Source organism: Gavia stellata, chromosome 21, assembly GCF_030936135.1.
Source record: "Gavia stellata isolate bGavSte3 chromosome 21, bGavSte3.hap2, whole genome shotgun sequence".
Lineage (NCBI taxonomy): Eukaryota > Metazoa > Chordata > Aves > Gaviiformes > Gaviidae > Gavia > Gavia stellata.
The window spans coordinates 4,260,132-4,310,852 of record NC_082614.1 but is presented as its reverse complement, the minus strand read 5'-3'; the positions used below and the strand labels follow the sequence as shown (position 1 = coordinate 4,310,852).

At 46.1% G+C, this 50,721-nt stretch overlaps 1 protein-coding gene across 1 annotated transcript; it reads right to left on the bottom strand.

The window, feature by feature from the left end:
- Positions 1-1,658: 1,658 nt before the first annotated feature.
- Positions 1,659-50,177, bottom strand: BICDL1 (BICD family like cargo adaptor 1). Its single transcript, XM_059827853.1, has 11 exons — positions 49,478-50,177; positions 44,635-44,850; positions 17,389-17,505; positions 16,684-16,695; positions 15,188-15,334; positions 14,006-14,185; positions 13,477-13,695; positions 12,156-12,299; positions 8,803-8,933; positions 6,029-6,149; positions 1,659-1,859 (listed from the first exon to the last, which is right to left on the bottom strand). Exons 1-11 carry the CDS (start codon positions 49,817-49,819, stop codon positions 1,659-1,661), a joined length of 1,830 nt encoding a protein of 609 aa, XP_059683836.1. The 5' UTR covers positions 49,820-50,177.
- Positions 50,178-50,721: the final 544 nt, after the last annotated feature.

Genomic DNA, 50,721 nt, shown 5'->3' with positions numbered 1-50,721 from the left:
TAAATAGTGAGCAGAGATAGCAGCTCCCTGTAGGATGGTGGTTTAGCACCTAAGTTGTTGAGCAGGGCAGAGCTGAATGTGTACCTAGCTCCGTCTCCTGTGGGACAGTGTAGGTGGTAGCCTCTTTAAAGCAACAGGGAAACAAATTAGGGCCTGTGGGTATTGCGAGCTGGGAGAATGTGTGAAAATTGCATGACAGCAACGGGACATCTCTGAACTTAGGCTGGCGTTCCTCACTGGTTTATGACAGTAGACTGTGTTAAAGAGAAGAGCTGTGAGGTGCCTATCCAGTGCGTAGGGAAGGTCCCTACTTAAGTATTGCAGGATTTCTAGCACCACTGTGTGCATACACCAAATAAGCTATGTTCCTTCTCCTTGATCAAGTCATGCTTACAGCAAAGCAGGCTCTGATCATCTTCAATCAAAAGGAGATTTGGCTACCTGCTCGCCTAAGGGCTGAGTAGTAAATGACCCGCAGGCAGGGACAAATACTCATCATTTTCATCAGGCCATAGCTAATGTTACTGTGTGGGGCAGAGTAAGCTGCAGGCTTTCCAGAGCTTTGTAGACACCCTAATTGCCTTTGGCTTTAGTGAAGGTAGATGCCTGCGTGCTTTCTGAGGATCAAGTCTGCCAACCCAGCATCAAAGACCTACTGACATCATTATGGGTAGGCTTTCAGTGAATAATTGGTTAGGCTTTTTTGGGGCCTATCCAGTTAAAATGACAGGTTTATTACTCTGTTTGGGAGGTGTACATGGCTTTGGGGAAAGGTGTGTGACTTGCTGAAGCTCCACAACTGCCTTTGGCCATTGGAGGGACAGCAGGTGCCCCAGGACTGAACATCCACAACTTTTATCCAGTTTGCAATCCATTGTAGATGGTCAGTCTCTTGGGGAGAAATCCTTAACCTTCTGTGTAACTACAGACTCTGCAACTCTTATCTCTGTGACAGGAGGGAGCTAGAGAAGGCAGTAACATCAGCAATCTTACAATTGCCCTGATCTGCGAGGAGCCTGGATTCTAGGCGAGGGGTGAACACCTACGCAGAGCTGCAGGGGAGATGGCGCCCAGGCAGGATCTGCAGGGAGGGCTCAACTTCCGTCATGGAGAAAGCTACACTTGTCAAAACACGGTAATGCTGGGGCCAGAGCGACTCCAGTCTCAGTGGGATGGATGAAGGATATCACAGCTTCCAGGACTGGAGGGCAGTATACGTGACTCCCCTCTCTTGCATTCAGCTCTGTTCCTTCCCCGCTGTGGCAGCAGTTCTCAATCCCCTGCGCTGCTTTTTCTTGGGGCTGCTTATTTCCTTCTCCAGCATGAGAATGCTTTTAAGACAATCAGATTATTCTTCACAGCAGAAACTGGACTGTGTCTAAGCGCCTAAAATATACCCTGAAGTTTATCACTTCACTTAAGGAATAAGAAAAGTTTCTTTCAATTATTATCACATTGTCAATTTGCAAATCTCCAATTCATGTAAACATTTGGTTCAGACCAGGTGTGGTGTAAATAGTGCAGAGTCTCGAGGGTGAACTCCTTTGCCCCCTTCTTTTTTTCTTAGTGGATCAGAGTTGGGTCCATCAGCAAGCTGGGCAGCTGCCTCACTCCCCATCTTGAAGCAGGAATTGTTGGAGAGGTTTCTCTTTTTCAAATTAATTTTTCTTGAAAAAGGAAAAGAGACGGTTCCCTTCTGCCCCAACGGGCTCGTTCCCCTGCTGCTCCGGCCTGAACACGGGGGAGGGTCTGGCATTCCGCTTTGCGCTGTAGCCACTGGAGAAGGAATAAGCAAGCTGGCTCCATTCCTTCGGGTGTTTGTCCATCAGCTGCTGGTCAATGACCCTGTGCATGTCATCCTGCAGCAGAGGGAGAGGAGAGGGTTGTTAGTGGCAGCTGATGCTCAAAGGGAGCTCGCGCAGGGACGCAGCTGAAATGGGTGTGAAATGTGCTGTGATGAGATGGAGAAGGGATGACAAGAGTGGGGACAGGTCTAGCTCCCCACTTGGCAGCAGGCTTAGCCTTGCTTGCCACCGTGAGGATTTTTAGTGAGCGAGGAAAATAAATCACACAATTCTGAGGGATAAATTGCTCAGGTGGTCTCGCAGAGGAGCATCGTGCCTTCTTGGGACTCTGTGACACCCCTAAACTATGTTTCCCTGCTGTCTGCAGCTTGCAGATGTCCCCTTTGGGGGGAGAAATAAATAAAAAAGAACAAATGCAGCTAAAAGCAAATGCCAGAGAAAGTAAGGATGTCTGTCCTGAGCCGGTCTATGTGCTTGCCGCGTGGAGCAGGCAGGCAGGTAGGCATGACAGAGCTGCCTTCACAGCCACTGTTAGCAAGTCTTCTTCGGGGAAGGTGCTGCCAGGAGCCAAGGGGCTGGGGCCAGGCGTGGGCCCAGCAGACCCCATATGGGTTTTGCACCAGACTTAACCAAAGAGATCTGCGTTCCCCCCTTAGACTCGCTCCTTCCCCTAGAGCCAGCAGAGCGGTGGGAGCTCTCTGACTGACAGCTTGGCATGAACAACTGCACTGTGGTTTTTTAGGTGTACCAGAAACGCTCTGGTTTCATCTATGTTTGCAGCACAGTGAAACTGCTCTACACAAAATAGTCAGTTCTGTTGCCACTAATGACGTGCTAACGCATTCCTTGAAAACCTACAAATTTTAAACCTTCAGATCCATTATTTCTGCTATAATTGCATATTTGAACTGTAGCTTAGTGAAAACATGTGTATGCAAACTAGCCCGACAGGAGAAATCTACTGTTCTCCTAGCGGTTTGGTCCCTGATTAGGACTGAGGGCACTATCTGGTGAGAACAAGGATACTCTGGATGGGCTGTAGTGGTGGAAGTGCTGTTCATTCAGCACCTCATGCAGGGCAGCCCATCAGGGCAGCACTGAGATGGAAAGGAAGGTGCTGCCATTGCTCAGCGGGTGCCCCAGATGCTCTGTAGCTTGATGTGGAATAAAACCAGCCAACTTGGAGTGGAAACTTGAGTGATGACTAATCTCTTGTTGCAGCGTTTTCTCCAGGAAAAAGGATTAATAGCCATGGTCTGGACCTGAATTTAGTATGGGGACTTTCCCTGGGGGAGTAGGAGGGTGCAGAGCTACATGGACTGGGGAAGCTTTGGATCTTTTTAGGGCAGGGCTGAAAAGGGGAAAGGCAGAAGGAGAGTTGAAGAGGTTAAGGTAAACATCAGCATTAAGGTGAAACAGGTTTCCAGAGGTGAAGCTGCCATGTGAAAATGCATAGCACTTGGATTTTGAAGGCACCTTTTTTAGCAAATGAGGTAGGCACCTAGGGTCCAGCATGGCAGATCTGTGTCCTTGGTTAACCACGTAACAAGGGATGAGTATGATTTTAAAATATTTTTTTATATATATATACAAAAAAATTTATATATAAAAAAATACAGTATGCACTATTGAGAGTGCATTGCGTCCAGGTCCCTGTCTGTCCGACGCATGAATCGGAGAGCACAGCACTTGTCTGTGGAGATTCGGGGTGGATGTACACAGCAAAGCTGGGGCAGAGCTGCGGTCCCTGCCTTGGCACTGGCCCGTGGCAGAGGAGTGTCTGGGACACAGAGGGAGGATAAACACCAGGGTACGAGACCTGTCTGATAAAGAGGTCCCATAAAGCTGGATAACATGGTACTGGTGTGCTCCGAGCGTTCCGGGCAGGAGTTTCTGCTCTTCGCAGAAGGGGTGAGGCTGAAGGAGGTGCAAATGGCATGTATCCTCTTCGTGAGCTGGAGCTGGGCTCCCTTGCATGAGATAAGGGTTGGAGCTGCCCAAAGTGACCTTGGAGGCTGGTGGCTGTGGCCGTGCAGGGTGCAGATCTCTGCTGGCACTGCAGCATTTTCTAACCTAAAGGTGCCCCTGTTGCTATAGCACTGAAGCCACTGAGCTCTCGTTTCAAAGAAGCAGCCCTCTTCACTTCAAAGTTTGCTCCATCTTCCTTCCCTACTCGCAGTAATGCCCCTCCTGCCCTCAGTCAGATAATGAATACCAGTGGGGGTCAGATTAGGCATGGGGGTGAGGTGCACATCCACTCCTGTGCTAGGCTCAGATGTGCAGGGTTTTGCTTGTGGCATATTTTATAGCCTGTATGATTATGCGCTTACAGAAAACTGTAATCTTGTTAATGGTCCTTGGTAAAGTGCAGACTAGAAGTGTGCAAGAGCAAAACTTTACCAGATTAAAGCCTCCATTTATGCCCAGCTAAAGCAGAGAATCTCATCCCATTTTCTTAGAAACATTCAGCTTTGCAAAACAGTCCCCAAAAGAAATAAATCGCCTGACTTGTTTTGCGCCTCTGTGGTTGAGCTTCTGTTCTGGGGACATTAGGTGCTTGGAAACTATTTTGCTACTGCATAATAATATTTTAGGTCAGTATGTTGGAGAAAACTTTCTGCAGTGCTAGTGGGCCTGATCCTCATCTCAGAGAGCTGATGGGAGCAGGATTGGGGTTGCTGTATTGCTGCAATCGGACGACATAGTGTGAAGTGAGAAAGCAAATGCCTGTTGTTAAAAGCCTAAGCTGGGGATATTCCAGCACTAAATACTGAGTCTACTAGTAAGAGGGTCTCAATTTATACCACCCATCCAAACTGAAGCAGAACTTGGATACAGACAGCTCCTATGCAGAGCATTGGATGTCACCTACTAGATAACAAGGCTGAGAAGTAAAATCCCAGACTGTATTTCAAGAAGTTTTCCAGATACTAGATATGCTGAATACAGGGGATTAATGATATGTGTGCCTCAGCCTGGCTTTCCCCGTGGTGACCTGGAGGGGTAAAGCCTCACCATGCGGTGTAGGATGCTGCCCCTTGTGCCCTGGCCTGGTGCTGGGTTGGGGGGTGTGTGCTTGCAGAACATCGGTGGGTGACGGAGACCCCCCACTGACCCCTCTTGCTAGATGACAGCGAGGACAGAGGCGGATGTGGGTGATGGTGGAAGCGAATGGAGCAGGCGAGGGGATGGCGGGTGCTTGGTGAGGGTGCGGGGAGCTCACCTCAAAGGCAGGAGGGGTGTACGACTAAAGCTGTTGGTACAGGAACTGAGAAAGGCCACTAGATCAGAAACCAAAGGAGCCAGATAGTAAAAAGCCCTGAGGAAGCAAACTGTAAGCAGGAGAAAGAAAAGAAAAAAAGAAAAGAAGAGAAACGAAAACACAGTGGAGTTGAAACAGGAGCGAGGTTGTACGGGAGAGGTTTCTACCGGTCAAGCTGGTTGTTAGTAGAGTCGGGGTCTTGCATGGTCTGCAACGAATTACTATAATTGGCCCTGACCTCTTCTCTTGTATCTGCTTTTTTTCTATTAAAGTAACTAGTTTCAGTGCTAGTTTCCAGGAGGAGACAGCTTTATCTGCTCTCAAGGGCTCTCTGCCTTTATGTGGATCTTCTGCACTGACCCCAAGCAGAGCATCTCCAGGGCAGCCTCTGAACTGCTGTGGGTTTGGGTTTTTTTACCTTGGTGGAGAGCTGAGATTTTAGCTTCTCCATCTTGCTGGATCTTCTGAGTTGATGAAAAGAGTGCAGCTATACCGCGAAACAATTGCCACAACCTCTCTCCTCCCACCTTTCTGTTCCGTTACGGAAATGCAAGGACGTGCTGTGCCCACACGCCCCCAAGGCTGTGCCTGCCCTGGGACATCTCCTGCATGGACACCTTAGCTCCCCAGGCCACAGCAGGTTACTCTGCAAAGTCTATGTTACCCATGCCACATGCAGTCACGAGATACAGTTTGTTTCTCCATTTTAAATGGGTATTCCTCTATAATTAATTAACAGCTCACAGCTGAAAGGCTTTGAGCAGGGGAGGGATGTGTTTCGCCCCCTTGAGCACCACTGCATCACTGGCTCCTGCAGAGCCAGAAGCAAACGCTCCTATCTATGGATGCTCGGGCTGAGAACGCAGCAAACCCACAGGGAGGGGGGGAAAAGTCACCCAGAGATGCCTTCTGGGCTGCGTGCCACCCAGACCCTGCCCTGCAGTGACAGGGTGCTGCTCACCTGCCAGGCCTCCAGCTGCTGCGAGAGGTTCACCTTCTGCTGGATGGCGTCCAGCAGCTGGCTGTTGAGGGACATCATGTCGATCTTGCACTTGGCCAGCTCCACCTCCACTGCGTTCTTCCTGGGGGGAGAGTGAGAAATTGGGGCATGTGACTTTTTCTTTTTTTTTTTTAAAGGACGTGTTAAACATATCCTCGAGGAGAAGTCAACAATTTCTCTCACTGGCAAGTCCCCAAATCCTAAGCTGTTCATCTCCATTGTATTCTGGACAATCTATTCATCTAAAGAGTGGGACATCATTACTATAAAAAAGGAGATTTCTGGTAAGCACACTATGAAGAATACAAAAAGATATTCAGATACACTGCTGTGTAAGATAATATAGTGTGTCTGGATAACGTGCAGGATCTGCCATTAAAAATGGAGATCTAAACCAATGTAGAATCTACATATAAATATTTTTTCCTTTTGTTTACTAATGCACAGGAAAGGAAATGGTATGTGCTAAAAACCAATGATCTGTGTCTGATCACTTGACCAATAAGTTGCAATATAAAACAAAAAAACCCCCTCAAAGAGTACAATTTTGCTTTCAGTTGGGACTTGGACTGAAGGAAGGAAGAAATGAGGGAAGAAAGTTTATCACAGCGTATGCTTTTTAAGTATGACAAACTGTTAAAATTGTTGTAATTAAATGTTATGCTTTAAGGAAAGCTCCCAATTTCAATGGGGTCGTGCTGGCCCTTGGGAACACCGTTGCTGCGTTTCTTTCCAGGCGTTTGGTGGCCACTGGGCATGTGACATTATGGCCAAGGTTGCCCGAGGGGCCCTGAGTGCTCAGTGGCTGAGAGGTTCCAGCTGCTACTGGCTAGTGGAAAGGAATTGTCCTCTAGGAAGGAGCAATTTCCTAAGCTGCCCAAGCTGGGAATTGCTGCTTACCATGCTGGGAGCACACAGATGAGCGCAAACCTTACATTTTCAATTAACTGCTGTGTGATGGAAAATTGTAACATGACTTGCTGGGAACAATCTTTCCTTGCAAACATTTTCGGGAGAAATAATTGCATCTTATTAACTGTAGCTAATTCATCGCCTCCTAATAGCTCCCTTGTGCTCCCCTGCAGAAGAGCAATTTGGGAATTTGTGTTTATGTTCCAGGTAGTGGTTGCTTAACACCTCCTATTATAGGATCCTATTTTCCTGTTGCTTCCCATGTTGCCAAACTTCAGCTTCAGGCTAAAAATTTTCCATGCCAGATGTCTGCCTCAGGCAGTGTTTTTATTTCTATTCAGAGTTAGGGCTTTTTTTGGGGAGGGCTTCAACAAAAGTGACTTAACCCTTGAGGTGTGAGGTGGGAAACATGTCACGAGCCTCCCAGGTGGCTTGCTGCCTGGGAGCAGCCCGCTTAGTCTGTGGAGGGATGCTTTCACTGCTAGCAATAAGATGCTCTTCTCTGCTTTCACTTGCAGCCACTTTCTGCTCATTAATCACCCACCACTCACCCGTGCACACTTGTCATGTCTCCCTTTCTCTGGGCTCCTGCCACTGCAGGACAGTCAGCCATAAATATTAGTGCTTTGTACCAGCAGGGTCATTAACTGCTGCGGAGAAGCTGTACCCTTCCACTCCCGGCTGTGGGTCTGAGCACCTTAAATAGCCTTTTGTTGTGAAGCTCCCCATTGCTGCTTGGATATTACTGGAGGATTTATCACGGCAGCAGCATGTTGCCATAGCCACAGCAGAACCAGCAACCCACGCGGACTGGAAATGTCAGAACCACCTCTCTGCACCCGGCAGCGCAGCTGGGATGCTCCTGATTTTTGCCAACAGATGGAGGTGTTACAGAGCACAGCGACAGGGAATTTGGTAGCTGACTAACCGTGCGAGAGCAGCGCGGATGATTGGGTCACTTAAAAAAAGACGAAGGGACTGCACATGCTGATTTAGCTCCCCACATCCTCAGGGGTGCAATGCTTTCTTGCTCCTCCTCTTGCCGAGGGCTTGAGTATTAGGCATTTCCATAAGGAGATGGACTGGTGGTGTCCTGGCCCACCTGCTTATTAAAGGGATTATCAGATGTATCCTTTCTATCTAGAGCACAGGGGGTTGAATGTTTCTGCCCCTCTCCTTGGGGCAAAGAGTGCTCAGGGTAGTGTGGCAAGCCCAAGCACAGAGCCAGGGAAGGGGGTTATGGGGTAGCAAAACTGCACAGGTCTGCAAGGATGATGGGGAAAATAAAGAGTAAAAACAGTGGGAGAATCATGAAAGGAGAAATAGAGAATTACAGGACTGGGGATGCAAAAAAGACCCTGGAACAGGAAAGGAGAGCGAGTAACCAGAGAAATGGTTTAGGGAAGCAGCCCAAGCAGGGCTGTAATGGGGATGGGCAGGAAACCAGGGTTGTGTGTCTGGAAGAGCAAAAGAAGAAAAATATGACAAATAGGGCAGACTTAGGTTGCCATTTGGTTCCCTGAAGTCCTCTCCTCCATGCTGTGACTTAGACCAGCACTGGGGATGGCAAAAACATGGTTCACAGCATCCTCCTAAATACCCCCAATCCTGCCATGGGGCAGCTCTGGAAACCGGCATCTCCTCCCCTGCTCCCAAGCTCCTGGCAGCATTCCTAATGCCAGCAAAGCCAAGACTCACTCCATCACTCTGTAACAGCTACTGAAATTCATGTACGGTGGGAGAAACCCACCCTGGAGGCATGTCCTGCTAAAGCACTCCTTAACTGCTAAGCCAGCCTGGCTTTGGCTGTTCATACCACTTACTTGGCAATGGCCTCATCTCGGTCCCTGATGGCCTGCAGGAGCCGTTCACTTGTCTCCTTGTCTTCAGCAGCACCTCGCAGCCGGTCCCGTTCTTCCTTCAGCGTCGTCATTTCCACACTCAGCAGCGTGACCTGTGAGCAGAGGGAGGGTGTGAAACCCAGGGCTGCTTGGACAAATTCACCATGAGTGGGGGGAAAAAAAAGCCACATGGGCCAACCTGGAGGCTGAGCTCCCCTGCTTGTAGGAGAAGCTGTGTCTGCTGGGAAGGGGCTGTTAGTGCTAGTGCAACCCCCCATGAAATGTGCCAGCTTGCCTTGGGATGCCAGCAGTGCTGGTCTGAGCAAGATGAGTTACCAGGATGGCCTCAGTAACATGCAGCAACAGCACTGAAAGCTGTGCAGCTGTGCGGGGCAAGACCCACCTTTGCTGTCCCAATGCCTTTAAACCCACTATGGCACCAGTGCTGAAATATTGCCCTTCTCCAAGTGGTTTGTCTTGTGCACACATCCTCTGAGTCTGCCTGTTGTATTCTGATCTTTCCAGGGTTAATCATTTAGCAGCAAATAAGATTTTTTCTTTGGGAGGGCTGTTATGTCTCTTGAAATAGTATGAAGCTGAAGACAAAGGATGTGAAAATTCCCTTTCACGCCATGGAAGGTGTTACTGGCACATCTTACAATTTTAATTAGACTTTAAAATATGTGCAGAGTGTTAAATAGTCTGAGAAATGATCTATCGTTTTGGTCCTGTGCAGAGTGAGTTAATAGGGTGTGAAATCATGCAAGGATTGCATTAGCACAGCTTTGCAATATTTCATACACATTTAATTTCTTTGTCTAGGGCACACACTTGCTCTGTTACGCTACTCCACCACCTGGAAACCCTTCCAGCGTTTGACCCACCTCCTTTCTCAAGATGCAGCTCAGTAGTGCTTGAATGCTTGAAGAAATCTTTAAATAGAGGGCAGACAGTCAAAAAGGGCTCATCATATCAACGGTGTAGGAGGATCTGCCGTTAGCACGGCATGGCTGGGTCGGGGGGGAGGAGGATGCGAACGCACCCTGTCTGTTTGCAGAGGCTTCCCGCTGTGCGCTGGGGCTGCCACAGAATCGGGGAGATCTGCCCGAGCTGTGCCCTCCCGCAGCTCAGCATGGGCTCACCTCAGAGCAATGATGTGATGGAGCGCAGTGGTGGGAGCTATGTGAAAGGTGCTGAGCTGAAATCCCAGGGGACAGTGGATCAAGAGGCCCAAAAAACTGTTTGGGGATAGGGTCGGGGTTTAACTGTTTTTGTCCGTGTTTCAGATAAGAGTGTGATGCCACAGAGGGAAACGGACTGCGCAGAAGGTGTGAAACCGCTTTCCAGTGTAGACAGAGGCAGGGGCGATTCCTGTCTCCACCAGCTCACCTTGCTCTCAGGCAGGAGCAATGAATGTGTGTGGTGCTACAAGGTCCCAAAAGCCTCGTAGTTTAGGAGGAGTTTCCCTTTTATTGTATCAATACCAGTGACAGCACAGAGGGATGCAGAGGCAGCAAAGCACTGCTGGCCCGGGGTGGACCAGATTTCCATGTGCATTGATTTTCTTTAGTACTGAACTGAAGACAATATTGCCTCTTCTATGGGAAGTGAGAATGATTATTAACCTTGAGCAAGTACAAGGCTGCATTATGGGCAAAAGCTGTAGGAGACATACTTGCTGCATGAGGCTGGAGTGCTTCTCCGAGAGCAATGTCTGCTGCATTTGTAGTTATGCCCCATCTTTCTCCATGTAACACAGAGGTGTGAGAAGAAAGTAGAACTGCAGTCTTCCCTTTGCTCCCTAAATATTCAGAGCTTTGGTAGTCAGGGACCCCTAAAAGCAGAAGACAGGGTTCCAGACATGTGATGCAGGGCAGGTCCTCTGGTCCTTCCTGGTTGGGGAGTTTGGGGAGACCAGCCACAGCAAAGAACAACCAATGCTGCTCCCTCCTGGTGTCCTGTCAAGCTCTCATGTGCCTGGGAGCAGTGGTAAGGAGGTGCTGCGTTTAGACAAGCAGGCCAGTGTATGGATGGTCACTCAAAATCTGTGAATAAGCCTCTAATGGTCTCTGTCAGCGCAGAACTATGGCAGCACGGTCAGAGGAGCATCTGGGCTCATGTCTCACTGGGGGCACAAGTTTGGACCCTTGAAGGTGCCTCTTGTGGTGGCCACATTGCTGAGAGGAGTAGTCCTCAAGGAAGGACGGGTGCCAGGGCTGCTCCCTCGCTGCAATCTGCCTCTGACCAGCTGCTCTGTCAGCAAGTCTATTTCCCATCCTCGTACACATGCAGCCATCACCACCAGGGGTATTTAATGATGCTCTCACTCTTTTTTCTTTGGCCCCATGGTGAGAGCTCCCATAGCCCTACGCGACCGACGCTGTCAGACCCCAGGTTGTGGTGACTTTCTGAACAGGGATGTGTTTTCTTTTCTCTTCTCCAAAGGGGTATGGAGAAAGGGTGATACAGCACTGCTGACAAAACCAGCCAAGCGCGTTAATCCCATTCCCTGCTCCAATGCAGTTGATGCTGCACAAGCAGCTGCGCCAATGGCTGCTTCTGCTGCAGCCTCCAGATCCCCTCCAGTTGTCCCATAGAGATAGGGATTGCAGAGCATCTCCTTGGCTGCCTGTGTCCATTTGCTGCTTTTGGCGTAAGACCTCAGACACAGACGATGCTACATTCAGTATGGATGCAGTGTGATTCTGTGCTTTGGGTGTGGTGTTGGTTTCAGGGTTGGATCATTTGTTGATGTTGAGATTGTCTTAACCAGTCCCTGTTGGCCCTGGGCTGCTGCCTGGTGCCAGGTTGGCCATGATTAAGATTCTCTAGGTGTGCATTTATGGTTTTTTTGTGATGCTGCTGTGGAAGGGGTTGAACCTTGTGCCACGCACAGCAGAGCAGCACTGTTTTGTCCATCCAGTGGTTGCATATACCCTTTACGACGATTTAGTGCAAGCAAGACGGGTCAGACTGAATACCTATGGGTTTCCAGTATCCCATATCAAGCAGCCTGGTACTTTGGGGTCTTCTGCTGAGCAGAATTTAAGCAAGACAGGTTGGCTGAAAAGCAAGTTGGGGGAAAGGTTTAAAGGAAGTTTGTCTTCTTGAGATGGTGTCTGGGAGGGGCTCCAGACAACTTGTCAAAAACTCTGATCCTAAATGCATGAAGCCTCTGCACTGCGTTTAACAGAGTCTCCCTCATCCAACCATAACTGGTTTTTGCCCACATCCTCCTGGGTTATTTATCATGTTGATCTCTTCTATGGAAGGCATGTCTTGGAGGATGAACACTGGTGTTACAAGACCACATGTACAGTATGGGAATTGCTAACCTGGCTGTGCAGTCGCTGCAGCTCCTCCAAACTCTGCCTCAGTTTTCCCCGTTCTCCCTCCATTAATTCCCTCAGGGCTCGTGAATCCTCGCTTGTTCGCCTGATCTGTTCCTCTAAGGTGTCGTCGTCACTTCGTCGAGAGCTCTGAGAGCGGGAGAGAAATCTCTTGCTCAGATTTCACTTTAAAACAGGCAATTGCATTAATTTGATACTGGTTTGGGATGGATGGTACTAAACAAGGAAGAAGAAAGTGTGAATGTGACTTTGGTAGAGTTTCAGTTTTGTTCCCATATACCTCCACAGTGGAAACATGCTCAGCCCAGGGTAGGGCTTCTACACATGGTAAAAAGACCATGTAGACATGTTCTCAACTTAGCATAAACCACATTTACAGAGACCTACTGACCACTTGGTAACATATGGCTACAGTCTCTGTGTTTGTAGACCTTTTGCAGGACTCTCTGTTTTCTACTTAACAAATATAACTTCATCTCTATGCTCAGCCTTCTTACCAGCTGCTACAGGCACTGAAACAAGGAGAGTGAGTACTCCCGTGCAGGTCTGCAGCTGCAGGGTCTGCACTGTCTTCCTCACCATGGCATCTCAAATAAGTCATACTGGCAATGCAACCAGCTTGTGGGTGATGGAAATAGGCCTGGTTTGAGCCATTGCAAGAAGTGAGGTGTTTTCTCATAATTCTGCACTCCTGTGGGTCCTGGGTGGTCCTCCATGCCATCCCCTTCTCCGCAGCAGCCCCGAAGCCATACTCCACAGACACCATCATGTGTCAGCAAAACCCTTTACCTGTCAATGGATTTGAGTCTGGCAGCTCTTGCCAAGACATTTGTACCCAGTGTCAATTCGTAGGGGCAGAACCTACCCACATGGGGGTTATGATGTTTTTGTGATACTATTGCTTATAAAGCAAGGCTAGGAAAATCCTAAGAGAAATAACTGAACCATGATGTATAAGACAATCTGCAGTATTTCCACAATGAAACTCTAACTTACTGCAAATCTCAAAGAAAGCCCACTTTCATTAATTTTCCAGAATGACTCCCAGACCAATGACGGTTGCATGAGCTTTAAACTTACGGTGGTCTGACCACTGCAGGCTGAAAACCCATGTGTTGGTTTGGCTCTTGGCTGACCATTTGAGACACATGGACCAGGCTCTGCACTGTGACAGCCCATGTCTGTGGGCCACAGAGGTTTTCTTGGAGACTGGGGACTTCAGAATCCAGTGGAAACCTGCAGCAAGCTCTGTCACCTGGGCCAGGGGACATGCACAAGCCAAGGTCACTCTGTGCCACCAACTTACCGTGGAGTCTGCCCCATCCAGCACATTTTGTATCAGTCTTTTCAGCTCGCTGAGAGCTGCCCGTAGGCTGCCGGCTGGGATGTCTTTGGCTGATGAGGTTTCTGAAGACTCATCCATGGAGGAGTCTGTAGAGACTGCAGAGTCTGCGCTGTCGTTTCCTCTGAGATGGGAGCAGAGATATCGCACCTGGCAATATGCTTCCCAGAGCTGCAGCCTCAGCTGGAACAAGAGACCCTGACATTAGCCTGGGACATCAAGGCCATGGAGATCTGCCTTCCATGGTGAAGTGAGGCATGTGACTGCCAAACTTCGCAAATATTTGTCTAGCTTGTTATGTTGGTTTTGAAATGGATGCAGAGATTTACTTTCATATGGTCAAAATGGTGTTGATTCCAGAGCTGAGACCACAACCCCAGTTTTCTGGCTCTTGGTTCAGCTCCAAATCCAGATCAAATGCATTAAACTCCCTCTCCCTCTGGCGCTGGTCACAGAGGTCCACGGGCTTTCCCAGGGGCCGGAGGGCAAATACCTGTTCTCGTTCTTGTTCCAGCTCCTCTGCCTCCATGCTCTGCTCTATCTCAGATAGCAGGGATGTGCTGGTCGTGTTGAAATTTTGGAGACTTCTCTCCTCACTGAGCTCTTCTACCTTCCCCTGCAGCTGCCGGTAGGACAGCCGTACCTCCTGGAGCTCCAGCTGGCTTTGGTGCAGCTTGCAAAGAAAATAAATGAATTTGTCAAGGAAGCAGGAAAAAAAAAATATTTGTGGAGGTGATATGGACTGGATGAATCTCTAGGTTTGTGACAGAGCTGAGAGTGTCACGAAAGAGAGTTTCCAGCCAGGAGGAAAGTACTCTTGGCTGGTATTGCTATTTATTGGAGCTTAATAATCTCCAAATGTCATTAGGCACTGTTTAGACTCCAGAATATCATGAAAGATAAAAATAGCAGGTTAATCAGCACTAAAATGAGGAACATTGTGAAGAAGTTGGGGCTCAGGTAAAAAAATTTGCTGAAAACAACACAGCAGGAAGTGAATGTAAAAAGAAAAGTAATATAGTCATGTTTTCAAAAAATCTATACACATATACAAATACAAATGTATACGAAAAAAGGGAAAAAAAGATTCAGGGCTCTTTTGGAGAGCTGGGAATCCAGTGGTTGTCAACCCACAAAAGAGAAATGGAAAAATCTTGCTCTCTACTAAGATGCCTGAAGCCACAGAGGTGCCAGCTTATTCTCCAGGGAGTGACATTTGGTGACGCACGGGTGCGAACACCATGGGGCTTGTTGTGAAACCATCTAAGCAGTGAGAGCTACGAGGCCAGTTACTGCCCTCTGGGACAGCGGGCTCTAAAGAAGCCCCTTCTGAAGCCAATTCTACTAGTAAAAATTTAAGTAAAATGAACTGCAACCAGAGTTCCTTGCTTCTTTTTACATTTACCTCATTTCCCCAGCACCTTGTCCCACTCCCTTGCTCAGATCTCCCTCTCAAGCTGCTCTTTGCTGTCAAGAGGCCCCATTGCGGCTTCTGTTATCTGTCCCTATGGGGAACACCCAGGACCTTGCTTGCTGCCGTGCTTACATGAGCCATTTTGTTCTTCCAGTTGCCTTGTCTCCCGGTTCCTGATTATCTTCCTGGTCAATTTTGCCCCAAACTACACCTTTTACTCCATTTTCCCCCCTCTTCCCTATCCCATTGCTGCCGCCTCACCTGCAGGTCCTTGTCATGGCTTTGCCTCTCCAGGATGAGGACTCGGTCCTGCAGCTCCTCCACGGTTCCCTGGAGCAGGTCGTTCTCCTCCATCATGGCACTAAGGCGATGCTCCAGCTCCCGCTTTCTGTCTGTCAGCATTTTGATCTGCGGAGCAAAGAGAGTCAGTGTCTAACCCTGCACCTTCCAGGGAGCAGAGAGGAGGGAAATCACATTCCCAAGAGAGAAATGAAACAGCACATACGTATTCTGTACCTGTATGAGAGAAACTGTTTCTCTGTGTGTAGTTTAAAACTTAGGACGGCTCTGAAAGGAAAATCCTCCTTCCCTAGGCTGCAGGGGCAGCTCCAAAGGGGCTGGGTCTGCTCTGGCAGGAGGCCAGGGAGCAGGCAGAAGTGTCCCAACTGATTAAGCAGAGACCAGCCCTGCTCGCCCATTGTACCTTAAAATTTGCAAGACTGGGCAAGATTAGTTACTTTTCCTGGATGGTCCTTGACTGAGCATGGTGGCATTTTTTCCTCTATGGGTGCTGGAGACCACAGGGTAAGCCTTCGGGATCCTGCTCCCTGCAGGGCTGTGCCACAGCACTGCCCATACGCTTTTCTGAATTGCTGCATGTTCTCCAGGTCCTCACCAGGGATTTTTCTGTCTTTTTACTTGTGAAGACTCCTTTCTGTGCCATGCTTATTTTTAGTCTCCCAGTGATCGGTTGCCTTTAAAATTGGTTCATTTCTTTTAATTGCCAAGGGCAGCAATTTCAGGTGAAGAGGGACAATGTGCCAAGCAAAACCTCTGTGATTCAGTTAGCTGGGAACAGTGCACAGGATGAATCAGCGCTAGCCAAGGTCACTTCTTGTTTAATCAAGAAAAAGAAGCCTTTCCCAGGTTAGTACACACAGGACCTCTGGGGAATGTGTATGCCATTTACCAGTCCAGTATCACCCTAAATATTCCCTATGGCCTCCTTTCAATTCATGAACCATAGACAAATTCAGCAACTTCCCACTGCTTTCTTGGCCTCTTTGGGACTTTGTCTCTTTGCTGCTTTCCAGGTTGCTGGAAAGATTTGGCATGAAGGAATGTTAGCAAAGTGTGTGGACTTGCTATTTCTGCAGGGTAAAGGCTGCTGTAGGTATTAGAAAGCTGCTCTTAGGTGACTAATGGTTTCTGAGATGTCTCTTCCCACCACCGTCATGATTTGCGTGGGTTGGAGAAAAGGGATGCGAGAAAAATAGGAGGTATAATCCAGAGATTGTAGCAAGAGTTCATATTTGGTATCCAAACCAGTAATGAACACCCTGTAAATGACCATGTAACAGAAAAAACATAGCTCTGCCGTAGGCCCTGAGCCATAGGAAGGGCACAGGGGGAAAGCGATTTGGAAAGCAAGAGTCAGGAAGGAGGCGAGGAGGCAAGGTGAGGCATGCACAGTGACAGGCATGCATGATGACAGCAATGCACGCGCGGGCAAACCCTTTCCGAGCCTCTGTACTTACTTCAAGGACCTGCTGCTCCACACCAAGGGGAGGGGAAGAAAAGGCGAGGGACCAGCAGGGAGCAGGTGGGAGCGGAAGAAAAGAAGAAATTGAGAGATTTTAGGAAAAGCTCTTCCACACAGCTTATAAATAAAAAAAGTGGTAGGGTAGTAGAGTTGGACATCTTCTACCCCTCTGGTTCCTGCTTACATGGTCTCCAGTGACCCCATCAGGGAAGGGAAGAAGAAGGAAGGTAATATCATTCCTGCTAATGTACCAGAGCTAAAACAGGCAGGGACTCCTTGCTTTCCCACGTGCATAGCTCAGAGGCAGGAGAGGATTGCTGCTTTCTTGGCAAGCATGAGAAACAGAAAAAAAACCCTTGCAGACCTTCCCACCATGCCCCTGAGTTTAATCTGTACTGGGCAGCAGTCCTGCAAGAGCACAGCCATGGTTTAGCTCCTGGAAGATCTTTCTCATCCGTTCATATTGCAGGCATGCTTGTGGTCGAGGCAGCAGTGGAAGCTGGCCCGTGCCACCCCAGCCAGCCCTGGGTTGCAGCAAAAATCCTCACTGGTGGAGTCCTTTGCCCCACAGCTGCCATCCTTCTCTTTGTTTGCTCCAAGCAGCAGGTTTTGTTTTACCCAGTTCAGAGGGGTTCATTATACAACTTAAAACAGCCCTGGCCAACTTTTGAAGGAGTGAGGCCAAGCGCAGGTGACTTACCTCGGCCTGGAGACTCTCGAGCCGCACAATGTGTTGGCTGCTGGAGGAGTTCTTCTCCCGAAAGTCCTCCCGGAGGGTGTGGACCTGCAGGGAGAGCTGCCGTTCCACCTCCGACGCCTGCAAGGAGACAACAGCTGGAGTTACCTGAGGGGGTTGTCCCATAGATGGAAAGCCGTTATCTTCTCCTACCCAAGGGAAGATCTGCCCCAATATGACTTCTGCACAAGCCCTAGTTTTGGCAGAAACTCTGAAGCCTGCAGAGTCTGGATGAGGGAGAAGCTCATCCTGGATGGACATTGAGGAAAGCAGCCATTTAGACCATGTTGGTTTTCCCCTGGGGCAGCCAAAGGGACACAACCCATAACTTTTTTCCATTGCAAAATAGCATGAAGACTCCCATGCCCTACAGGGAGTTTAGTTTTCCTCAAAAATAGTAGCCTGATCCAGGTTGAGGAGACCAGGCCACCCACAAAAGCAGAGGGGAGGTGATCTCCATAGACCCCAGGAAACACTGCTATTAAATTTACACTTTCTAAACCACTGAACATCTTTGGCACTGCTCTAAAATAACAAATGCTCTTTGTCTCTGATTTCTGGCTCCCATCAGGGCCAGACGGAGAAGCATCCGCTCCACATGACTGTCGGTGCAGGATCGCTGGGCTTGGCCCTCTTTCCTATTTCGAAGGAGGGATGCCCCATTTATGAGGGGTGGTTTAAGGACAGGGGAAAGGCCATTCCTACCTGCAGGATCCCGGCTGCAGACAGCCTGTATAAATGAGAGCTTAGACATGTTAACTACTCTCCAGACAGCTTTATGGCTGATTTTTACATGGTGAACACACTTGTTTAGGCTTCAAAGAGAACATAAGGTTTTTATGACAAATCCCTAATGAGACAGCACAAATGGATGGTTTTCTATTTAATTAGCATCCATCAGGTTCCATTACACTTAGGCACGGACCGCTCCCTCCGGCAGATTAGCTGGAAGTGAACTGATCCCCCTCAAGAGGCAGCATTGCCATCCTGCTCAGGGTACAGACAGAGCCGTATGTCCAATGGCAAATGCCGTCAGCGGCCACAATGCCTTAGACAGGGAGGAAAGACAGGAGGGAGGGATGGGGGCAAGAGGAGAAAACCCGCATTAGGGTCAGCAGCTGTGGGCAGGTTTGGGAGTGCATCCTTATGTCTCGCAAATGCGGGTCAGGATTTGACCCAGGGTGCTCTGGCTGACAGGGAGCCCAAGGCAGCAGCTCCACCAAAGGGTGCAATGACTTTGCTCTAGCAGCTTGTGACCTGAGGAATGAGCACACAGACCCAGCCTGAGCTGCCCACAAAGGTAACACTACCGCCTTTTAAAAACGGTCCCTTATTTTGCAGTCTGCAGCAAAATAATGCAAATCAGAAGCAAGAGGTAAATGGCTGTTCCAGCTCCATCAAGTGGAGGAAGCTGTAGTTGCCCCCAACACTGCTTGCTTGCAGGGGCAGCAGAAGACAGAAGCGCGGCTATCAAAATCAGCCAGGCTCTTACCACTGGCTTCTACAATGAGAAATGGTTTCCAATAATAAGAAATAATCTTATCTACCAATTGGTTTTTAGTTCCCTTCTTATCCTGGATTAGCATAACTGGTCTTTTTCCCTTCTTTAAAGTCTCACATTGGAGGCCTTTGCCTATTGCCCTCACCTCATTTATTTAATAAAGCTTCTTTGCACAGGCAGAGTACACAAAATATAATGATAGCATGGCATTATAGAAAGGGCTTGATTGTTTTTCTTCCCTTAAGCAGCTATAGATTTCAAAGCATCCTGCACAGCTATTAATTGGTGACACTAAAGAAGATGGATGGATTATGCTTTTTTTGAATGATTCACTTGCTTTTCTAAAGACTGCTGAAACATCTTCATGCTGAAATACTCCGCAGGAACTAGTAAGGATGAAAAAGCACCAGATGAAAAGCACCGAAGGATTTTGCCTGCAAAATGCTGACCATACTCCCAAGGAGCACAAGTGGTACCAGATGAGATGACACACCAGTATTTGATGGGTAACTGCATAACATAATTTATATGCTAGAACAGTTCTATGTACAGACAATGTAAATGTACACTATAGCAGTAAGAAACAAGGGAGTGTTAATGGCATTGTAAAAATCCCTGGTAAGACAATATATAGTTGCTCTTGCTAGTTCTGGTCCCCATGCTCAGTTTGGAGCAGGTGAAGGGATGGGCTGCAAGGGTGATCCAGATTGTGGAAAGTCTGTTTTGTGAAAGGAGACTAAAAAAGGATGGCTTGTTTTATCTCATGCAATGAATGCTGAGAGAGGACTCCCTATAAATACATCACGGATAAGCACACGGAAGGGAGAAGCGCTATTCAAGCAGAAGCACAATTTTGGCAGAAAAAATTATGTGAATAAGCTGGTTAAGAATATATTAAGGCTCGGATTAGGAAGATTTCTACATTTCCAAGGAGCTGCAGTAGGATTCCTCCTCCTGCACCATTACAGTAGGAGAAATGGTGGCAAAAATTGATTTTGTGATGGAGCTGGATCACTTTATCATGCAGTTTCTTTCAGAGCGCTGCCTACGACAGAAGGGAAATGAATTGACCTCAAAGGTCCTTTCTGGTACTAGACTGCTTGCAGGACTGTAGGGTTTGTATTCACCAGCTTTAAATCATCATCTGGAATTTATCTACTTGCTGCTTAGCTTACACGCTCACATATCTTATTCCCGCAGTTATAGCCCACATGGAGGGAAGAAAGGACTCAGTTATTGTTAGCATTTAGGGTCCTAAAGCAGAGAGGATGTTACAGTGTCACCTCAGCATACACCATTCACATCCTATCTCATGTAGTAAAGTAAAAATAATACTTTCTTTAGCAACATACACTGCAGAACACTTTCTCTGACCAGCCGTTTAACAGAAGTAAACAGAAATGACTGTATCATGTGTTTCCCTCCACAGGAGAACAAGAAAAAGTCTTCATCCAGTTCTTCTAGATAGGGAAATGGCTGATACCTTTAGTCTCACCTTTGCAAAGATTTGATTTTTCATAGACATGAGACAAAGTCTTCTGAGCTGAGCTCTGGTCATGGAAACCCCCTTTTCATGCTACATTTATTTCAGAGATTATTAATACTGCTGCTGAACTACCCTTTCTAATTGATTATAAAGTCTAGATTTTAACATCAATTTGCATTATTTTATGGAAAGCCACCTTGACCGTGTCCAGTATTTGTCAGGCTTTATGGCGTATTGTCATACGTCTGCTTGGGTTCTCCACACTGCTGTACATGTGTGCATGTGTACATGTGTGTTTTAAATCATGAGCTCACTACTGATTACTTCTAATATGCTCCTTTACTTAGTGTCATCAGAAGATGTAATCTTTTATCTACATTTTCCCTTTGTTGCTCAAATAAGCTATGGCTTTTGTTGAATTAAAGTGAGTTTCTTCTGCCTCAGCCAGTCTGGCTCTACTCTCATTATGCAAACTGTAGGGCTTTCTATTCCCCATCAGTGTTTTCCTAAACATTAAAAGCTAAAACCTTTTGTGGTTACATCAATCATTTAGCGATGCATTGATTTTGCTAGAGAGAAGTAATATTCTTTCCAGAAAGGCAGACATATATCGCCCAACATCATAGCTTTGCTCTGTAGTTAAGAAAGAATTAATTTCCTGGGTATAGGCAAATTAGCCAACACAGCCACCAGGCAGAGTTTGAAACATGTGCAAAAGCATAGACATCAATTCACAATTAGATATATTCAATCAACTGTGAGATTTGTTTTCTGGACTTCAGGCAAGGTTAAGATGAGATTTGGGCAGTGCAAGAAGAAAGGAAGAGCAGGAGGACATTTTGGCCTCTGCTCTAATTAAGGGCTTTTTTTCATTGCAAACCTGATTAAGTTTATCTCGTGATTAATTCTGAGGTGCTAAAATACACAAAACTGTAGATATTGGGCAGAAAAATATGGCTTACCTGCTACTGTAACTCTGTGAGGTTTAACATCTGGAATATATGAGCAATAAATAAATTAAATAAATGTAAATAAATTAAATAAATGTAAATAAATTGGAGCACTGACGCTCCTGTGAAGAGGGGATCTTTGAAATGTTTGGGATGGACTGTGAGAAATGAATGGCCTGTAGGTTAGTCTCATTCAAAGGAAACCCTCTTCTGGAGGAAGATTTGCTAGATAAAATTAACTGCATACAAAATACCCAGCTGTAAGTCATCTCAGAAAGAAAAGGAGAATGGAAAAAGTTTAATAGTCTGTAGCTGGGTGAAGAAACCAATGTTTCCATATGATTTACTTCTACAAACAAGATGATTCAAATTTAACAAAGGATATTGAAGATTTTCTTGCCTAAAATAGCTAAGAAATAGAAGTCCTAATTAGTGCTAAATTTGTAACACTCAGGAGAGCGTGCTACCCCTTTTATTAATTTGCTAATAGATGAGTTCAAGGGACTCCCCGTTCTCACTGTGGTACTATTAACACTTCAAACCACTAATCGCTGCCTCCCCTGGCTTCAGGTTCCTGGATTCCCAGCTCTTCTCTGGGAGGAAAATATATTTGGCTACTGAAACGCAAGCAAAGGAGGAAACAACAAACATCTTGCTTTAGAACAATAATTAAAAAAAAAAACATTAATCTGCCTGCTGAGGGAAGCCCCAGAGGATTGGGACTGATGCCCCGCCACCGCAGCCAGCACCCCGGCACCCCGGTACCCACCGGCAGTGGTTGGGAGCCTGGTTTTCTGGGCTAGCCAACCCATGCCAAGAAAGCAGTGAGGCCATGGCGATTTTCCAGCCCTCGGCATGCTGGCACCATAAACAACCACCTATATTTTGCATACCTGAAGGTTGCCCAGTTTGGGAATCTTTGAGAGATTTTTACCGAAGCTTTTAATTCAGGTCTACTTTAAGTTGTTATTCAAAGCGTTAGCTTATCCAGGAAAGTGTTTATGTAATAGCAGCATTTGCCATTCGTCACCTTTTGAGGGCTTCAGTTGGCATTTGCTGACTTACGTGCACAGAGGAGGGATTCCCCGACACACGGCCCCTGCGTCGCGGCACCCTCAGCCCTGTTACGGCAACGCCGCCGGACGTGTGGAGAAGAGCAATGTCATCGTGGTGGGTTGGCCAGACGCCCACCCAGCTGCTCTCTCACTCCTCCCCGCCAACGAGACGGGGGAGAAAATAAGATGGAAAAGCTCGTGGGCTGAGATAAAGACAGGGAGATCACTGACACAGATGCAGAGGAATTTGAAGGAATAACACTGACTGGGAGACGTAATGGGCAAAGCTCGGACTGGCCATTGCCAGGGACTAGATCAAGAGTGGGGATTTTTTTGTTGTTGTAAAGTGGTGAAGGGGTGAGGGGTGGAGCTGTACTGAGTGTGTATGTTGCCCACCTTCACGGTGTTGTGATGATGCCTCTTTGATTTTAGCGCGAGGAGATTTTTTTGTGGTTGATATCGTCGGTGAAGTTTGTGAAGGGTGTGCGACGAGAGCGTATTTTAATGACAATTCTTAAATACGCGTTTCATCGAGGCGAGGGGTAGAATTTATTGAGTCTAGGTGACCAGGCATGGGCAGTGGGGCTGCAGGGACCTCTCTGAGGAGAGGCTGGGGCTGCCCCATGCTGGACACAGCCGGTTCCAGCTGGTTCCACAACAGCTCCACTGCAGGGCACAGCTGAGCCTGTCAGCGACACCAGCGGCACCTCTGGAAAAATGTATTTAAGAAAGGACAAAACACTGTCTGGCAGTGACGAGTGAGGTAAAAAGTGTGAAAAACAGCCCCGTGAGCACCAAGTTTGAAGGAAGAGGAGGAGGAGGACCTATCTAAGCCTTCTCCGGAGGACCTCTTCCCACCGTTCCCCAGTGCAGCGCAGAACATTGGAGCTGGGGAGTGTTGTGCATCATGGCCGGGGCCAGCATTGTCCCCATCTCTGCCAAATGATGTGCTGGGGCTGAATCCCTCTCTGCTTCCCTCATCCCTCGCTCTGCTACTGCCCAGGTGTGGGGAAATTTAACTAAACAAAGCACATAGTGGCTTGGTCCTGGTGTGACAGCCGTCACTGCCTGGAGAAATTTTGTGGAAAAATGAGAATTCAGGAAACCTGGAACACTTCCAAAATATTTTGGTTGTAAACATCCAACAGAGACCATTAACATTGATCTCATGGGATATTTTTAGAAAAAATGGATTTTTAAGACTGTAAAGGTGCTAGGATAGCGCTATGTATTATATACCTATTATATATCCAGTAGCTATAAGCAGACTGGCAGGTGGATTAAATACCAGTAGCCAGAGTGAGTATATCTGCTCAGCTTTTGCAGGTAAGATTTACTTTCTAACACAGGTTTCTTTCTGCTCAGGAACCATCTCTGCAACCTGCCATTGCACCCGTCTGCCCCCTCCCCACTGTTCTTCTTGGTTTTGACCTCAGCTGGCTGCTGCTTCGTTCAGGTAAGATCTGTGAGGCAGCCACAGTAGGTATATGCAGCATCCATCCTGAGGTCTCCTCAGTGGGGCCTGGCACTGAAGTCATACATCTATATGAAATTGTGAGCTGGATGTGGCACACTGTCTGCCTGTCTCTGTCACCTTTTTCAGTGCAATTCAGGCAAATAACTTCATCTCTGGCATTTGGTGCCTTTGTACCATGCACGTTCACACTCAGCTACCTGCGATGGTCTTTACACCCCTGCAGGTCTCCTCCGGGTTATTCCTTCTCTCTTCTTATTCAGACAGTCCAATAAATCCATATCTGCTTAGACAGAAGGGTTTGATTTTGTCACACACTGCCTGACTTCCTTTGTTACAGCCATACAGGCTGATGAGCCTTCCCTTCAATGGGAAACAGGCTAATGTTGTAAAGTACAGGCTAGCTACCTAGGTTGGGGGATCCTATACTGACAACAGAGCAGGTGGACAAAAGAGGAAACAAATGCGCATTTTTTAGTACAAAACAGGCCTGTCAAGAAAAAAAGGAATCAAAGATCTAAAGGATGAGGATCCTTAATTGCCAAAACAAGGAGTCTGAGTAATGGAGAAGAGGCACTGGAATTATTCTTTCATAAGCATCAGGCTCAGGACGGGACATGTTACTGATGGGAAAAGCATTAAACATAGTCTGAGAGGATTCTGTGAGACATAGGACAGCAGTGGCATCTTATGCTAAGATCTGCACTACTTCCACAGTCGTGACTTTTTGGAAATATGATACTTCATTGCTTGTGCGAAAGTAAGAATTCTTTGCTGCAGACCTGTTCCCCTCTCCCTTCTGTAGGACAAGCAGGAAATGCTTAGCATGTCCTTTGATCTCACTCCTATTTACCTGAGTTTTAAAATAAAACAAACCAAGAATGTGAGTAGTTTCCTCTCAACACACCTCGGTCATGCAGTGAGCTCCTGTGGATGGCAATGAGTTAATGCCACATCAGGTCAGATGCCTCACACCTGAGAGGCAGAGGCCAGTGGGGGAGTTCCCTATAATAGACAGCAGGGAGCAGGTGGGGTTTTTTCTGTGTGGGGCTGGGCTTGCACCTTGTCGTTGAGGTGGAGAAGCACTGTTAGAGTGGAGATGTTTAGCTCCTTGGTGGAAACCTCCACACAACCTGAACCTCCTCAGCCTGAAGATGGATTGCCTGGTTTTGGGGGTGAAGTGCTTGTACTGGCTGACTTTGGTTGCTCCCCATGTTCCTCATGGCTGGAGGGCTAGAAGTGCTGCTGGAGATAACTGCTGTTAATACTCAGGCACATTAAGGTACTGCTACTTTTTTCTTTCCAAGTGTCCTTGAAAAATCCTTTTAATAATGATAGTGAACTTTTGCTGCATCACTAAGTAAAGTGTGAAAGAGTAGATAGTCAGGGTTTTCCTGGCAATGCAATTGTTCTTCCCCCCCCCCCTCCTCCTATAAGGCTAGCTGATATATGAGAACCAGTTTGCAAGACAAACATCTGAATGCATTGGCAAAGAGCTTAGGGGAATGAATGCAAAATGGTGGTCTTCATCTTGTTTTTCAGTAAGTGCTCGGATAACTTTTTGGCTGAGGTCAAAAACCATTAGTTTAGGCTAAATCATCTTACAGGGTTAGGAACTGCTGTTCAGAGCAGAAGCAAAGACAGTTGTGTGCAATACAGGGGTAACTCTAGCTAGGTGTAATGATTCTAGGTTCATTGTTTGAATGAAAGAAATAGCTTCACAAGTGGATGTGGCTTGTGCACATGTTTTAGGAGGTGCTTAAACACGAGTCTCCCTTTTTTGTGGTTTATTCTTGACCTAAGCATTTGGCTCTTGCAGAGAGGAAAATACAATGTGTAGAAAAATGAGTCAGCCTGCTTCCTGTGGGAGGGACTGCTGGAGGCCTGCTGCTTTGAATGCTGCAATAAATTAGCACTGGAGATAACTCAGAGGACAAAGTGTGCCTGGAGGACACGCAATGCTAAGTAGTGCACGAAGTGGCTCTTGCTCTCGGTATGCAAATTCTGCTTGCAGAAGAAATGTGGGAGATGAGACAGCCTTGCACAGTGGCTTCTAGGGCTTGTGTCTGTTGTAGGGCTCTGAATGGAGAGCTGAATATGGGGCTTGTTTGCAGCAACTTGGCTCCTGGTTGTTGAGAGGAAATAGAGTAATAAAGTGTAACACTAGCAGGCTCTTCTAGTTCTGTGTAGATGCTGCACCTGAGCTTGAATGAGGCATTTGTTCCTCTGCACTTGAGTTATCTATTTGTGAATGGAAGCAGAAAGGCTTATGGCTTAAATAATCAAGTCCAGTGATGCTAAAGTGGAGCTGAGAAGAACCATCACATTAATTTCAGTGGAGCACAGCTTGGGTCAGTGTGTTGCAAGGGGGTCTGGGACCTTCAGGTTAAAAAGACTCTTGTCCCCCCACACCTATGTGCAAGACTGCAGTTTCTGAAGTTTTGCCTTAGCTTAGCAGAAGGAACTGGTACAGTTTGAAAGCTGGATGGTTTGTGGTTTGCATCAGTAAGTTCAGTCATCTGCTCTCCTAGATAACTTCTAATACGTTTCTAATGCTTAATTTTCATGAATAAGTTATTTTTCCCTGACGAAAGGCACATTTTATCTTGATAGAGCATTTTGGCCAAGTTACCTTTGATGTGGGTTTTTAATCCAGATTTTTTGAGCTTAGCCTGACTTTTCTACTTGACCTAAAGGCTGGAAAATATTTTTTCCAGTAAAATTCTAGTAAGCCATAAGTGTGGGTCAGATGATAGCCTAATGAAATACAAAATGCCTGACTAGTTTGGAAATAGCCAAACTGGAAACATGGAGTCTTAACATGGTCATTAAAACCTTTTGAAAAAAGAAGCAGAAGCTTATGATGGTGGAGGCAAAGAGAAATGTAACATACCCTCCTGCTCTGAGAGGCTTTGCTGTCTTCCCCTGGTAGTCAGAAGTCAGCACAGCCATTCTCCATTCTTGAATTTATTTTTTTATTAAATTGTTTTAGTCTTAAGACTTTAAACCTGGAGGTGTTCAAACTCAAATATCTGTGCCTGGAAGCAAGACACAATAATTAAGCTTCTTGCGGTCTCTTACTCTGGCTTTAAGCACTCCATCTCCTTTATTTCAAAGAAAATGGACTGAGTTCTGTTGGGGATATCTAATATGTGATGACAGGCTAGCAGCTCTGCCTGCTCTTGAAATCTTCTATACACCCTGTTAAGCTCAGAATATACTCTTTCAAGATTTAGTAGTAATATACAAACCAAAAGCTTTCCAGTGTATGTAGACCTGATGCTCAAACTTGCACTTACAAACATGTCCAAGTGCACAAAAATACTGGTGTCCATTCCCATACATTTGAAATGAGTGGATGCCAAAAAAGATGGGGCAAAATCTGAGGATTTGGCTTAAAATATATTAATCTCTCTCAGGAAGCCTTCAGACAGGAAGAGAGAAAACGTTTTCTAAAATGTAGATGTATATTTAAGGTAGATTGACCTGGGAGATGTTTTATTAGGTTTTAAATCCCTGCCAAGTCTGACTCTAATAACTTCCATCAGGCCGCTTTTTAAAAACAGTACTGATGTATTTGTTCATTTATTTCACAACTTGATAAATTTATTTCAAAACCCAGAGGAAAAAGAGCTAAGAAGTTGTCTTTTTTTGAGTTTGGCTTGACTAAAGCAAGATATAAGATGTTCTGTGCAGAAGGCTTATTTCTCATAGCCGATGCAGCAAGACTTGCGGCTGCCTTCTGTAGAAAAATAAGGAAGCCCAAAGCCTGTAGTGAATATTGGCCAGGATGGGAGCTACAGCTTCAAACTGATCCATTAAAGCTTTCTCTTCACTCAATGTTTTTATCACTGATAGGTGCATTAAGGTCATAAATGGAAGGTGAGTGCCATGAAAATGAGCAAGTGCATCACAAAGTTTTTTGGGGAAAAAAAACCCAACACCAAACCACATGGCAGCATGTCACAATTGCAATGCTTAAATAAAAAGGTCCAAATCTACTTTCCTGAAGGGTTGTTCTGGAGCTTTTAGGTAACATTTTATTTAAAAATATTTCTTGGTCAGCCAGTATTTGATCTGTCATTCTAAACACAACAGAACTATGCTGGATAGCTGCAGACAAAAAGCTTCTACAGATACCATTTAACTTAGTAATACTTCTTCCTGTACTTCAGCAGCCTCCAGCTATTCCTGAATTGTTCTCCCTTGTTGGCAGCATGAAAAGATCTGCTTAGAGCATAAGGTCTTTGGAGCAGACTTTGAGCACAAGGCAGACCATGCTCTTGGTGATTGCTGACAAAAGATAATTACAATGCATTAGTAATAACATCTGAGCACTCTGATCTGCTGAAGTTGAATACAGATCTATACTTTGTACATTACCATATGTAGTAAGTACATGAACACTTGTCTCCTCTCAGCCCAGCTTTACTCTGTTTCCACTAAGGTTCAGCTTATGACTCAGTGCAGCAGATGCTTGAGCACAGAAGTACTTGTTTACCTTTTTGTGCAGTGCCACAGATGTAAGCACTAAGGGGATTAGGACTTTAAGTCATAGATCCTCAGGGCAGGGGCTTGGCCTTCAGAGCAGTCTGCACCTTGATAGCAGTATGTAGTGGCAAATATGTAATAGCTGTGTCTAGCATGAGCCAGAGCTGCTAAATTAAGCCACAACAGGTGTGTTCAAAGTTGAGAGTAAGTTTTCTGAACAACACCTTGTAAGCCAGCTTTTGGGAAGCTGCTGAGCACTTCTGTCAGTGGCCGGATCTTCTTATGCATGTGTCAGCCTGGCAGGTGGGGTGCTCCCCTGAAGAGACTGCATGGGTGTTGCTCTGGCCAGAGTCTCTAGATGATGGGAGGAGGGTCCAGTTACAAGAATGTGGATCTCTCCTTGGAGCCCTGTCCTCCTACAATCTAGCTTTTAAAAAGTTCTTGCGTGAATTTATTTAAATAACAGCTTTTGGCAAACTCGCTGGCATTTTGGTGCTTTAAGTACTACAAAAAGCTGGGCTTGAAAATAAAAAATAAAGCAAGTAGATGTGGACAGCAAACTTAGCCAAAAACCAAGGTGGGTGCAGCACATACTGTAGGATGGTGTATAAAATATACTATGCTCTGCCAAATCATACACATGCAGGGGAATGCATTATCAGGGACTGGAAAGAGCCCCTCTATATGAGTTTCAGGCTTTGGTGCATCTGTGAGTGTCACTTCAGGTAAAGCATGGATGGTCCTGTATGGGGGAAGCCACCTCATTCACAAATCCTTCATGTATTCAGTTATTTTTCTGATGGAGGAGAGGTGGAGTGCTGTCAGAAGAAAAAAAAAACAAAACTGTTGTAGCAACATCCCAACAGCTGCGTTAGAGTAACTGCATGTGAACTAGAGTCCACTGAAAGCATTGCAGACAAAGGCTCTGTGATTGACTGGGGGCAGCAAATTCGGCACACACATGCTATACTTAGACTTGCACCCATAGCCAAGGTTTGCAAATGTAGGTCAGGCATCATTGAATCAAAAGCCCTTTCCCTCGCAGTCTGAGATGCTGCTTAGAGTGATAATAATTCAAGCTGTGTTTTTTTGGCACTGAGGCTGTTGCTTTCTGACAACTGACCCCATGCAATCACAGCAAGCTTGTGGTGAGCCCGGGCTGGGGCATGCAGCAGAGACCAGGTGCCAGGCAGACATGGAGACTGGGGGTGATCTGCAGCCCAGGTTTCTGTGCAACCAAGCCATGCGGCTGTGCACAAACCAACACTGGGATGTGGAGACCTGTAAGCACTGCACGAGATCTTAGATTGGGAGACATTGTACTGACAGATGCTGTGAGAATTAGCAGCCTGTCCTGTGTGTCTGATGTAGAGAAAAGATGTTTTTCCCTAGTGGCTGAAAGTTTCATGGCTGAGGCTTTGTCTGAAAAGAAGTAGCATCCTTGGTAAAGCTGTCATGACCAGAGAAAGGGGACCGTCCTTCCCTCCTTCACCAAAATTCCCCATTTCACCCTCAGTGATATGTCTTGGAGGGGTAGAGTGTGTAAAGGCCTAAGGGTGTCCCTTTGGGAGAAAGGGGAGAGGGTGGGGAAAATGCTGTTGGTTTTGGCTCTGGTGCTTTTAAGCAAATGTCAGTACTGATGAGTACGTACCCCATGTATGTGCTTTCTGGCCCTAACTAGGTAGCAGGAGACCAGCTAAAGTACAACAAGTAAACCACAACAAAAGCGGTGTGGCAGTGGCTGTTCTTCAGCTTCAAAGTCTCCCCAAAAAGCTGTTGGAGTGTGCTTCATTTTGAAAGCTGTGTTCGAGTGTGCTCATACTTTAACTGTGGCAACTTTCATTGCTTTCCAGTTATGTTCTTTTATCGCTTTCTTTGGCAGAGAGGGCTGCCTCGCATGAGTGTGTGTGGATTATCCTGCACTTGAGCATGGGCTGATCTACTGCTCCAGTTCTTATGCTACTACAGTAGGATTTTAAACTGGGATCTTCCCTAGTATCGCTGCATATAAATGATTAACTTTCTCTTCCTCTTGCTGCCTGAAAGCAAGAATAATGTGATCAGTGACAGAGGAGATCATGTTATTCAGCTCCCAGCAGTTTTTATTTCTCCTGCTGCTGTAGCTGAATTTCTCTATGTGCACAAGCCTGGGGTAGCAATACTAAATCTACTGAGCACTTGCTGTGTGCAGGAGTGTCTAAAATGGTGTTGCTTAAAACTTCTGCCAGTACATAGGCTTGTGAGTTAGGAAGACTTTATCCTATCTGTACTAAAAATCACCTGCCTTAAGCCACTGACCCCTTTTACCCCTCCTGTCTTGCACATGATGAGGTGTGCGCTGGAGTTGGCAGATGGCTGGGGAGCAAAGAGGTCCACGGAAGCATGCAAAGAAATAACGCTGCATCATTGCTAACGAGCTTGTGCAAAGACTTGGATTTTCTTCTGTCTGTCACTACTCTGCCTACACTGGCTTCCCCATCACCCTTTGGCTTGGCTGTTTTGTGACCTACCTCCTGGAACAATCTTGGAGACCTTTTGTCCCCTCCTCTTTCTCAGCTCTTTCTAGTTGATTAGTCTGATAGGTGTCAGCCATGGCACATTGAATTCATATATAGACACAATGCTGTGCCAGAGATTTGTTTGCTTAATTACAGAAATACTTTTATTTATGCTGTACTGTGTCTGGTTTTGTTTTTTCTGCTGAGGCTGGTGCTTCTTTTAGCCTCTTGTCCTTGGCTCTGCTCAAAGATTATTTTTTTTGTTCTGTTGAATTAGAGCAGATCTCCCCAAGCTGGGACATTATAAAGACTCAAATGGACTGAAGAATGAACAAGTAGTTTAACTGTGTCACTTGTGCACCACAGGCTGTTTGTTATCACTTAGATACTCCAACCCTTAACACTTACGTATAATGCAGTGCTGCTTGGCTCCCTGCACTGGCATACTCTGCTTTTCCTATGTGGGGACAGGTCTCATCTGTGTGATGTTTGTACCACGCGTGGCAAAAGCCTGCTCTGGGTGCCCAGACAGGCCAAATGGGGTACCAAGGGACAAACAACTTCTTCCTCACCCAGCCCAAACACAGTATGGAGCAGAGAAATGCTCCACTTGCAGAAAGCTTGTGGTGTTGGGGTTGTACCTCCTTGACTTGATGCTTAGATCATGCCTGCTTGAGGAGTGGGGCATGAGGGTGCAGCCCATAGCTGCTTGCTCAGAGGCAGAAAGTCTCAGTACAACTGGTGTTGGACAGGGTATGTACATGGATTTCAAGTGTTGACCTGAATCCAAGCTAGTTTTCAGAAATTAATAGGTTAAAGTGTAGCATAAGTTTGTTAAGCTCTTGCAAGGATTTGGAATTTCCCAGCGTGATCCCCACTGGCACCAAGGGACAAAGGAGATAAAGATATTAGAGCCCAAGTTTTCAGCACAAGCCTTCTCTTAAGTACTCATTCAAAATACAGCTTTACTTGTCAAGCTGTGAAATGCCAAGTATATCCACATGCCTCAAACTTACTTGTTGGGATGACAAGAAAAATACTGCCACTTAAAAAGCTCCATATTAGTTTTCATCCTTACTCAGGTTTACTGAAAGGTTCTTGGATTTAATATTGTTTATGGCAACACTTTAACATTACCAGGAAAGAACAGTGTTTGGCCAGGTCTCTTCATAGAGTAGGAATTTACACGAGGGTTATGAGGCTCATTGGGGCTAATCCCCGATAGCATTATACATCATCTGACAGTTGCCAAGGAGACAAGGATAATCTCAGTGAGACAAGATAAATGAGAAGGGTATTTATGGACATTTGCCTAACGATGCTGGTGGAATGCACCAAAAAGTGATTATTTGAGTGCCTTTGAAGTACTGCCTCATCTGTGGTGAATATGGGAGACTGTTGATACACAAGCCAAAAATTTCCCTGGGATATTAAAGCAGCAGCAACTTGGCCTTGGTGTTTCCAACTTACCCTGCAGTGGCCTCATCTACTGTTGCGCAAAGGGGCAGACAAGGCTTTTTCGCTGTTGCGAGATGGCTGCCCATCTGTCTGCACTCTGCAGCATCAGCAGACTGTGTAAGTATAAACAAGCCATTTCCGTCTGTGGTGCTGACACAGGCTTAATGAAAACCGTCCACTTCACCTGCTTGAAATACTAGCAGGTGCCTCACCTCATGCAAGTGTCTTGTATGCCAAGTGATGTGAGGGGAGGGAAGAGTGGAGTGGGGTATATGTGTATATATATATAGGCACAGATGTGTGCTTTGGCAATGGCTTTACAGCATAACCAGCTGTTTCCTCCTTCCCTGTCCCCAGGGTGAGCCCAGTTGCAGCACAGACAGCTGGCTCTGGGTGCTTATGTCACATTCCCTGAGCTGTGGGAAGGGTTAACATCATGGGCTACTTGGTATGTGAGTCTGAACAGGCATTTGGTCAGATTAGGCTCTTTTCACTGACCTGGGGTGGTTTATAGCTCTGCTTAGGGAGATTAAAAGAAACAGGAGAGCTAATAACTTCATTTGAACAACTTCATGCTCAGAAAGGCTTCTGCATCATCTGTTTCACATAGCAAAATATTTTCTTGGCAGTGTGCTCCCTGGCCATGAGAAGGGGCAGAGATTGATGGAGGAGGCCCATATCTGGGACAAGGAGCACTAAAGCTGTGTGGTCTGGAACTGTCCCACACTGGGCAAATCTTCCCTTCCTGTGCTGAGGTGAGGCAGTGACCTGTAATGAAGGGAGAAAGGCTGCTTGTCTCCTTCCCTCTCCCCCAACTTGACCTTAGTAGTCTGTGGTACTGTCTCTTGGTGGAGGATTATGAAGGATGGGAAGACAGAAGGAATTTCCCAAGTTTTCAAAGCCTGATACAAATGACTCCTTTGAAAGGAAGGTGCTGCTGAGAGCAAGCCTACAGTTGATGGGCTGTGTCTCATGGTGCCAGAGTTAATCTCAGTAAGCAGCTCTGAGCTGCTGGGTTGGATAATGCCTGGAATGGAGGAGGCCTCTTTAAATGAAGTAAATCAACCTGTTAATCCTCTGTAGGTGGGTTTTGAGGAGTTGTTTCAGATTGTACAAATTGGTGGCTACAATCTCAGTAGATGTTTCTGCAGTGGCACCTGCCTCCCCTTCACGAGGTTCAAAGTAAAATGGTGCTTGGCCTGTCTATTCCAGCCACTCAAGAAAATTGCTTGTGAGCAATGTTTCTGTCTGCCTCCAGTCCTGCTCTTAAATGGCACCATTCTTTATTTGCTTGTTTTGGTGTCTGTGTCCAGCATGGGCTCCATGTGAAGGCAGGGTGCTGCCTGGGAGATCTTGAGATACCTGTGTTTACTTAGCTTTAAAAGCACCAGGGATATGCAATTGCAGCTGGCAGGACAAAAAAAATAATGCTGTTCCCAAGTGTGTATCACCCCTTTCCACCTCTCAGCTCATTCCTTCTACCAATGGGCACAGCTCATTCCTCTATACCATGAAAACAACCCAGATAAGCCTGAGCAGGTTGAATAGTGGCTTTTTGGGCTGTCTTGCCTTGACTGAGATGAATATGGAGTAGCTCAGCAGATCTGGGGGTAGTGGTTCCTTGCAGCAGAGGTTGATAAAGCAGCCCAAGACTGGGAGACCCCTCCTTGTCTGCAGCTCTGCAGGGTAAGGGCCTGTGCCCATGGCACCAGTGCTTCAGGCAGAGAAAGGCCGCAAGAAGAGGTAGTAGTATTAATGAAATCCTCAATTTCATAAGCATTTGCCTTGAGCTCTTAAAGCTTTGAGTATTTATTAGTTAGTCATTGCTAAAGATGTCTGGTCCCTTATGCTAAGGTGGAGAGAGAAATGAAGAGTAAGAAGCACAACATCTAGGAAGAATGTGTGCACAAAGTGAAATACAACATCCAGTAAAGCCTAGGGAAATAAATCTCTCGATTAGAGGCAAAAACTACAGAAATAATTTGAGTTAGCAAATCTCTGTGCAATTTCACAGCTGATCAATAAATGTTATTTGGACAAATATCACACTGCTAAATTCTACAAACAATCTCTTTTGAACAAACATGGTCATTTCAGGCTTTCTCATTTGGCTTCATCTAAACATAAATCTGCTGGAAAGCATGACTCCCCCAGTATCTGAGTCTGTTCAAGAGCTCATGTTCAAGCAAAAGTTGGAACCTACTTCTGAATAGTCCCCTGTTTACATTTGTTTTCACCCCTCAGTTACTTTATGTCCATGTAGAGTGAAAATGCAAGTCTGTTCCAAAGCCTTAGAGATCACTTATTTCTTGTGAGTGTTCCTTCAGGCTTCTCCGCCTTTTTACTTCAATATTCATAAATAGCAGGAAGACGTGACCTGATGTTACTGAAAGTCTTGCCTGCATAAAAGATAGAGAAACCTCAGAAGGCCTCTTTCAGACTTAACTTTGCCGAGTTCTTCTCATGCAAGGCAAAAATTGGCCAGCTCTGCCTGACTGGTGACTACTTGGCCACTTCCCAAAAGCTTCTTTTGATGGAGACCTTGTAGAATCTCTGGGCTGCCTGTTCTCCTACTCAGCTGACCTTAGAGCTAGGATGTTTTTCTTCATGTCCAGTCTAATTCTTATCCTGCAACTTACACACTGTCCTTTATGTAAGGGATATGGAGAATAAAGCTTAAACTCTATAAAAAAGTCATGTCTGGACTACTAGCTTTTTCCTGGGGTGGTACACTTTCAGTATGGGACATAGCTCACTAAATTCCTAATCCACACTTTAAACAAAAAAACCCCAATTCATCCCATTCTGTAAGATCAAGAGAAAAGCTCAAACTCTTGTGCAGTCTGCCTAAGTGGACTGGATCTTTTTCCTTTACTAGGGTCTTGTTTGTTGGCTTACACTGACAATTATTGTCTAGTCTCTCATTGCCTCAGTTTTCTGGTGTTGCAATAAAATTTATGCAAAACACTTGCTAACCAAGTAAAGAAACAACGGAGAACTCTTTAAGTACTCCTCTGAAAGGTCCCCTTCTGTTAAAACTTGTGGGTGTTTACTTGGTCCTGAAACACTTTGCCTGCAAAAGCTATGGGGACTAGGGATCTGTTCTGTAAGTACAGACCCTTCCCTCTAGCAAGTCTTAAGGTTTTTACCTGCCTTGTAGCCCTGGTGTGGGCAACAAATCTGCTGGTCTATACTTGAGTTGCAGAAGACTTCAGTTTTCCTTGGTCTGAGCTTGTAGGCAACCAATTACAGTGGTGCTTTGTTTAACAAATAAATATGAACAACTTGGGCTAAATAGGTGCCAAATAGAATGGCTTTCGAAGAGCACTCCTCTTAATACAAAACTGTGCCAAGTCTGGAAGTGGCCTCAGGAACAAACTTACAAGGATGTAGTGAACAAGGGAATCACAAGGCTAAATTTTCCCCTCTTGGTGTATGGAAAGTGGAGGCCAAGCTAACCCCAAAGGAGCTGAGGAATAACATGGTCTTACAACAGCTTAAGGAAAAAACTGCAGAGACAACTACTACCAAAGTGAAGCTGGTGATAACTTAAGCTTCAACTGATTTTTTTGAGATGTATCCAGGAGGGGAGAAAGACTGAGGGACAAAAGGGAGGGGGGAAGCAATGAAGACAAAACAATAAATGTTTTAGGTCAGATGAACTGCACAGTGGTACTAGTAAACAGTATTTAAAGGGCAAATTCAAGTGATCTCGATGCTTTAGTTACCCATATATCCTCAGATCTTGTAACTGTTCTGTGATAGCTCTACATTTATTACACATCTGGATTACTGTGCTAATCTTGGTAGAATCATAACCCAGCTGAAAGTATCCAAGTATTCTTTCTTCTAAAAATGTTCTTTACATGCTTCAACATTAGAACTTTACAGGGAAGAATAGTTAGGAGATTGTGAGAACAGTTAATGGAAATGTTCCCAACACTTCTGATCTTGGTGGTTTCTCCCGCTCTCAGACACTGATGGGGATCATGTCCATGAAGGAAATCTGGTACAAATCTCTGCAGCTACAGAAGTGAACCTCTATAGGAGGATACCTAATGAAATTGTTAGGCCAACCTGTATCTCCTCCAGATGAAATGCTCTCTTGGTCTACTTATAAGCAACCTTTTACCCCAGTCACTCTGTCATGCAGGTCACTTGATTTATGTCCTTATCTGTCAGTTGTTTCCTGTTGTACTCTCACCTCTAGACAGCTTCTTGTTCCCATCTATGGTGCCATTTCCCACCCCCATGGGTGGTACTGTCAAGCATAAGTCAGCTCTGTATTGCATTCCAGCATTCATCAGAAGTTACCAAGAGAGTCTTGCTGATCCTATATCTGTGCTCAAAATAAACTGGGTTTTGCTAAATGCCATTCTAAACAAAATGTTGATTAAGATCTAGGCTGTTTTGCAAGGGACCTCTATGATTTCATGGGTAATCAGAGCACCTAATACAGCTGGCAAAAAACGCCCCAGTGTAGAAGAGACCTCCCTCTTGATCTATTGTCTACTAAATTGCATTTAGGAAAAGTAATCCTACTTAAAAAAAAAAGGAATTTAAGACTTTCATTATAAGGTGTGCAAACTTTATAACCCAGAATGGCTCTTTAAAGATCAAATGCTTTTAACTGAGTTTTTCTTATGTAGATATTTGCAAAGCCTTCAATCATGTTTAGCTCCGGTTCTAACTAGTAATGCAGTGGCTGGATGCAAACACTTTCTGTGTCCTACTTTCTAGAATCTCCTGGAGGAAGTGTTTACAGTGAGTGTGAATAAGCAGAAATATTTTGAAAAAAATCTCTTCTGCCCACATGTTTCTACCTCTGAGCTACTGCATAATAAAACAATTCCTAAAAACATAAAGACTTGGACCCAAAAAGAATAGCCACTTGAAATTTTTAGTGCAGTGCAAGAGGGAAGGAACTCATTCAGATTTTTATCTCCTCACCCCAGAACAAGTTCACCTTTAGTTTCATGTTAGATGTTCAGATGTTCATGGCTTTGTGGTGCTGCTAATGTCTCAAGTCAGAAGCTTTGCAGAAACTCCCAAAATCTGTTCCAGAACCACTTGCTAGAGGTGAAAGCTGGGCTGTGAGCTGGGCTCAGCTGAAGTGCGGAGATAAGCAGTGTATGGCTGACTACCAGGTGCTTAATACTTATGTATATTTGTCCTAGACAGTGCTCCAGACACTCACTCTGCACTGATGTGCTGCCCAAGGCGTGGGGGGCAGGAGGTCTGGGCTCTGGGGATGTCTCATGGGGTCAGTCTCTGCTGCTCCATCCAGGCACCGCAAGCCTCTGAGGATGCAAGATGAGCCATACACAGCGTGGAGGTTAAGTGGCTCTGGCAGATAATAATTTCTGTTGCACTATGCTTCCTGAGCTGGACTCACAGGGGGAGATGCATTGTGCCAAGCACTGGTGGAGTCGCCTTTGTGTGGGTTGATTGACCTGCTCACAAGGAGCTCTTTTTAACAAGAAAATAAAATGTTTACCTTTCCCCCAGCAGGCTCAAAAGCTCATTGTGTGTGGTGTGGACAACAGGCTGCCTTGGGCTGGGAGATCTCCAGGGTGATTTTGGGGAGGAAAATTGCTGTGAACAGGGGAGGAATTGTGGTGGGGATGAAGTGGTGGATGCTGGGGACACATCCCAGCAGCGAGCTGAGCTCACGGGGGTGGCAAACAGGCCTCTGTCACCTGCCTGCCTTGGACGTCACAAGTGCATCTCCCTGTGTGTCTGCTGACTGTTATGGCATTACAAGCAGAGAAATCACAGCCGGTTGCCATAGCAACATAATCAGCTGGAACTGTGGTGTGCTGTCACCTAGCAACCAGCAAGGGGTCCCAGGGGATGGCAGGGTACCTGCTCCACTGCCCTGGGTGAGGGTCCCACCCAGCCCCTGGGACTGATGGATGCTATCCTTTTTCCCATGAGCAGGGATTTGTGTAGTTCCACTGACTTAATAGTTACATTTTTTTACCTTAATAGTAATTCTTAACTCTTTTCCTAGGGAGGGCTTTGCACTGTGGTTCAGTAGCAATGTGTACCCCCATTTTATTCTGTGTGCAGCTTTCTGCCCATTTCCTCAGTACTCACCAGTACTTAAACCAAAGGATACAAGGGTAAAAATCTTTGGGCAAACTCTGTAGGGGTGCCTCCCCCCATCTTTGCTGAAATTAATTCTTTGGTGTTTGCTGCATTTATGCCTTGGTGTCTGGATGGCCCTGTTCCATTTGGCTTCTGAAGCTCTGGGCATCCTAAAATGGGGTTAATGGGTGCTGCAAGATTGCCCAGACTCTCAGCAGAGGGTTGAGCCTTTCTTCCTGCCTGTCTCCCTTCCCCCAGATGGATGGTGGGTGAGTGCCACTCAGCAGTGACCTCAAGATGTTTCTTCATTACCTTCTAGGGCACTGAATCATTTCATTGAAAGACTTTGCAGGCAAGAACACGCAGCTGCAGTCACGTCCTATATTTACAGCTTTAGCATGGAAAGCCTCTGCACTCCAGTCCTGATGTGGCATAAAGCTGAATTATTAACAAGTGCTTTCTGCTAGGGGAGAAGTAGCTGGTGAGAAGGAGCCTTTCCTGCATGTGCACTAATCAGTATTCACCGGGTGATTTGGAATCTGGTTATGTGGTGCTGGGATCTGCTGATGCTCCAGAAGGGCAGGGAGCTGGAGGGTGCTTGATGTGGTTAATGGGAGGTTTGCTGGCTTCAGTGTTTGGGTCTGTCTTGTGCCGATATCTGCTTTCGTCTCACCTGACTATGTATAACATAAGTGTGCTTTACACCAGCCACAAAGCAATGCCAGAAGGGCTGTCTGTCTACTCCAAGGAGTGAGCAGCCCTACCGAAGCTGCCATGAAATGCAGATACTTCAGCTCCTTCGACAGAAGGGGATGCTGCCTTTTCTCATGCAATCTCCCCCCTCTATTGAATTTACTGCTCAGAGGTGATGCAGATCAAGATTTGCTATGCAGGACTCCATATAGCTCAGTTTGGAGTTCCTTACAGTAAGCTACTCCTTACTGAACAGGTCCGGTAAACACTTTGAGCCACAGCAAAAACTAGAGACTTTTAATGAAAAAGAATTTAGTGTAGTGACTGATCTTCACCTTGAATTGTGGGGCTAGTCAAAGCAATGCTTCTTGAGCCTAGGTCCACTTAGGATCCTCTTCTGTTTAAAAATAAAACCCCTGAAGCAGTACTTAAATTAAGCATGACTTACCTGCCTCTGTGCTAAGCATGGAGTTTCCCAATATACTGTGCTGGGCTATTGGAGACAACTTAATAAACAAGAAACATAAGGAGGCTTGTATTAAGCACCTGTACAGATAAAATAAGGAATTAAAGATAAGCTAGCTCATAGTGTAATGGCTACAGATCTCTAGCATGCCAAAAGCAGTGAATCTTGCCCAGCACTCTTGTTCCAGTAACTTTTTTCAATGATTAGTCTGGTTTTCTTAAAACCAGCTTTGTTCCTATGCTGACAGACCCAACAAACAACCATTCAGAAAAAGCTCTTCAAATCAGTAATTGACAACAGAGCCACCTCTCTTGTATGTTGTTGACCACAAATGGATGTATTTAAAGTAAAAGTGATTTGGAAAGGCAAATATAATATGGTCAGCTTGTTCTTGAATAAAAACATGTTGCTTAAATCAAAGCCAGGCAGTGCCTGCCAGTTCTCTGAAGCTATGCTGCATGTTACAGCACAAACTTAGAAACAAAACTCCTTCAATTGAAATATTACTGAAAGGAAGGTTTGTGGCTAGCAAATAAAACCTCCTTTGGAGACTTGTGGGCTGGCTGATCATTTTCTTGCTGTGCCAGAGGGATTGACTGAAACACCTCATCCTTTGTAGCAATATGTTGGCTCTAGATGCTGAGTGAATATAAGAACTTGGTGATTGAGGGCCCCTCCGAGGGATGCCGCGGCAGCCGAGCACTCCTCTCTAAACACAAAGAGCTATTTCAGCGGTGCAAGATGACGTGCTTCTTCCTGCCACTGAAAACAGATTTTCATTGCAAAAACTACCTGAGCTTGACATTGTGAAATTACTTCCTTATGCTCTATGTACCATAAAAGAAGCCCAACTGAACTGGGAAGGATACATCCTCGCCCAAGCTACATGCAGCAAACAGCTACAGGAGCCCAGAGCGTGGTAGCAGGAAATGTGTGGGAAAGCCATCTGGTGAAGCCACTTAGAAACAGTGTGAAAGTCTTTTTTCATTCACTTCCTGACAAAGTAGTAATATGTTGCCTTATTATAAGATGAGGGATGTTTGTTGTTATTATTTGCATTAGTATCTCCTAGAAGCCCAAAGGTGGGGACAGGATTCTTGCTGTGTTAGGTGCTGTGGGCACATGTAAGAGGAGACCTTTCCCTATACCCATTCCCCGCAAATTTTATATCTTAAAAGGACAGAAAACATAGGACTTTTTTTTTTCCAAATGGGGAACTGAAACAGATGGGAGAGACTGAAGGAGCTTAAAACAGAACACATAATAATTCCCAAGCCTTGACTTTCTCAGCAAAACTGTACTTTGACTCCTATATTTTATCTTTGGGCATTTATGGTGAGTGATATGTACCCTGGCATGCTGCTTGTAATGTGCTCTGCAGTTCTCCTAGGTAAAATCGGCATTTAGCTTGCTATGGACACACTGCTGAGAGTTACTACATGCTTTGCTGTGCTGAGGCAGGGGGATGGAAATCAAATCAACATGCAGAAAGGATTTTAATCATCACTTAACAAAATAAAAAATAAGGTTACCGTGGAGATCTTAAACTTGATCTTTGGCATCTGAATCATGTCTTTCACTATGAGCTCCCAGTCCAGCCCACCTAATTTTGCCATGGTTTAATACTGTTAGAACCCTGGGCAGTATCTCTGTTCTGCTAAAAGCAGAGAACCACACAAAAGGCTGTATTTCAAGAGGAGGCAAAGTTCCTTATAGCCTACTTACTATTATTAGATATGTAAAGTTCTCCTATATCATCTCATCTGAAGACCTCAAATCATTTTATGGACCCTATTTTAGCCTCTTGGAGACTCTGAGGCAAGACAGTTATCCCCATTTTTAGAGACTGGAACAGACTTAAAATCCCTATCCTTGAGTTTTCCTTATCAGTCTTTGCCAGAATTGAGGATGGATTTTTTCAGTCCCATGCTTTAATTGCAAGACAGAGCTTTCCAGGTCCCTTTGCTATCCTTGTGTGGGTGTGCAGGACTGTGTGCTTGGTTGGTTAACATATGTGCCAGGTTTAGACTGGAAAAAAGTATGTGCTTGGGTTGGCCTTTCATCTCTGGGGAAGGCAGGGTTAAAAAAAAGTCCTAAAGCTTAATTAGTTGGTGAAAGAATATCACAGCAGCAGGAAGGAGGAGGGGTAGGATGAAGGACATGGTGGATGCTGCCCTGCTTTGAGGTAAAAGGGGCTGAAGCCCAGGGACCCCAGAAGGAGCAAGCAGGACCGTGTGGGCTAGTAGCTTGTGAGGCTGAGACTGTCATTCAACATATACAGCCTAGTGCCAAGGGAATACCTTCCCCAGGAGAGAGATGCTCAAGTATTGTGAAATTGGAGCATGAGGTGTTAATTGCTAAAAACTGTAGAAATTAAAATTTAAAGAGCTAGTATCTACTAGTGTAGAATGACTCGTACCAGAGAGCAACCTGTCTTTCTGTCTTATGAGTGAAGCCTCTAGTAGGGTACACAGTGTCAGACGGGGCTGAGTTGAGGCTCTGAATAAGGCTTTCATTGCCTTATCACAGACTTCTCATAACCCTCTCCTCCCAAACAACCCACTGTGACACAAAATGCAGGCGCAAAACACAGAAACCAGGAACACCTCAAAGTTCACAGAAGCTATAACAGCACTTTGTATGGTTTTTCCTCTCTCAGTGCTCAGTTTATGATCCGTAGCAAGACTCCAGCCTGTGGCAATACAGCTGTAGGAAAGCACATCCATGCAGCTGTGTTTGTTCTCCTTATTTATTGAAAGCTGAAGTAGTAACAGGAGCCAGAACTATGTGGGTGCAGGGTTTAAGCACTACCACTGCCTCAAGTATTACATGCATAACCTCCTCAGAATAAGAGGCCAGACAAATAAGACTGCAGTTGCACTATGGAGCAGCAAATGTGCAATACTAAGCACAACAGTAATCAAGTGCTAATATAATGCTGAGATTTTTAAAAAGCCTCAACCAAAGCCCTGGGTGAATGACAACAGACTGTTTCCAATGCTGTTTCAATTTGCCCAGATTCTCATGACTCTGGGAAGACTGTTTACACGCTTGCTATACCCATTGCTATATTAGAGTTACTAGCAAGGTTTGGCCAGGTGACAAACTCAATGAGCACCAAATTGTGTTTCGGCAAGCGTAAGCTGTCTCTATCAGCCTGCCTCGTCTGCACTGGAGAACAACAGTCCTCTTCTCCAAGCTGGGAACAGGGCTGGGTTGGAGCAGTGAGGGCAGCACCAAGATTCAACTTCTTCCCAGATGTGGCAGGTCTGAAGTGGGTGGATGAAGACTATTTCTGGCAGTAATAGCAAGTTAAGGGAATAAAACCTATGTGTGGACATTGCATTCTGGTAGACCTAACTTTGTGGTTCCTTTGCACAAGGCTTAGCTGAGCAGCTCTCTGGGCATCTGGGCTGCAAGAGGCTCCTGTAGCACAAGTGTCATGTGAGGATAATCCCACATGGTTTAAAGCCCAGAGCAAGCTGTCTGGTTTTCCTCTCCTGTCTTCTGGTCTTTCAGTTTGTGCTTATGCTGGGACCGTAACAAATCTTACATTTCCCAGCCAGTGATGGAAATCATGCATACACAGAAAATCACTGAGGGTCACCAAATCTGATGGGAGCTAAGTTCTTAGCCCTGGATAAGAAACCTGACACAACACGGGAGCTCTGCAAAGGCTTGGGTGGAATCTCTCGTCCATGTTCTATGTGAAATATGCTCTGTCCAGAGAAGAGGTGAAAGATATTCACTAGCTCATCTGCTACACTTGGGAGATATTGCTTTAAAAACACAGATAAACTTAGCAGTGTTCCTGAGTTAAGGAAGTTGGGGGTGGGTTGGTTGGTTTGTTTGTTTGTTTCTAAAGCCAGTTAAAAAACAAACCCACAGACTACGTGGCTTTTTTAGTACTTGACAAGAAAATCTATAGCAGAATGAGGAGTGATTTCCTCAAGTGCCAGTACAGAGTGTTATATCCAAGACCTGCTCTTCTCACCTCCAGAGGCACAGGAAAACTGCGTACTCAGATCAAGTGAAGAGACACGTACACTTGGCCCATTTCAGAGTTTTCTGGTTGTGATTGAGGTTTTGACCCTGCCTTAGGCAATCCCTGTGGCAGCCCCAGAGACTCACCTCTGACAGAATCTAGTCTGAAATGTGCTCTTACAACATTACATGGGCCTCTTCAGCATGAGTCTGTGGTGTGTGTTTTTGTTCTATGCTATTTTGGGGATAAGCAACTGGTGAGAAGAAAATGCTTTCATCTGCTGGAATAACAGTGTACTCAAGCATTAAAATTATGGTTTGTACTAACTATTCAGTGGGAAGAAAAAAACCAAGGTTCTTAATTCTAGAAGACAGGTTAACTTCTGGGGGAGGAGGCAGAAACTGTTAAGTCTTTTGCTGTCAGAAAGAAACCCATGCTGGAAGTATTCAGTCAATTAGGCTGATTTGTAGCAGCCTTACTATAAATCCTCTTTCATTCAGAGGCAAGTTAAGCTCTTTGCTGAAACATGCCATTCCAAGGAATTTCAGAACGTTCTCACACATCTAACCATGGCAAAGTTATCTGCAGGGATACACCATCTTAGAATGACATGGTATGTTCAATTCTACAACATTATAGCCAATGTATGTCAAAAAAGGGAGGCCAGCAAAAAGCCTTTTACCTCACTGTCACAGATTAACCTCTTTCTTGCATGGTACATTTATTCAGCCTATTTGTAAATTAGAAACAGATTTTCTAAATCAGTTTTAGACACAAAAACAGTTGAAAGACATCTATGCAGTAAATGACCACTCAACCCAGAACCATAACTGTTTTGCTAATGAAATGCAGCACTCCTTAAAGGCGTAAAATTCAGTTTAAAGGCAGCATGTTTTATAAGGACACCCATGTAATCTGACCAGATGCAGAACCATTTTTTTTCGCCCTTAAAGAGGAAGCTTTCCTGCTCATTTGCCTGAAAGGTGGTTTATAACACAGCTGCGAGCCTTTCCCATGACCAAGGTGGCTGGGTTCCTGCCCTCACTGTGCCATGGTGACTCACCCTACTGAGCTGGTCCAGGAGTCTTTGGTTCTGTTCGGAGAGTTCCTGGACAGCTCGCGTCTTCTCACGGTCGGCTTCACGCAGGTGAACCTGCTGCCTCTCCAGCTCGTCCTGCAGCTGCTTCACGTCGCTTTCCAGTTCAGACACCCTTCCTTCCCATTCTCCTTCTCTGTTCTCAAATCGCCTCCTTAGTTCATGTTTCTCTTGTTCTAGGTGCTAGATAACAGGGGGGAGAAGAGGTTAGGCAGGGAGGAAAAAAGTGAATGCTGCCTCCTTTTCCTCCTCTATGCTTAGGGCTGAAACCTTTTGTGCAGGAAAGAGAATGGTACTAGAGTATGACAATGCCATGGAGGTGGCAAACCCATGTCAGGGCAGGTCACTGGCACTAAACTTGCTTTCCATTTCCAGCAATTGGCCTGTCCTTGGCCTCTGGAGATCAGCGCATTGAATTTTTACTGAAACTACTGCCAAAAGAGTAAAGCAGGCTGCATGTCAATAGGCGGAATATATAGGTCAGGCAGGCCAATTGATTTGGCAGAGCCTAGCATAACTCCAAAGCAATATTTCAGTGGGCAGTGGCATAATTCTTTTAAAAATTGCCTTTATAGTCAAAACTACAGAAACTGTATCCTTACTGCTGATGAGGAATCTAGATGAGGCATCCTTGTCATATGGGTCTTATGAACAACAGTTGAATCATCTATCCATTTGCTCCTTCTATTCCTGACCTAATTAGTTGTCTGGTAGTTTGATAGTGCACAGTAACTCTATTGTTTGATGCAGTCTGCTCTGGAATAGCAATGGATGCAATGAAATAGTTTCTATAGACATTGTGTACATGCATGTTCTGGGTTGCAGGTTTTTTTTAACCACTCTGTTCTGGAGACTCTGCTCTGCTTAGGACTGGCTGGAAAATGAGGGACAGCATGAATCTGGTGGAACTTTTGAATGGACAGGCCCAGTTAAATGAGGGCTTGACTGAAACAAAGCTGCAAATGAGGTCAAAACAGATTTATGTTGTGCCTGTTTGAAAGAATCCCAGCTCTGAAACTCTGAGCTTGAATTTCCCCTGGTGACTGAAGCCACATGCATACTGGCAGAACAGTCACAAACTGGGGATATGGGCATGTCCCAAGATTAGCAGGGAAACCTGAAGAGCAGGAGCCCTCTCCTTGTTGGTTGTCTTCTGTCCCCCAGAATAACCTGCTGCTACTCTCTATCGGATTCACCAGCCTTTTAGGAATGTGTCTTTGCAAAGAATAGAAACCCACTGGGCCCAGCACTGGCAGAACTCACCCATTTTTCCCAGGGCATCATCCCCCAGTGAGCAATCCCCATGGCACTTAAGATAGGAGGGGAAAATAAACCTGGTAGGAGGAAAAGAAAACTGCACTGCATTTATGTGAAGTGGCTTTTTATTGTTTGTTAGAAACACAGGCTGTGAGGTGGCTGTTTCCCCTGGGTGCCTAGTGCTGATGACACACAGCCTCCCTTGCAGGGTCTCTGCCACATTCCCAAGCAGGTCTGAATATCAAAGTTCTCCACTTTTCCAGCAGCCCTCTGGCCTGCGTTATCACTAATCTTCCACCTCTTGCTCTGCAGAAGAGGCCTTGTTTTCTTTTTCTCGACTTTATCTCCAGATCCTTTCCTATGCTCTTTCCAGTGCAGTGTAGCAGCACCCTGCTTGTGTCCTTCCAAATCCTTCTGCAAATTCAGGGCTTTCTGGAAAACCCTCAAATGTGAGGGAAGGCTGATTAAAAACACTGGCCTAAAGCAAAAGTTTCCCTGTGTTTCAGACACTAAAAGAGTGAGAACCCCTTGCAAATGAGAGCGCTAAGTATTATTATAATTATTTTTAATGCAATAAGTAGGTATGAGATCCCAGCACCAGGCCTATGACAACCATTGCACAGAAGTCTGGTTTATAAGCGTGGCTGGAGCAGCCACAATTTCACTCTTAGTGGCACACTGAAAATGCTGTCTTTTATAGCTCTGTCTCCTTCACTGCTAGGCAACGTTTAGAAAGATCCAGGGCCTTCTCTAAATGGAAGATGAAACTTCAGCCTGCTGAGGAGCAGCACTGCAGCCGAAGTTCCCCAGACATAGTCAAATGTGATTTAGAAGCCACTGATAAGCCTTGTCAATCATTTGAAAACCACTTTAGTCCTTTACTGCAAAGGAAAATCCACACTACATACAGCTCCAATAAACGGCGATCGCACAGGTTGGAGTTAGAGGGAGGTGAAGAATATCAAGTTTATTCTGTTGTGATGGAGAAACCACAACAGTGCAGTGGGGCACAGAGAGGCTGTTGCAAAGAGGGAGGATAAACCAGACTGGTCATGCTGATTGATTCCTCCTGCCTCTTCCTCTCCCAGCAGCCGTCTCCCCTTGCCTGCCCTCACCCCAGCACCTGCATGGCTGCAGATCTGGATAGGGTTTTTTTCATGTAGTGATGACAGGGCAAACTGCTGTCCTCAGTAGGGGAGCTTCTTGTTTACTGAGTGCCTCCATCCACCAGCTGCTCACTGATTTTTACACAGAACTGCTTTCTAGAAGATGTTTTCTTCTGAAAACAGCTTCTCTTCAACTTAACTGAGCTGGACTGGTCCTCATTTAAAGACATGAGAGCAAAGGGGAGTTTCCCAGCTGAAAAAGAGGGTTCATACTGTAAAATGCTTGGACACAGCAAGCTTCTCTGTGTCAGAGGAACAGAGGTATTAGCTGTTTTAATCCCTTACAGAGGATAAAACTGACTAGGATCACATATCAGAATTTATTACAGGATTTCAATTCCATGACTAGAAATTAATTTTAATTCAGGCTGTGAAGTGAAAGAATTGCCCGAATAGGTGTATGGCAGGAATGCTGCACTTCAGTAAACTAGAATATATTTAGTCTTGAGAGAAAGCACCAGAGGAGCAGGCCAGCATATTGGCTGTTGGGAAATGGAGAGGCTTCACTGAGCTCTTGTAACCCACTTTGAACTGTTAACTGGGAGAAAATCTCTCCTCACAAATGCTACTTAAGCATCATTGTATCGGGTGATACATTGCTTCTGGTCATCATCAGCATAGGGAACGAGGTAACAGATGTGGGTCCTTCCTCTCTGCTCCTCTGAAATTGAAAATCTTATTGTGAAATTTTGTTCACTTCAGTGGCAACAGGAGGAGGCCAACATTTAATCTGCAGAGGCTAGGATTACCAGGCTTATGTTGTAGAAAATTAATGTTCAAGTTTGATTTTTTGTGTGAAGTAGCACCATCTTAGATCTGCCAAACCCAGTGGAAAAAATCTGACCGTTAAGTAGATAACACTAACTCCTATCAGATTGGTAGCCTGAAAAGCAGGAATCTGTTATTCAACTGGAAAGTTAGAGCCATAGTAATGGGATGAAAAGATGTAAACAATTGGCTGCATTTACCATCCCTTCATTCATCTTCTGAATGGGCCTGTAAGACCAGAGGTAAACATTTGGGGGACGTTATTTAAAGTACTGTAAAGTCATAGTTTTTCTCCTCTCCTTTTCATCTTTACATTTCGCAAACAGTGAGTGGTATTTGAGACTCCTGAACTCCCTAACAGGCTGCTCAGAAAGTACCTAAACTTGTGCATTTTTCCTTTAACGGTAGAAAAGGTTCTACTCCAACTCATCAGGAAAACCACGTCAGCACAACGCCACATACGTCTGTTCTTGCTTAAAGATCAACCTGAAAACATTCACTCTGGGAAATTTTAATCTGATAAATAGTACCACTAAACAACAATTTGAGCAAATGTCACCTTCACTATTGTTTCTATCAGAATAGTAAATGCAGAGAGATTTTCCTGCAAAGACAAAGGGATCAGCTAGGGTAAAGTACTAAGTTTAATAATAGAGAGGAATTTTGTCAGGAGAACAAACACCATACAGTAATTTCCTAAATCCTCTTGAACTTGAAAGATGTAAGTCCGTGAGAAAGGAACACAAGAATATGCAGGACTATGCAGAAAGAACAGGTCTAGGGCTGTGACTCGAAATTTGAATGTTAATCCACCACTGTTCAAACTCTCTCTAGAAAGGCAAGAGAGGCTTTTTCTCAGCTTTCTAAGCAGTATTACTTGCTGGGAGAATTAAAATTTCGAGTATCTCTGAGAAGAGTGGGGGTAATAGTGGCTCTCTTACGCAGTTGAGCAAGAGAGTTGTTCCAAAAGAAGCTGCCTGCACAAGTCTTTTTCTTTGTAATAGCTCTATTTCATCCTTAAAAATCAATAAATAGCTCAATCCACTGAGTTCCTGGCAAACAGCGCTCTCCAGATACCTGTAGGTATTTTTCAGAGCAACTAGCTAACAGAGATTAGGGCTTATCTCCTGCCATGTCTAATGCCTTAGCTGCAACAGCTTAAGCATAAGGGTTACATATGCTCTGTAGCTCAGTACCTGCTGTATAAATTTAAATTCCGAGGCATTTCTGTGACGAGCCAAGCACAGTGCGCGTTTCTTTGCCCAGGTGGTACCTGGGTCTTGGGGCAAAACAGCACCCACAGGAACCTCTCGAAGCAAGGTGCTGCAGCCTGTCCCCAGGCCCGTACACCAGCTCGCAGCCGGGGAGGGGGAAGAACAGCCTCCCCCAGGCCTAAGAGGGTTTTCTTAGACCCTTTCATCCCCATCAGGGCCACAGGGAGTTCCGTGGGCTGCCCGGCAGGGCCCGTGCCTGCCTGCCGCCCCCGGGATTTGTCGGGGAAGGGGCCGCTTTCCGCTGGGAGAGGCCGCGGGGCTCCCGGGGGCCGCGGCCCTGAAGAGGGGGCCCTTGCGGAGCGCTGCGGGCCGGGGAAGGGAGGGAGGAGGGCGACGGGGCCTCACCTCCAGCTTGTCGGTGAGCTCCTTGTGCATCCTCTCATACTGACGGCTCATGTCCTGGTTGCGCTCCAGCAGCGCCTTGCCCAGCCGCGCCGCCAGCACCAGGTCCTTCTCCTTCTGCCTGATCAGCGAGAGCAGCTCGGGGTCGCGGGCGGCGGCGGCGGGCGGCGGCTCCGGCGGCTCCCCGGCGGCGGCCAGCAGCGCCAGCTCCTCCTCCAGGGCCAGCTCCAGGGCGGCGGCCGCGGCGGCCCCGGCGGCGGCGGCGGGCGGCTCCATGCCGCCGGCGCTGTCCGCCTCCGCCGGTGCTGACCCGGCGGCGGGCAGGCGCAGGCACGGCGCCGACATGGCCCTGCGCGCCGCCGCCGCCGCTCCGCTGCGCCCCCCGCGCCCGGCCCGCGGCTGCGGCTGCTGGGCGGGGAGCGCCGCCGCCCCCGGCCCCCGCCCCCCGGCGTCGGGCCCCGCCGGCGGCAGCGCCCGCGCACCGCGCTCATCGGCGCAGGGATGGGGCCCCTCGGAGCGCACGGCGGGGGGACGCTGTCTGTTTGTGTGTGTAGGTTTGTGCTTTTCAACTGTGCAAGGATCCTGCTGTGCCTGCTGGAACCGCCTGCTACGATCGGGTCTCACTGCTTCTGCTGCAGGCCCAGGCCAAAAATCCCCCGCAAAACATCGGGGTGTCCTGAAAAGCCCAAGGAGGGAGCTTGGCACTCCTGAAGGGGCACAGCTCTTTCTTCCTACTCGGTACCTGCTCCTCCAGATCCCTAGTGGGGCTCTTTTGGTTACAAGAGCAGCTCTTAGGATCTTTCTACTCAGTAGTTCACCCCTGGAGAACTGACTACAGCTTCCAACAACCACCGGGGCTTGCTTTCAATTTCAGATTGTTTAGGATGTTCCCGGATAAAGTCTTAAAAGGCTGCCTCAGTGAACGTTGGGAGTTGTAGTCAATTCTGCTCATAGCACTTTCCTCTCTGGGAGGAGACTCTTTTTGGGGGCAGGACAAGTTGTTTTTTCAGTTTTGGTTTTGTTGACTTTCTCCCCCCTTAGATCCAGGCATCACTTTCCTTCTTGCCAGGGGAGGGAGGCTGAGGCAGAGTGAGGTGGGGTAAAACTGTTTATTGTCATATTTGCTAAGACTGCGTTTCCTCAATTTCTGATTATGTTTTAATTTCAAGTGAGGCCTTAATAGTGATTGAACAAAAACATTTTTAAGGAAACCTGTGCTTTTGACTCCTAGATTCTGCAGAAAGAAA

Excerpts from the sequence above, each read along its gene's own strand:
- BICDL1 (XM_059827853.1), bottom strand. The coding sequence starts at position 49,819 with ATGTCGGCGCCGTGCCTGCGCCTGCCCGCCGCCGGGTCAGCACCGGCG. Across the intron at positions 8,934-12,155 it reads TGCAGCGACTGCACAGCCAG|GTCACGCTGCTGAGTGTGGA; the intron begins GTTAGCAATTCC and ends CTCTGCTCACAG. Across the intron at positions 6,150-8,802 it reads CGAGATGAGGCCATTGCCAA|GAAGAACGCAGTGGAGGTGG; the intron begins GTAAGTGGTATG and ends CTCTCCCCCCAG.